The sequence below is a fragment of the Clupea harengus genome, chromosome 17 (genome assembly GCF_900700415.2).
Source record: "Clupea harengus chromosome 17, Ch_v2.0.2, whole genome shotgun sequence".
Classification (NCBI taxonomy): domain Eukaryota; kingdom Metazoa; phylum Chordata; class Actinopteri; order Clupeiformes; family Clupeidae; genus Clupea; species Clupea harengus.
The window spans coordinates 23,863,700-23,919,167 of NC_045168.1; the positions used below are offsets into that span (position 1 = coordinate 23,863,700).

Consider the following 55,468-nt stretch of genomic DNA (forward strand, 5'->3'; position numbering starts at 1 on the left):
ACTTATGCAATCACTTATTGTCATTACATATTTTTATTTAATTGACATAACTGTGTAGAAATCTGTTTTCACTTTGACATTAAAGAGGGCATTTTTGTGATTTTTTTTTTTTGTCCAAAAAGCCAACTTATATTGACCATGACTGATTTATGAAAGGGTAAAACATCCAAGGGGGTGAATACTTATGCAAGGCGCTGTATTATTGCCACCACCGACTTGTTTTTCTGTTCCTGCTCTTCTCCCCCTGTAACCGTAACCCTATGAGCTCACTGTATACCCACTGAGCTGTTTTGTATGTATCATGTATATACCACATGATCTACCACATGCATGCTGTGTACATCTACCACTTGGTGTTTCCCTTCCCCTTCTGCCACACAACCCCCCACCCCCTCTTCCTATCTCCTCCCTTCCGACCTCAAGCAGATGGGTCCCCCCTTATGTGCCGTGGTTCTGCTTAAGGTTCCTTACTCATTAACAGGGAATTTTTCCTTGCCCCTGTCACCATTGTGCTTGCTCCAAGGGGGTACAGGCACTGGGCTCTATAAAGTGCCTTGAGACCAAATTAATACAAAATATGAAACACAAAATAATTCACCCTCTTAAAGGAGCTACATTATACAACACTACCCCCACTTTGGATTTTACAGCAAATATTCTCCCATCCCAATCCAAAAATCTTCGTGATACAATCCTCAGTTTTTGTTATTTTTTTTAAGAACATATAAATATAACACTAGCTTTGACAGCTATAACAGTATAGGCCACTATAAAACATCACCTGACAGCCTTTGTGTCTTCTAAAACATGGTACATTAAAATACCTTCAAAATAGTCTATGACTGGGGTTGGCACCACCACAGGTGCCCAGGCCCTGGCCAGCTCCACTGCCCAGGTGTTGTCTAGTGGCTCACAACTGTGATAAGGCTTCAGCTGATCATGATGGACCACTTTCGCTTTGGTCTTTGGGCCTTTTTGAAATCCGATACACCAGGTCGTCCAGTTTTCCCAGGATGAAGAATGGCCACTCATATGATGGGAGAAATGTCCTGACTTTGTTCTTGACTTTTCGTGTGCCCTTTATTAGATACCACACGGCATCTCCAACTTCGAACTGCGTACAGCAGCAATTCTTGTCGTACTGTCTCTTTGCACGTTCCATAGACCCCCCGTTTCTGGCAATCTGATGTGCCAGCTCCAGCCGTTGACGGAGGTTTTGGACATACTCAGGGGCAGTCGGAGCTGCATCAGGGTCAGGGGGTAGGCCAGCCACCAGGTCCACCGGCTCACTTACTTCCCGGCCAAACATCATATAGATAGGGATGAGATGAGTAGCACTGTGCCTGGTTGCTCTGTAGGCTATGACTGCATAAGGAATCATAAGATCCCAGTCCCAGTGGCAGCGTTCAGCCGCTGTGGCCAGGATCTGTTTCAAGGTGGAATTGAATCGTTTCACCTGGCCGTCAGACTGTGGTCGGAGCGGTGTGGTGTGAGTCTTTTCAATGCCGAATAATGAGCACATTTTCTGGAACACTTTAGACTCCAAATTGCAGCCTTGGTCGCTGTGCAGTACCTGCGGGGCCCCGTAGGGACACACCCACTCCGAGGCAAGCACTTCAGCCACGGTTTCAGCATTTTCATTGACCAAGGGAAAGGCTTCCACCCATTTGGTGAAGTAGTCCTGTCAGTGTAGGCCACAGACACCTTTTCATATATGTCATCCCTTAACACATGGAGATTCACCTGGTTTGCGGACACGCTGTCTAAACTCGATAGCCACTGCAGCGGCATGCTCTGAGGAAGGGCCATAGGCAGTTTCAACCTCCCCCAACAAGCGGCTGTAATCCTGTGGACAATGGCCCCTGCTGCACCCACCAAAAAAGAAAAGAAGATAAACAAACAAACAAACAAAAACCACTGAAAAACATGAAACCACAATTGAGCAAATACTGCTATACCACAGAGACTAACATGATCTGTCTTTTTTTGGTTGTTATATTTTGTTTTTCTGAACTCATAAAAGCGTTCAGGCAGAACGTTAACTGAATGCCCTTGGTCTCTTCAGTCCAGCGGTTCGCCTTCGTACAGCTCTCAAACCGGTGCAGGCACTCTCTCCACGGGGTGGGACCATCATACTGGCCAGGACTCAGGGTGGGAACTCTTTCTCTGGAGTCATATTCATCCTCACTCTCAGAAGAAGCCTGGTGGCGTACGGAACAGGGATGGCATACACATGACTTATGTGGCTCATAGAGAGGGGGCTGTAATGGCGTTGCTGCATTATCATATTGGTGTAATGGATGAGCAGATTTAACATTCTTGAGTGAATTGCCATAAAGGGTGCGACTGTGGGCCATTAGGGCGTGGGGGGTGACAGGTGACAGGAGTGCTATGAATGAAACTCCCTGAGTGAGTTGAGGCAAAGGGGTTTGTGCTGAGAGTTGCAACAGTTGCAATTAATGGCACTGTCAGTGCGTAACCACCATGGTGATGCATGTGTGAACAAGGTTCTTTACACCGCACATCAGCCCCATAGTCTCTTTCCACATCGGCTTTAAACGGGCTAGTGTCTGAACTTGAATGGTCTGATCGGTATAAAACATGTTTCACTTGCATTTCTTGTAAATGCATCAGTCTGTCCATCGAATGAGAAAAGGTTAACGAGCCAGTCTTATTCATTTTTCAAGTGCAAAAGTCAGTTCTTATTTCAACATCCTCCATTGCTGTGAATGACATTGGATTAGACATTGGTAGAGTGGCTGGTCACTTTTCCATGTAAACTTTGTTTACGTTCAGTCACGAAGCGCTGACAGGGGGCCGCCATCTTGGCTAACGCTCTAACGTTGTATGAGAAAATGGCACCGTCATGCTAACTGCTCCGGTTTATCTCACCGGTTATTTCCACAGTGTGCTCACCACAGCAGATATCGTTGTATTTTTCTGTCCCTTTGTGGGCGCCAGTGTTCACCTTTCAGCTCTGTCTGTTTCTGACTGTAGTTGGTGATTACAGGGGAGACTTTCACTGCTCCAGGGCCAAAGTGTTATATATGGTCTTAACTCCGGGGTTAACTCATTTTCCTTTCCCTCTGCAGTTGATGAGTAAATAAATGGCAACGGATTCTTTCTGAGGATTTATTCTCCACACTGGTTCAATGTTACAGCAACATAGCTTTTCTCCGGTCGCTACATCCAAACTATTCATAATATACATCCCCGTTCTCTCTCACACTCTCTCCCTCGCTTTACCACACCCGTACCCGTACCCGTACGTGCTGCTCTTAAAGGAGCCGCACCGTTATACAACAGCTGCCATTCACATCGGGTTCGAGGGGCGGCGCTGCACGGACGACGAAAGTATTGAGTGACGTCATGCAGAACCCATCAGCCACACGAAGCGGAAGCGCAATCCCCTTTCTTGTGACTGCGAGCTTGAAAACAGCCCAGCGAGCCTGGTAGAGGACTGTCACTGTTGTTCTGTTTACACTTGGCACTTCACAGAATAACAAGATAAAGACAACTCACATAACCGACGCCATGGAATCGAATGGCAAAGATGAACTCAAAGGGCCCGTGCTACATATCGTGGTGGTTGGATTTCATCACAAGAAGGGTTGTCAGGTAATATGGGTTACGTTAAACTCGTGCAGCATGACACTATCGTTAGCTCATTAAATGTTAGCTTGTCCAGGTATCTGACATTTAAACTTTTGGTCAGATTATAAAGGTGGAATGTAACTGTGTAGTTCCATGCAGTTGTGGCACAAGAGTGTTTGGCTCATTGCGTTGCAACATCGTTAAGTGAGAAAATAAACAAATAACAGTGGACAAAAGTAGCGACAGCTAGGTTAGCCGAGTAGTGTGACTAATGAATAAAATTGCTTGAATTATGATAACCTTGCTCCCTTTGCACAATGTCATGCATCCTTCAAAATATCTTAATTTCCTGGTGTTTTGTTCCGCAGAGTACCATTCCGTGCTAGGGTTGAGGTCGGCGCAGTTTGCGTTCTGAATTGATCGTAGTAGTAGTAGTAGTAGTAGTAGTAGAAATTGCAACTGGTTATAGCGGTGATATAGATTTTGGTAGGCTATAGAAAAGTGACACATCAGATCGCGTCTGTTTTGTCACAGCGTCCCAGAATTAAAGATCCTTATGTAAAGCGCAGTTTTGACAACAGAAAACGTTGTTTTGTCGCAAAGTGACAGTGAAAGCAGTGGGGTGGTTTACACGTTAGACTTTCGTCACTCTCTCCTTTTGGCAAGATTTGCGCTCGTCCGGATTATGTAATGGAAGGAATATCTCTCATGTAGCTACCCATATTGTAAATATAAGCCATCACATCGTGAGCACAATGAGCCAATGGCAGTGAAGTTGGTTGTCGTCAAGTAGACGGGCCCAGCGTGAGCATGTTTCCTTTGGCTATATCAACCTGTATATAGTTTGTCAACTATATTGTAGACCCAGTAAGTAGGCAAAATGCCTCTGCTCTGAGTGAACTCTGGATATTTTACTTTTGGGTCATTAAATTCACTAATAGCCCACTTTAGAGTCGCCCAGTGGACATGGACATGGTCATAGGCCTTTGTTGTTTCATTATTGGAAAGTTACAAATGCATGGATGTGTGAGTGTTCTCAGCTGTTGTTGTTTGCCATCTGTTTCTTTCTTGTGTAAATGTGGCTTAGGTTAAAGTTTTGCACCGGGTGTGTTTTACATTGGGTCATTGGGGGGGGGCACGGCTGTAGACCACTTACCTTAATAACGGTAGTAAGTCTTGCCATGGAGGTGGTCTGACCCCCTGCCGATCATCTACACCCTCTGTTGTATCTGATTAGACCTGCTGAGTAGCAGGAGTGCATTGTTTCATCTGGCCTTGTTTCAGAGAAGGAGAGAGAGAGAGCGATAGAGGGAGAGGGGGAGAGAGAGACATAGAGAGAGAGGGAGAGAGATAGAGGGAGAGGAAGGTATTAGCCGCCTGCCACCTGATAGGGGTTACTGGCCTCCCTCAGAGTATCAAGAGATTAGGTTTGTCTCCCGGTTAGACTCTGTTTCTTTCTCCCTCTCGATCCCTTTCAATCTAACAGTCCCTTCCTTTACTTATGCCCATTTTGCTTGCTCTATCATGTCTACTCTCGCTCTCTCTCTCTCTCTCTCTCTCTCTCTCTCTCTCTCTCTCTCTCTCTCTCTCTCTACTGTTTTGGCTGAAGAGAAGGGGGTCAGCAGGGCCTATCTAGTTGGATAGCTAGTTGCCCATGCGGGCCTCGAGACTTTTTTTTTGGTATTTGGTGTAAATATATGTCTCCTATCAGAAGCAGTGTTTCCCCACCTAATCTAGACGTGTGTGTGTGCGAGAGCGACAGACAATCCATGGTTATTATTATTGTTATTGACACCTGTCCAGATGTCTCATTTAGAATCTAAGTGCAATGTAAGAGGGCGGCTCTGAACTCCTCCCATTGTTAACACCTGCCTGTAGACTACTGTTTGTAAAGTGGGAGTCGCTGCCTGAGTCAACAGATTGGGCTTGAGGCCTTTTTATATAGTGAGTGACGTTCAGGGTCTATTGTCCATATGGTGGTCAAGACATTGGAAACTCGGCACCTCATTTATAATGTGCTATTGTGCAGAGTCACTTTATTGTGTTGGTCACAACCTTATTTTGGCATCATTTGTGAAGTGGGATTTGTTGTCTGAGTTCTCCCCCCAACCCACAGCAGGCACAATAGGCATCTTTTGTCAATATAGAATTTGTCAATATTCAAAGTTCAACATACATTGTTCAAAGTAAAGAATAAATTAACATGGCCAACTAAAGAAATGTACTTACATGTAATTATCCTAAATCCTAAATTTCCCTCGGGATTAATAAAGTATCCATCTATCTATCTATCTATCTAATTATGACTCTGAACTGCACAAAGGCACAAATTGCTGATTTGTGGTGTTTTAACCACACACAGTAACAGGGGAAGCTATTGAAAATTCGCTATAATCTTTCTTATTGTGATTTTTTTTTTTAAACATTTTGACAGGTGGAGTATTCCTATCCTCCCATCATGCCTGATGAGGGTCATGACAGCAGTGCCCTCCCTGAGGAGTGGAAGTACCTCCCCTTCCTGGCCTTGCCTGACGGGGCACACAACTTCCAAGAAGGTGAGCTCAGTCCACAATCACAGATCTAGAATTGGGAGTGGCACAGAACAAATAAATATTCCATCTCCGTGGTGATTTGGTTATGTCTGTCTTTAGAGTCTACAGTGGTTTTAATATAACCAGATGTTCTACTGTCTTGACTGCTGGGTGCAGTGCATGTAGATGTTGAGTATTTGTCAAGAGATATTCTCTGCTTTATCCATCTGTAGTGTCTCATGGGAGATGATGATTATAAACGTATATATGGCAAGAACCATTTCTCTGCCTCAGTCTCACCGCTACGTGTGCATTCATCAGAGGAGGGAGTACTGCTCAGTCATCAGTCTATAGATTAGCACTTCTGCAGTTTGTGGCTTTTTATAGAAATAGTGGTTTGCAAGTAACTATTGACGGTAGATTACTCACAAGCGCCACACTGCTACTCCTTCATAGTGCCATCACTGTTTCTCTCGATGGACACGCCATGGAATATTTACCCCAAGGCCTCACATCTCTGTATGCTTCACTCTTCCTGGGCACAGTTTGATCCAAACTGATCAGGACCTAGATAGGTTTGACTCCATGGGTCTGTGTTAAGGCCTACCAAAAGCTTTCAATGCACATGTACAGGGGTATTGGGAACTTGTGAGTATCAGGGTCTGTGCTTTAGCTTTGAGAGCCAGGTCTGGAAGTAGCTTAGAGTCTATGTATGATCAGTGCTTGTTTCTATTATTGATTTTTGAAAGCACCATTATGCAGCAGTTTGCCAGTATTTTAGGTATGTTTTTATACGGAATTGTAGTTGTGGTGTATGGTCATGTGAAGGACAGATAAACACACCTGTCATTCTCGCTAGCCACCCAGGCTATGTACTATGTAGATCTGTGGTCTGGGAAGGACAGATAAACACACCTGTCATTCTCGCTAGCCACCCAGGCTATGTACTATGTAGGTCTGTGGTCTGGGAAGGGTCACCTCACAAAAACTGTAAAAACACATTTCACAGCATGATGGCACAAACTATATCGGCTATGTTAACATGCTTCTGTCAGTGCCAACTGTGTTGTTGTGGTTGATGTTTGCAAGGCTTGTGGTTCCCTTTATGTAGGTCAGTAGTTTTAGACTAAAACTGCAAACTGCTGCTGCAAAACCTGAAAGTGAGTCATACTAGTGAACATGTCCAGAAGATGATCTGAAGAGGTTTCCTCAAAGACGAAAAATGCGGTGAGCCCCATGACATGCACTGGAGAACTTTGCAGAGAAGCCTTCTTCTGTGGGTGGTTCTTCACTGGGCTGTGGGCAGGCTGGCGGAACTAGTATCTGACAGAACATTTGTTCACATTAGGCTAAATAAGGATAGAGGCATTTGTGGTTTTGCTTTGAGGACAGAGGCCCATTTACATGTGAATGATCTAGAATGTTCTCTACCATTCCATTCACACTCGCTGTAGAAGATGTTGGCTGAGACATATGCAGGCCTAATTGATGTATAGATGCATGTTTTACACATAGCCACAGTGGTTCCTGAGTGATGCTGCATCTTGTGCTAGGTCTTTCTCACCTATGTTCTGACCCCAGCTGTCGCTGTGTCATGTGTTTATTCTCCCTGCTGAAATTAAGACTCTATTCAGTGATTTGGAAAAAGATGAAAATGAACACATGAGTGAATGAGCACACATGAAACACTCTGAATAAATGTGCCCATTTCCTATTTTGTGCAGCTGAATCTCTCCTTTGTTTATCTTATCATTCTATTATTTCTGTTGTCTGTATAGTCTGCTTTCAAATATGTGTGTTTACAACATTTAAAAATGTCCAGCTGCTAGCCTGTGCTTGGTCAGCTGCTCTGCACAGTCAGTAAGTGTACAGTCTGCCGGTCGGTCTGTGGTCAGTAAGTGTACAGTCTGCCGTTCGGTCTGTGTTTCAGTAAGTGTACAGTCTGCCGTTCGGTCTGTGTTTCAGTAAGTGTACAGTCTGCCGGTCGGTCTGTGGTCAGTAAGTGTACAGTCTGCCGTTCGGTCTGTGTTTCAGTAAGTGTACAGTCTGCCGTTCGGTCTGTGGTCAGTAAGTGTACAGTCTGCCGGTCGGTCTGTGTTTGTGAAGAATGTGAAGGCCATTCTCCTTCCTTGTTGACACTCAGATGTGGGCCTGAAAAGTGTTCACTACACAATCTTGTCTGATTGGTTAACAACATACCTTGGCCTCATGAAAATGGATCCTATGTTTGAGACCATTGTGTTTGAATGACTGCTAAACTCTGCTCTTTTCCCTTTAAGCTGTGTTCAGTCAGCCTTTTGTACTGTTTAGGAGTGGAGTTGATGCCATAAAGGCCAAACAAGAAACTCCAGTTTAATGACTGGACTAAAGTTCTCTTTTGAACGTTGATTTCTCATTGTTGTTGTGCTGTAATGTACATTCCAATGTGTTTTTGCTCTTTCAGACACGGTTTACTTCCATTTACCACCCCTAGAAGGAGAGATGAAGTGTGTCTATGGGGTTTCCTGTTACAGACAGATAGAGGCAAAGGTAAAAGTACTATGCAGCCAAACACATTCACAGTATTTTATGGCTTTTTTAAGAATACTAGCGTTTGAATTCTAATAGATGTGTTCATTGGATGGTGATTCAGGCTATTGATTCAGTCTGATCAGCAAAGACAGCACTACTTATAAAGCTCCTTCTTGTTCCAGGCTCTCAAAGTGCGGCTGGCTGATGTTACCAGGGAAACGGTGCAGAAGAGTGTGTGTGTCCTCAGTCGAGTGGTGAGTCAGCTGACAGACAGCCACATGACAACTGGTGTGTGTGTGTGTGTGTGTGTGTGTGTGTGTGTGTGTGTGTGTGTGTGTGTGTGTGTGTGTGTGTGTGTGCGTGCGCAGGCACAAACCACAATGATAGAATTCATCTGTGGTACATGTAGCTGAACCATGTAACAGTTTTTTTTTTTTTATCCATAAAAGGCATTTTTAACTGTGAGTCTTCATTAGTCACCATGCCCTGGCTGTATTTGGCTGTTGCTCTCAAGGCCATATCAGTCATGGAGGATCCCATGGTTGTTTGTGGTGATGGCGCAAAAGGAACTGTCATGGCGAAAACTAATGGACTAATCTCCTTGCATCATTTTCTGAAAATCTAAAGTTCCCTGTTTGTGACCAACTCACACACTAAGTTCAGAGGGGAAAACAACATCAACATAGATTTGGGGTATTTAAAAAAAAAAAAAAAAAAAACTCTAATAAAGGGGTGCAATATGTACAGCTTTTATGATATATAGAGAGAATATATATATATTCAGCTTATTCCAAATGCAGTTTGAGGTTGCTCATCATGTTTGGATGAGTTTTTCTGTACATGAATGTGAGAAACGTCTCACCCAGGATTGCTCCCAACATGTGTGGCACTATAGAAAGAATGCCCATAATTCATAGTGACGGAACAGCTGATGTGATGGTTGAGAGGTCTGTGAAAGTGATTCTGTTGCTTAAAAACTGCTGAGTTTTCAGCTCAAGTGTCTGGTTTTGTAATCCTTTTCTCACAGAAGTAAAGTTCTGGTTTAATCCTTTTCTCACAGTAAAGTAAATCAGCCTCCCCACATGTTTTGTTCACTCTGTATATCAATAGCCACAGGATGGAGGTACTTGTATGTATGTATGTATGTGTATGTATTTATGTATTTATGTATGTATTTATGTATGTATGTGTGTACTTACCTGGATTTTTGCACTCATTAATCAATAAATAGGGTGTGTTAGGAGGTAAACTTTTTGGTATGGTCATACCTGGTTACTCCCTATGGTGGAGCTGGGTTGAGAGGGTCGTGATCAGGGCTGGGTTGAGAAAGGGTCGTGGTCAGGGCTGGGTTGAGAAAGGGTCGTGATCAGGGCTGGGTTGAGAAAGGGTCTTGATCAGGGCTGGGTTGAGAAAGGGTCGTGGTCAGGGCTGGGTTGCTGCATTTGTGTCTGTAGCTTCTGATCTTACAGAGAACAAGACATATTTTACTCTAGACATTTTGTTTGTGTGTGTTGTGTATTGCGTGAATTAAATTGACTGCTGGTTATTATATGTTTGGCACCACCGGTCATTGTTCAATTGTTGTTCCCCCATCTCTCTGCTAGCCTCTGTATGGCCTCCTCCAGGCCAAGTTACAGCTCATTACACACGCTTATTTTGAGGAAAAAGACTTCTCCCAGATATCCATTTTAAAGGTAAATATATATTTTACTTTGTTATTATATATTATTGTTGTCTTTATTTGTATGTCTTTTACATATATGTTCTGCTCTCTGTCTCTCTCTCTGTGCAGGAACTGTATGAACACATGAATGGCTCATTACGGGGCACGGCTCTGGATGGATCACAGGTGTACTTGGGTAAGTCTACTCCACAGTCCTCATTTGACCCCAGCACCACGCAGCCACCCACCCAGGGGATGAGAGCCTGTTAGAAGCTGATAGACCCCTCATGTCCAAGATAGGGCTGAACGATTAATTGCATTTGCGATTTAATCGCGATATGACAGAACGCGATTTTCTAACCGCAACGTTTGCGATTAAAAAACGTGGTCTAAAAAAAAATAATTATTATTTTTTTAATTATTTAATAATTTTTTTTTTTTTTTTAAAGATGGTAAATTTTGCACACAGTGTTTAAAAAGTGCATGCCTAGTGTTTATACTTAAAATAATATTTTTTTTTTGAATTACTTAAATGCACAGTGGCCACCGATTTGTTGTTCTTGTTTCTATAAGAGCAGTTAAATAAAAAATGTAAAATGTGGGAAAGAATATTTTACACTAAATGTATCTAATATTGTGTTGGTCATATTTAAATCATTCATTACGTTTTGTTGGGAAAAAAAGAGGATGCAAAAAAAAAATCGCATATTAAATCGCACTCGCAATATTTTGGTAAAACATCGCAATTAGATTATTTTCCAAAATGGTTCAGCCCTAGTCCAAGAGCATTTGACCCCAGCACCACGCAGCCATCCACCCAGGGGATGAGAGCCTGTTAAATGCTGATAGACCCCTCATGTCCAAGAGCTGTTTTAAAGGCATTTCTCAGGCCAGATAAGCAGCAAAGTATCTGTGGCTCTGAATGACTGACAAGATCTTCACCTTTAACAGTTTCCCTGTCAGGTTACTGTGTTATGCAAGCTTTGTTCTGTTGTCCTGCTACAGGCGGGGTTTGGGGTGTGTGTGTGTGTGTGTGTGTGTGTGTGTGTGTGTGTGTGGGGGGGGGGGGGTGTGTGTGTGTGTGTCCCAGATGGGGCCTCTAGCTCACAGTTCAGCCTGGGGGCAAGAGGGCGAGGCCTTTGTTGTAAAACATTCAGGGGCAGGAACGAGGTGAGCAGGTGCTGCAGAGTGGCCCTGCCCTCATATTTTATATGTGCAAGGGTCACACAATTAGAACTACATTGATTTTTTTTTTTATTATTATTGTTTTTTGTTGCAACATGATTTCTTTTGTCATCATCTGTTTTTACAACCTGTAGACTAATCAGCTGCCTTTCAAGCATTATTGGGATTGTACAGAGTTGGGAGAATAACCTTGGAAGATTGCATTTCTATGTCCTCATTTTCTTCTTGTGCCGGTCAATAAAAGTGACTATCCAGTACTTAAATAGATTGAATGGATCAAACTTGGTAAATCATTTTGCTTTTAATGTGGTGTTAAAGTACAATTATTTTTAGGCAAAATTCCGCTTAGAAACTTTCAACATGATGCCCAACAACATGAAACCTCAGGATTGCATAGACTGGCCAAGCTTACATAGTCCTGCCAGGAGACACATCTCATGTGTCTGTTGATCATTTCCTGTCTTTTCTGTCTCGCTCTACAGGACTGTCTCCCAGAGATTTAATATTGCACTTTCGACATAAGGTAATCCTCACGCCTCACGCCTCAGGCCTCACGCCTCACGCTGCTGCTTCAGCCCCGACACAAATGAGTTTGTCTGCCTTCTCATGTCACAAAGAGAAAACTGAGTGAACCTGTTTTGTTAATCCCACCAGTCTATAACAACCGCCATCTCTCTCTCTCTCTCTCTCTCTCTCTCTCTCTCTCTCTCTCGCTCTCTCTCTCTTTCTGTCTCTCAGGTCCTCATTCTCTTTAAACTGATTCTGCTAGAGAAGAAGGTAAGACATAATAGTTATATTTATACACTTAAGGTTTATATCAGTAGTATAACTATATAAGTATAACGACATAGGAAATGTTTTTCATTATGCCATTTCTAAAGGCCTTACATACTCGTCATGTGTTGTGTGGAACTAGATTCCTCCAAGATGTCTTTGTTTTGAAATCTTTCCTTTTCTACAGAAAGCAATTACCAGGCTGTGAAATAGCACAGATATCTCCTAGAGCCCAAACAGGCTGGTAATGAATGACTTATCTCATCCTGCAGGTCCTGTTCTATGTGTCTCCAGTGAACAGACTGGTCGGGGCCCTAATGACTCTGCTGTCGCTTTTCCCTGGTAAGCTGGTAGACCAAATAGCCACTGTGTCATTAGATTAGATTCAACTTTATTGCCATTGCACAGAGTACAAGTACTGAGACAAAAAAAAATGCAGTTTAGCATCGGTGATGCGTTGGGCAGTTTTCACCACCCTCTGTAGTGCTTTCCGGTCCGCAACAGAGCAGCTGTCATACCACACTGTGATGCAGTTGGTAAGGATGCTCTCGATGGTGCAGCGGTAGAAGTTCACCAGAATCTGAGAAGACAGATGGACCTTCTTCAATTTCCTCAGGAAGAAGAGACGCTGGTGAGCCTTCTTGACTATGGTTGAGGTGTTGAGGGTCAAAGAGAGGTCCTCAGAGATGTGGACACCCAGGAACTTAAAGCTGGTGACACGCTCAACCTCTGTCTCGTTGATACGGATGGGGGTGTGTGTGCCACCTTTGGTCTTCCTGAAGTCCACAATGAGCTCCCTGGTCTTCTTGGTGTTGAGAGCCAGGTTGTTGTCGGTGCACCACGCCGCCAGGTGCCAGGTGCTCCTCCCTATAGGCCGACTCATCGTTGTGGCTGATGATGCCAACCCCCGTTGTGTTGTCTGCAACTTGATGATGGTATTAGAACCATGTACAGGTGTGCAGTCGTAGGTGAAGAGGGAGTAGAGGAGAGGACTCGGCACACAGCCCTGTGGTATGCCGGTGTTCAGGATGAGGGGTTGAGGAGGTGTGGTTCTCTAACCTAACAAACTGGGGTCTGTTGGTTAGGAAGTCCAGTATCCAGTTGCAGAGGGAGGTGTTGATGCCCAGGTCACTGAGTTTGGTGATCAGTTCAGCGTTCAACACCATCATTCCCTCCAAACGGAAGAAGTCGATGAACAACATTCTCACGTAGGTGTCGTTGTTGTCCAGGTAGGAAAGGGCAGAGTGTAGTGCCGTGGAGATGGCATCCTCCGTACTCCTATTCTGGCGGTAGGTGAATTGGAGGGGGTCCAGTGTGGGTGGTTGACAGGTTTTGAGGTGAGCCAGGACCAGCCTCTCGAAGCACTTCGTGATGGTGGGGGCGAGTGCAACTGGGCGGAAGTCATTAAGGCTCGCTGCAGTGGAGTGTTTTGGCACCGGCACGATGGAGGTGGTTTTAAAGCACGTGGGGACAACTGTTTGGGCCAGTGACAGGTTGAAGATGTCAGTCAAGACCTCAGTCAGCTGCCCAGCACAGGCTCCGAGCACATGTCGGGGGCGTGCCATCAGGGCCAGCAGCCTTACGTGCATTAATCCTGCTCAGTGCAGCACACACGTCGGTGGAGGAGAGTGTGAGGGGCTGGTGGTCTGCAGGGAGCACAGCCTTGATGGCTGCCTCCTAGTTGTCCCTGTCAAAGCGGGCATAAAAGCGGTTCAACTCATCAGGGAAGGAGGTGTCGCTGGTTGGGGTGGTGGTGTTGGTGGGTTTGTAATCCGTTATGGCCTGGATGCCTTGCCACATGCGTCGGGGGTCGGAGTTGTTCTTGGAAGTGCTCCTCAAACCTCAGCTTGTGGCTGTGCTTGGCCTTCTTGATGCCCCTCTTCAGTTCAGCCCTGGATGAACTGTAGGCCTGAGCATCACCTGATCTGAAAGCGGTGTTGCGTGCCTTCAGCAGTAGGCTGACCTCTCTGTTCATCCATGGCTTCTGATTAGGGAATGTAGTGATCCGTTTGAGGGTGGTGACACTGATGATGTTGGTAAAGTCTAGAACGGGGGAGGCATAAGAATCGATGTTCCATAAGATAATAAGATCCGTGTGGGAGTCCAGTGTGGCCTGAATGGCAAACACACACCAGTCTGTGTGTCCAAACCGACAAAAGTTCCTGTCGGCTGTATGAAGTATACGCAAGACTGTTCTGAGTGAAGGCAGATAACTACTAATTCGCAGAATCTGGGCAGACGCTGAGCCTCGAGTTGTGCACGTGCCGCCATCTTGGTAGTTAGTTGGATCCTGATACAGCTAACAAAAATGTGTCATGTGTCATTGTGGCTTGATCAGAGCAGTATCTCTTAGCTTGTAGAAGATAAGATAAGATAATAAGATTGCTCTTATTTGAAAGTGCAGGAAAGGAGACAGCCATGTGTTTGTCCTCACTCCCAGTCTGGCCTCCTTTGTGTTTTGCCTCAGGCATGATGGAGCACGGCCTTGCTGACTCATCCCACTACAAGCCCAGGAGCAGCGTGTCTGAAGAGCTGACCCCGGTCATTGAGAGCGTGCCAGGCGCCGAGGAGTTTGTGTCTGTGTCTGTCACAGACATTGCCAACGCCACCCGTGAGCTGGAGGGGGCCACCGACGCCCCAAGAGTCCTGTCCCCTCCCTGCAGCCCCCTCAGGGAGGACGCCCACCTCCTGAAGCCCCCCCAGCGCGCCTCGCCGGACTCATCTGAGAGCGACTGGGAGACCCTGGACCCCAGCGTGCTGGAGGAGGCGCAGCAGCAGCAGAAGGATGAGGAGGAGGAGGAGGAGGAGGCCGCTGGAGGGTCGGGGTCAGGGCCATGCCAAGGGGAGCAGGATAATGAGGCCTTTGAGCCCGCCTCCGGCCTGCCCATCACGGTGCAGCCTCAGTCCTCTGCAGGCGGTCAGGGCGTCCTCACCCAGGGGCTGGTGTCTGGCTTGGAGGAGGACCAATATGGCCTGCCCCTCGCCATCTTTACTAAGGTAGGGGGGTACATACACATACTCGCATGCTCGATCAAACTCTTAGCCATCCACACGTTCTGGTAGACGGTATACACCATTCAGACTGCCAAGGCTATCACTTTTGTGAACAGGTATTTGGAATATTGGGAAATTAAATTCAACCAGTGCATCTGAAGTGTTTTTACATTTGATACACTATTAAACACTCGGGAACACAGTGTACAGATTACCATCCACTAACAAATACAACGACGACTTTGCTTTTTGTGGTTTTAGAACTTGATTCACAAAGGTTACACAACTTGTCACTGTAGTATCTGCTTTTTCAGATATTGCAATTGTTTACTCTAAATTGTTTACTCTGAAATGTGTTGCCAGGGTTACCTGTGTATGCCGTACATGGCCCTGCAGCAGCACCACCTGCTGTCAGATGTGACCGTGCGTGGCTTTGTTGCCGGAGCAACCAACATCCTCTTCCGTCAGCAGAGGCACCTGAGTGATGCCATAGTAGACGTGAGTCATTCTCTTCTCTCTTCTCCTTTCTCCAGAGTCATTCTCTTCTCTTTCCTTCTCATCCCTTCACATTCCCACTGCCCAACACCGCTCTTCTCCTTTCGCCAGAGTCATTCTCTTCTCTTTCCAACATCGCTCTTCACATTCACACTGACCCACTGCCCAACACCGCTTTCCATCACATCCCTTCACATTCCCACCGCCCAACACCGCTTTCCATCACATCCCTTCACATTCCCACCGCCCAACACCGCTTTCCTTCTCATCCCTTCACATTCCCACCGCCCAACACCGCTTTCCATCACATCCCTTCACATTCCCACTGCCCAACACCGCTTTTCTCCTTGCTTTGGTTACCCTGTTTTTAGCTCTCTCCCTTCAGCTTTCCCTCATTTCTCTATTACATTTACATTTACATTTAGTCATTTAGCAGACGCTTTTATCCAAAGCGACTTACAAGGATGTATACACATTTTACTCTATCTCTCCATCTCCCTGGCTTGTCGACTATTTGAAGTGTTATAGTCTATATACACCAGTTATATTGTTGTGCAGAAGATGCCTGTTTTCTGGGGCATTTTGACACTGTGATTTGAGGCCATGGTGTGTGTGTTCAGGTGGAGGAGGCACGGATCCAGATCCAGGACCCGGAGCTGCGGCGGCTGCTGAGCCTGACCACAGCTGACCTGCGCTTCGCAGACTACCTGGTCAAGCACGTGACGGAGAACCGTGAGGACGTCTTCCTGGACGGCACCGGCTGGGAGGGGGGCGATGAGTGGATCAGAGCACAGTTCAACCTTTATGTGCTCTCACTGCTGTCTTCCACGCTACAGCAGGGTAATAAAACACACACACAGACACACAGACACACAGACACACAGACACACAATTCAATTGTATTTGTATAGTGCCATAACAATACAATTGTCTCAAGGCGCTTTACAGAGCCCAGAGCCTGGACCCCCTTAGTGCAAGCACAATGGCAACAGGGGCAAGAAAAAACTCCCTGTTAGTCAGGAAGGAACCTTAAGCAGAACCACGGCACACACCCATCTGCCTGAGGTCGGCCGGAAGGAGATAGTTAGGGGAGATGGGGGAGAGTTGTGTGCCAGAAGGGGAAGGGAAACAACAAGTGTTGTACACAGCTTGCATTTGGTAGATGTACATAATACATATACATACATCATATGTATATACATGATACATACAAAAACAGCTTAGTGGGTATACACTGTGCTCATAGGGTTACAGTTACAGGGGTAAGGAGAGTAGGAACAGAAAAAACATGTCGGTGGTGGCAATAATATATATTGCATATAAATGCTAGCATAGGGTACGGGGTAGAGTAAGTGTAAGGCAGTACGGTGGTGATGGGTGCATGTGGGCCGAGGGATTCTACAGGTAGATCGGGTGGAGAGACTACAGCAGCGTCCCATAGTGAAGATCTAGATTAGGAGAGAAAAAAGAAGACAGAGTGAGTGGGTAGAGTTGGCTGGCCATATGCGTAGAAGAGGAGGAGTAGTGGTGGTGAGGAGCAATGTTTCCACATCCATCAGCAATTGGATCATGCTATAAGGGAGAGAGAACATTTTTGTTGGTAGACATCAATTTGGAAAACAGATAAGGAGATACTTTTAGGTAGTCAATTAACAGTAGGCAATATGGCCATTTTAACAGTATTAATATAGGCATTAGCAATGTGATATAAAAGGAGAGGGAGAGAGAGAGGCTGCCTGGGTAGGTGTATGGGAATATTATTTAGCATTTGGTTTTGTTATGTTTAGTTATGGTTGGCTGGCATGGTGCATGCGGATATTAGTTAGGATGGCAGGATACACAACAGTGCCTGACTAGCTGGAGACAGCCACAACATGCGCCGTATGCTGTGTCCGAGACACAGACACACACAGACACACACACAGACACACACACAGACACACACAGACACATTATAAGTACATTTAAAGCAAATTTATTTTGCTAATTTAAATGCATTTGGCTGTTTTGGTTGTAGTGCTGTCTACATTAGGTTTAGAATGGCTTCAAATGTTGGCTATTAACTTTCAGAGAGCATTGATATTTGTACCAGCCACACTTCAGGATGATGGTACCTTACACACACACACACACACACACACACACACACACACACACACACACACACACACACACACACACACACACACACACACACACAGCTGTACAGTCATAGCTGTTAGCTGTTCTGGCAAATGCAAGAATGAAATACATGTTTCACTGATATTAGCTGATTAATTGGTCATCTTAATTAATGTGTGTGTGTGTGTGTAATGAAGCTTGGCCCTCTGCTCTGTCTAGATAATGAAAAGATGTTGGCTGATTATGGAGCTCCATTCGTCTCTGCCTGGAGGATCACGCATAACTTCAGAGTGTGGTACAGCAACAAGCACCCGGCCATGGCTGAGATTACCCCTGGGTAAGCCTGAGGCTAGGTGGAGGGGGAAAAAAATCTAAAAAAAGTAACATTGGTTGTACACCTGCTAGAGTTCAGAGTGGTGTTTAGTACTGTTTACAAACAGAATCATTTGCTTTTTGTGTCTGTAAAGCCTTACACTGTCTTCAACACTATCTGTATCTCTTGCTCCCATAGCCATCCTTGCCTTGGCCAGTACAGTGTGACTGACATGAAGCTGCGCCTCTCTCAGTGAGTACTCCTGCTATTGGATCACTTGTAGTCACTAGTAGCTTTAGTCTCTCAGTGAGTACTCCTGCTATTGGATCACCTGTAGTCACTAGTAGCTTTAGCGGTTTGACCCAGTTCCAGCCTGGCCCATGTCTGTCCCTTTTTTGGCTTTTCCTTGGAGAATTAAGACCTTGATCGTAAAGATCGTAAAAAATCCTTCAAACGAGTATCGTGATCTGTTAATGTGATTCTGTAAATATGAAGAAACGCAGGCAGATACACCACATTAACTAGAAGGACAATCAGAACAGTGCAGACCTCGACCAAGGCCAAATGCCCAATCTCGCAATGTTAACAAAAGCAAAAAATGATTTGTGGTTCCCCCGATGATTCGGATCCACTCCAAAATATCTTGTGTTCTTCCATGGCTCATGCTACACCCTTATAATAATAATAATAATAATAATAATAATAATAATAAAACTTTATATTAATTTACTTTATTTTATATTAATTTATATTATTAACTTTATACATAATTTATATAGCACCTTTCATGCAAAAGAATGCAGCTCAAAGTGCTTTAGAGCAAATACATAACGTGCACAAAGAAATTACATGCAGATAAAAATAGACATCAAAGAAACATAAAAACTCAGATATAGTGCAAAAGAATAAAATTAAAAAAAATTGATAATAATAATTATTAAAATTATAAAATTGAATACATAAAATGCATAGCATAAGATACCTTATACCAGGATTCATGAAAATTGGGCCAGTAGTTTTGTGTAATCTTGCTGACAGACACAGACACAGACAGACAAACAAACCGCACCCAAAACATAACCTCCATGGTGGAGGAAATAAGAGTGAAAGCTGACCACTTGCTGCCACCATGTGGCAGCCAAAGGAAGTAGAAAATATCTGACTTGCCATAAGTAACAGGACGAAAATTGATAGTGTTTATGTAGATTCTGAAAAAATCTCTTGATTTATGTTATGAAATGTTCTGTTCTGAAACATCAATCGTCATCGTCTCTCCCAACCCTATCCCTCTTTCTAAAACGCTCTCGATGGATTCGAAGAATATAATCCGCTCGGTGCCTCTTTCTGTGTCAACACGGTCCATCTAGAATGTCTGCTGGCTATTCACTCACACTTTCAGCACCTCACAGGCTTCCAGACTTCATTTCCATCTGTACATAGTGCTGTGTGCTGCTGGGCATGATGGAGAAGGAATCAGCCTGGGCTTCCTCATACTCATGGATTAGATCTTAAAAAAGGAAAAGAGTTCAGTAATAAAAAAAAAGAAAAAGGTTTAGCATAGCTGTCCATCTGTCTGTGCACATATGTGTGTGTGTGTTTGTGTACTTGGTTTCAGTCCAGGAAGTTAAGAGTGGGAAGGTGATCTGGGCTGGTATAGGATTTCTGCCTGTGCCCCATCCTTAAAATGAAAGCCTCTAGGATTACACAGGGCATATTTGCGCCCCTTGTGTGTGAGCAGCTGCGTGTGTGTGTGTGTGTGTGTGTGTGTGTGTGTGTGTGTGTGTGTGTGTGTGTGTGTGTGTGTGTGTGTGTGTGTGTGTGTGTGTGTGTGTGTGTGTGTGTGTGTGTGTGTGTGTGTGTGTGTGTGATGATGGGGGTTCATGCGAGGGTGTCTTCATCCGGGCTCATCTATTGATAGCTTTATGGTGAGAACACCAGCAGGGCTGCTTGCTGCTGATATATTGGCCTCTCACTTCCTGTGGCGGGTAGGGTGTCAGGCACCCTGTGAACTTTGTCGTAATGCCTTGGTAAACAAATAAACAGACTTGGTCATTTATCTAGCTCTCTATTATATACACAATGAAGTGCTTACTCCTTCAGTCACTTAGGAAGTGACTGTAGCTTTCGACCAGGAGAAAATCGATCAAATATATTATTCTGTATTTGGACTAGCAATCATGCTTAATATGAAGCACACTTTGTGTCACCCTGTCCCTTTAATCTCTTTCTCTATACAGCATCAGTAAATGCCCATAGTCTTGGCAGGACGATGACTGACACAGAGAAAGAAAGAGGGTGGTGTGTTTTTGCACTCTTTGTGTTGGTCTGCATTGACCCCCCCCAGTCACTTCCTGTATGCCTTCACAAGGCAAGTAAACACTCCCCCTGGCAACGCCAAGGAGCAGAAAAGGCAGGAAAAGGGCAATCTGGCTTTCTTTGAATTTGAATGGCTACAGTCAACAGCACTGGGTTGCCCTCCGTGGAAAGTGTGTAGCATTGGATATGAGAGCAACAATGCTGGGATTGAGTGTCAAAACAGAGGAGGGTAGTTCTGTTACAAAGAGCCCTCTGATCAGGTTTCATAGGCAGGCATGGCTCCTTGGCCACTGCTGTCAAGCAGAGACCAGACCTCTTCTCTCCACTTGGTATTCTAGAGGCTAGAGTGGACCTGTACCTGGAGTCATCAGTGGCAGGTCTTTGGGTGCAGTGTTTGGTTGGCTCCCAGGAAACAGACACAACATTTTAGGATGAAGAACTCTGTATAAAATGTGATCGTGTTTGTGGGGAAGACTATGTGTAAGGCAATGAGCTTTGTATTTCTCACAATTTTCATTTGCTTAAACACTGTGGCTTTTTTAAATCAATCAGGTCAGTTTTGTCACATGCTACTTTCCACAAACTTTCATGGTCTGACAAATGAGTCATTCGATTTCAGTGTGGCAATCATGGTAGTTTGACTGATGTTAAGCTCATTCACATTGTTTTAATTTTTAAGTGCATTGTGCCAGTATTAGCAGACTTGTTTGCAACACAGTTTTATAGCCTCATATGCCCCAAGTAGTCAAATACAAAAATGTATTGATTTTTGAACCATAAAGGTTGTTTGGAAAATCCCATTCAAGCAAAAAAGACTAATCGAAGCTAATTGCTTGCTCACAAAATGGTGGATACAGCCATCGTTATGTTGACAGATTTGTATGACTTTTTGAATATATCTCGCTTAACATCCATTCCAACGTAAAGGACACATCGTTTGGAATGGACATATTTATTTTCACATGTGAAGAGAGCATAAATGAGTCTTCCACTTTCAACATAACAGTGTAACATTTCATGTCAAGTGAACTAGGGGTGTCTTCCACTTTCAAGATTACAGTGTAACATTTCATGTCAAGTGAACTAGGGGTTCCCACCTCATCATCTCTTCCTGCTTAAAGACTTACATACATGATGGAGAACTCCCAAATATTACACCCATTGGGATCATATTTATCAAATTACAGACATTGGGATCATATTTATCAAACTACAGACACTTTTACAGAAGGGGTGGTCCAAATTTAAATTTTAATATTGCCTGTATCTGACACCCTTAGAAATATGCCAAACTGACCAGGGCCTTGTTGACCGAGTATATATCCCTAGAAGCATTTCTAAGTAGCCTTTTTTAACCTAAAGTCAAAAGCGTAAAAGTGGCTGTAACTTGGTGAATAATGCCCCCATGACTCTAATGTTGGATTTCTCCATCATATTTATTCATTTTCCTCCAGAAATAAATGAACAAAATTAATACAAATTGAGGTGGACGTCACTGAGGGGCTGAGTCTTAAAATAAATGTGTATTACTTTGCTATCTGAGAGATGGCTTCTCAGCATTTAATTTAATATTTAATTTAATATTTGTAATGCTGCAGCTCAAACTGTAATTAATGACAGGGAGACTTAATGCCAGGAAGGGATTGAAATGTGTCACTGTGTGTGTGAGAGAGTGGGTGTATTTTTGGAGACTTGGTAGTGGTCGCTTACTCTCTTGTCCTTGTGGTATTCCAGCTCTGTGCAAAATAGTGAGCGTGGGAAAAAGATTGGCAACGCTGTTATGACCACCAGCCGGAGTGTGGTTCAGACGGGGAAGGCTGTAGGTGAGTGGAAGAGACATGGCTAACCCAAAGACAACTTCCCACCTCTCTGGAGATTGGTTTTATATTGCATGTTACTACAAATTGTGTACTTTTATGTGAATGTATGTATTGATACTTAAATTCTTAAATGATCAACATTGTTCTGTTCTATTTTTAAAAATCCTTCTCTCAGGATCCAGCTAATCATTTTGTCCCTGCCCTCAGGTCAGTCTGTGGGGGACGCCCTGACCAGTGCCAAGTCAGCCATGTCATCGTGGTTCTCCACCTTGGCCCAGCCTGCTGCTGAGGCTTCCCCAGCCTGTCCCCAGACTCCAGCTACCAATGAGTGACACCCACACCTCCTCATGAACTGTGATAAACCTCCAGCTTGTAACGAGCCCAGACCCAGACCCAGACCCAGACCCAGACCCAGACCCAGACCCAGACCCAGACCCAGACCCAGACCCAGACCCAGACCCAGAGACAATCCAGGGGCACTAGTCACCCTTCCTGACACACGTCCTTGGTTGACTCATGGTTCATGGAGCACTGATGTACAACCACAGATTCAGATGGTATTCCAGCCATTGGCTGCATCGGCATGCTATCCATTGCTCACTTGAACTCGGGCTTTAGGATGAACTTGATATATCAGGTACTGTCCGCCCCGGACTTCACCATCAAGACAAGAAAAAATCTCCACACTAAAGTCCTTTTTTTAATCTCCAATCTGCATCTCTCCATTCTTTACCACTTACCAGAACTGTTGAAGCATTGTACACCAATGGCTATCCTCCCCATGACTTCTTCCCTGAGATTTCTGTTATTTTCCAAACCTCAATGGATCATGAACGATCAAAGTCTAAGTGTTCTGGAAGTATGTTGTATCTTTGTTAATGTATCTCTGTGTGTGTGTGTGTGTGTGTGTGTGTGTGTGTGTGTGTGTGTGTGTGTGTGTGTGTGTGTGTGTGTGTGTGTGTGTGTGTGTGTGTGTGTGTGTGTGTGTGTGTGTGTGTGTGTGTGTGTGTGAGCGCGTGCATGTCAAAGCTGTTGCTGCAGGGAGTGAACACTGCTGTAGGTCTGAAACCAGCTGGCTTTATTTTCCCATCTTTTGAATTGAATGGGGTCTTTTCTGCTGTTGAAAATTCTGTTCAGTTTTAACAGACATTCCCTGGCCCTTTTGTAGATCCTGATACAGATGCTGACTGAGGTCTCATCTCACTATAGGAGAGGCCCTTGGGGCTTTGGACAGTACTAGCATGCTGACTGAGGTCTCATCTCACTATAGGAGAGGCCCTTGGGGTTTTGGACAGTACTAGCATTCTGACTGAGGTCTCACCTCACTATAGGAGAGGCCCTTGGGGCTTTGGACAGTACTAGCACGTAGTAGCTTCTCCAAGGAGGGCCCTTCCAGTGAGGCCATTGGAAGAGATGTCATTCTTCGTTTAAGACAGCACTGCACAATCAAGGATGGCATGGGGCTACATGGAGCTCCCTCCCGGTATTAGCTGTTGCAGTTAGATATCTGTGGGTAGCCCAGTACCCCTCAAAAAGAGGATCTTCTCAGGACACCTCATTGTCAGTGTTGAACCTTGATCTCACCCAGTAATAAGATCTCAATCCTAGGTTATAATTAGTTATTTATCTAACCATCTTCCATGAAAATGCCAATCTTTGAATTAGCTGTCTCTTCAACTTGATGTGATCTCAGTCTGTTCTGGGTGTTCACTGCAGTCAGTCTGTCCTGATAGCTTAGCCTGGAGTTTTTTTTTTTTTGGTTTGTTTGATGCTGTTCAGTTTTGACCTTTGGTGTCTGACGTAGATTGGGTTCCATTCAAGTGTATGCATTAGCACGTGCCTGAGAGGGTTAACCCTTATATGTTTCCCCCATCTTTTGCCTACTGTACAGAATCTTGTGCTTTTAATGAAGGATTAAGTGTAAAACAGTGAACCTCTTAGACTAAGTGTTCAGACATGTCATGCATTGGCCTCTTATATTTGCATTTTTTAATTGCATGGGTTTGCAACACACCCACTGAAGCTGGAACACTAAACTGTTTTGGTGAGAATGCTGAATAGACCTAAATTGACATAATCGAGGATGTCTTAAGGTTATGTTTTTTCTTTTAATTTAATTGATGACACCCAATGTTCTCCTTACTTTTTATAGTGTTCTCCCTGGACTAGTGGCAATATCCGTATTGATATTGATATTGATATCTGAGCTGCTTTAGTTGTTTTATCTCATAGAAATATTTACATGTGTATATAAATATGAATGTATTCCTATTCCAGCAAGAGTTGTATAATTCTCAACTTATTTTCCTGAAAAATGCTTTTGAAGTCAGAGATGAAAAAAGAATTACGGTAACAATACTGCTGTATTAAACAAGAATAACTATTAATCTTGTGATGCATCTTCATTTCTAAAGTATAGGGGGACAAACTGACATTTTAAAAATAGATCTTCATATTGAAGATGAAAATAAAAGACGGTCTGAGGGTTGTTTTTGTTTTTGTCATCGCTCCTCCTTGATTCCGGAAGAGTGCTAGGCTCGTTTCTCTCCGTTAAAATGTAGGTCATCCCAACCGGAGCACGGCAAAGAGGGGGTGGGGGGACACTGAGCCGACATGACCAGACAAAAACATCTAGCCCACGTGCCAGTCAACAACAATGCCGCGCTACCATAGTCAGACGAGATGAGTGGAGTGGCCGGACCCATGACTTTGAGATGAATTAGCCGGAGGGGAATTGCTAGCTGGCTTTTGTGAGCGGCTGCTTGTTTTGTTGCCACCACTGAATAGCACAAACACTGCCTGTCGACCAGGGACATACCTTTGCCTTCTGTGTGTACCATTCATTAAACATGCTTCAGTGCAGATCATCAGCATGGCTGACTGACGGTGATGAGATTTATAATTTATTAAATCACTTTCAATGTCAAATGATCAGACCATGAGACATCAATATCATTCTAACAAAAGAAGACACTGGGCTGGACCACATTTATGAACGTTTTTTTTAATAAATTAATGTTCATTCAAAATACAGTGCCAAAGGAACATGATGCAGCTGAACATGCTAGTAAGGTTTGACATGAAGCACCCGTGCTCCTGTTTTATAAAGGTAAGAGGAAGCTCCTCTCCTCCCTGACCTCTCCCGCTACTGCTAGTGGTTGCTGGGACGATCTCCGTAGCAACAGCTTTTGGGCATTCCCTCTTCATGACCCAATCAGCAGCAAGATTCCTCAATATTTTCACTCCAAAAAAAAAAAAAAAAAAAACAGAAAAAGGGAAATGGATGTCTATACACAAATCACACTACTTTTTTATAATAAAAAAAGACTAATACAAAATAGACCTGGTTATTTTCCCAACACTAAAACAGTTTTTCTTCATTGTAACATATGGAAAAATTATATATAATAATATATATATTATATATATATATATATATATATTATATATATAATATTTCAGCAGCTTTTAAATGAAAATGCATGAGCCCAAATGTATTTTTGGCTGTCAAACAGAGAAGAGCAGAGAGGTGCATGTTTGTGTGGAAGAGACCCACACTCTCCCCAGGAGGAACAAGGTGAAAAAAAAAAAAAAAAAACCTATAGAATTCCAGCAAATGTGTGATGGGGAACCAATTAGGAGAGAAGACAGTGACAAAGCAGAGGGCAGAGACTACGGTGGGACAGCTAGGTGTGAAGAGGATGGGCCCGGAATGGGAAAGACAGTAGGGGGACTGGACCAGCAGCCACCTTTAAACACCCCAGACAGACTACATCTCCTCACCACACAGAGACACACACACACACAGACATACACACCCTGTTCTTACACATGGTTAGCATAGGAGAAATTCATCTGCAGCTCAGTGGAACAGGAGGGCGAGAAGAGAGGGAGGAGAGGTTTTGGTACAGTTGCCATAAGGAGAGAGAGAGTCATTCAGAGGAGGTTTGCCACTAAGTGCATCATTGTCATTATCATAATAGTCATCATTATCTTTAGATTATCACATCATGAAGAGAGAGAGAGTATCAGACATGTAATAATACTTGACAAAGAAAAAAAAAACAAATGTTTCATTTTCTATCTTTGAGACGACTAGTACTTTAAGAGATTACAAGTTGTTTCGTTTTTCTTTCCGTTGACTCAAGGCAGAGTTTTGATGAAACAGGTTAAAGTGGTGTGATACTGGAGAAGGGTTACCAGAGCTTTGAGGAGGTCGGTTGGGCTGGGCTGGGTTGGGCTGGTGGGTCGGGTCGGGGGGGGGGGGTTGGGCTGGCGGGTCGGGGGTGGGGGGTCGGGGGTCTGCATACTTGGGGCTGATTCAGGGGGCAGGAGCGCCCCATTTTGGTATGCGTGTCACCAAAGAAATGTTTCCTTCTAGAGCTCGGCTAAAACGGAAAATACACCCTGGTCATCGGATGAAACAGAGCCTCCCCTTTGCACTCATTTTGTTCCAAAGTGCCCCCCCCACCCCCCCCCCCAAAAAATGAATTTATGTATTGGCCTGTCCATGTACTTACTCACTCCTCAACCTGAGGCACAGTCCAACTCATTTATCAGGGTTGAGGAGAGGTTGGGTTTGGTGTCTGTTGGGAAGCACGTTTATCAGGGGAGGTGTAAGCTGGAGCTATACGTGTGGCAGCGAGACGATCTCCCCATCGATCTCTATCTCTTCCGCCCCGTCGGGCGAGAACAGGTACGTAGGAGGTTTCCATGGCGACTCCTCCAGACAGGACGGGTAGAGCTTGCCCACGGCGCAGCGGAAGTCCTTGCCCAGGTCCCAGAGCACGCGCTCAGACACGGGCTGCCGCAGGCACCAGCAGTCTCGCTCGCCATCGTACTGGTAGAGCGCATATTTGGCGCGGTCGTTGAGGTGCGTCTCCCGCATGAAGATGCACAGCTGGTTGAAGAGTACCACGGCCCGCACGCACGGATCCGAGTAGCGCCGCGCCGGGATGCTAGCCGCAGCCCGCCACTCGTTCTTGCCGACGTCGTACACCTCCACGGTCACGGCGGAGCCGTCCAGCGTGCTGGCCTGCGGCCGTGTGCCCGAGTTGCTCACCACGTGCAGGCCGCCCACGTAGAAGATCTGGTCGCCCAGGGCGGCGGCGGAGGCGAAGCAGCGGCTGGTGCGGCGCGAGGCCATCTCGGCCCAGGCGTCGGCGCGGGGGAAGTAACAGTAGGTGAGGTCGTGGCTCATGACGTAGATCCGCTCGCGGGCCGCCACCGCCGCGCTCCAGCTCCAGGCACAGGGCAGTGGGCTCACCATGGTCCACTCGTCTCGCTCGCGGTCGTAGCGCTCCACCGTGCGCCGGTTCAGCTCGCCGCCTACGCTGTCCCCGCCGATGGCATAGATATGGCCCTCGCAGTAGACCAGGGCGGGTCTGGTTCGAGCGCACAGCATGGGCGTTTTGACCACCCAGGCATTCTGCTGAGCGTCGAACCAGAAGAAGCTGTCGGTGGCGCGGTAGGCTGCCTGCAGTTTGCCCGCCTTGCCATGGTGGCTGTGGCTGCTCCCCGCCGCCGCCAGTGGGCTCTTCAGGGGCACCTGACCCCCGGCGATGTACACGTCGTTGTCCGAGGTGACCAGCGTGCCCACCTTCTGCAGGTCTCCCGGTGGACTGCGCAGCTTGTACACCTTCTCAGCCTGCGAGCTGTAGCACACCACGGCGTACTGGGAACCCACCATCACCTCGCTGCTGCTGGGCTGCTCCGCCTCCATGAAGATCAGCATCTCCTCCTTGGTCATGCCCAGGCGCGGCTTGAAGAACTTGGGCATGGACTTGTAGAGTCCCTGGACCACCACGGACTTGTCGTTGGGCGGCAGGCCCTGGAACCAGGCGCGCTGGGTGACCTCGGAGAGCGCGTCGATGCGGATCTGGCTGAGCACCGACGACAGGTGCTGTGAGCGCGCCTCCATGTTGTATTCCAGCCACAGCATGGCCGCCTCCCGCACCGTCTCCTCCTTCTCCACGTTGAGGTTGTCGCTGCTCAGCACGTCCAGCAGCAGCTCGTGCGACAGCTGCAGGAAGGCGTCCTGCCGGTAGACCACCGGGAACTTGTGCTCCACCATGCGCTTGGCGCTCTGCTTGAGCTCGCTGCAGCTGAACATGTCGCCGATGCTGAGCATGCGCACGCAGTTATCAGCATTGATCTTCTTCACCAGGTAGTCACGGCACTGCAGCAGCACGTCCTCCACCTGAGAGAGGGGAGATGAAAAAACCATCAGGTTTGCGGAGCACTGTTAGATAGATTGATGCATCACTGTTAAGACAGATTGATGCATCACACTGGTTCACCCGGGAGCCCCTGGCACTCGTGTCAATGTGTCAAGACATCTCAAGGTCAGCGGAGCACCATGGGAGTTACAGACTGCTGAGTGCGAGTGGCTACAGCTTCGCTTTGGGGGAAATCTCCAGCTATGCTTTCCTGGGTAAAAACTGACACTACAGACACCCCCCACACAATAACTATTTGGATATGACTACAGATGAAATCAGAAAACAATTTTGCTGTTATGAAAGGTCATACTCTGACAATAAATATTCTCATTTAAAAACCAGGACCAAACCAGGTTCTAAAGCTGAGCCTCCCCATACCCTATGGGGATTAGATCCAGTAGAACTCACTCTTTCATCAAAAGGCTTGGTTTTGCCTTGGTTTTGCCTGTGCTGATCTAGGGGGGGGGATAATACTCCAGACTCCTGTTGGAGATGGGTGTCAGAGTGTTCCAGTGGAGTTGCTGACTAACCTGCAGGAAACAGGCGGTCTCATAGAGGGGGAGTGTTCAGGCGGTCTCATAGAAGGGGAGTGTTCAGGCGGAGGTGCTGACTAACCTGCAGGAAACAGGCGGTCTCATAGAGGGGGAGTGTTCAGGCGGTCTCATAGAGGGGGAGTGTTCAGGCGGTCTCATAGAGGGGGAGTGTTCAGGCGGTCTCATAGAGGGGGAGTGTTCAGGCGGTCTCATAGAGGGGGAGTGTTCAGGCGGTCTCATAGAGGGGGAGTGTTCAGGCGGTCTCATAGAGGGGGAGTGTTCAGGCGGTCTCATAGAGGGGGAGTGTTCAGGCGGTCTCATAGAGGGGGAGTGTTCAGGCGGCCTCATAGAGGGGGAGTGTTCAGGCGGTCTCATAGAGGGGGAGTGTTCAGGCGGTCTCATAGAGGGGGCGTGTTCAGGCGGTCTCATAGAGGGGGAGTGTTCAGGCGGAGGTGCTGACTAACCTGGAGGAAACAGGCGGTCTCGTAGAGGGGGAGTGTTCAGGCGGCCACATAGAGGGGGAGTGTTCAGGCGGCCACATAGAGGGGGAGTGTTCAGGCGGAGATGCTGACTAACCTGGAGGAAACAGGCGGTCTCGTAGAGGGGCTCCACGGTGCTGTCGTTGATGACCAGGTTGCCCGTGTACGCGTAGGTGATGATGGTCTGCAGTGTGCCGGGGTCCACGTTGCGCAGGTGCACGTGAGTCTGCTTGCTCTCGCTCAGGCCACTCATGAACATGGCTCTGGAAACGTGCAAAACAAAACCACATTAAAATAAATTAAAACACCAAAAGAACATGTGAAGGACGAACACATAAACATAAATATTTCTTTCAAATGCCAAAACTGCGCTACAACATAAGATAAGACTACATAAAATACATTTATTCTACTCAGAGAACAGTCACATTTGTATATGCCTCAATATATATGTATAATACTTTTATTTTTAGTGCCAAAAACCAGGGTGGTTGACTCATTTTAAATAAATGGTATTAATTGTAAATGTAATAATTTAAATTAAAAAAAAAGGTTTGGCAATCGAAAGTAATCAACTAACAGACACCACCAAACAACCCCCAACACAAATCCCCCCCCCCCCCCCCCCCACACACACACCTCTGCAATGTTACTGCCCAGTCTCTGCAGGTGTAGTTCTCCCCTCCAAAACACTTCTATTTTTACTCGCAGAATTGGACTGAACACACTGCAGGACAGACATGAGGACTTTGCAAACATTTCTCTCCTCAGCACCACTTGCCTGCATCAGGTCTCCTGAACACATAACACTGTGGCGCTTAAATATTTCCCCCCAAAACTAAATATATATGTCCCCTAAATCACCCCCAAATTAGTGGGCTCTCATTATGGATGGGGAACTCGTTACATCTAACAAAATAATTTTAAAAAAATTAAAAAAAAAAAATGTAGGCATGCATGCCAGTATAATGAATTTAAAGAACTAATTGCACTGCGGCGCTTAGTTGTAATAATGAATGAAAAATGTATGTACAGAATGTTTGTGTTTATACTACTACTGTGTGGTATAGATAACCATATTAGATCTTATAAGCAACAGCTGTTTATATCTTATATTTGTATTACATAGGATACTAACTATTTTATCCTGTAGGCCGATTATAAGTACAGAATTTCTTTTAATGTGCAAACTATTACATTTTTATGGAATTTGTAATCACAATGCTGTACAAAATCTATAGTGTTTAGACATCGGCCTACTGCTGGGTAATCTTTCAACAAGTAATCTTTCTGCTAATTTATAACAGCCGTTTACTAAAAGGTTTAAAGGGAAAACATTGTTCAAATCTGAGTGCTTGTATTTATAAATAAAAAAAAAGATGATTGAGAATCGCTTCATAATCAAACCGTTCCCCCCTAGGTCAGTGGAGATTCACACCTCTAGCTCATGCTGTGGCTTCACATTCAACAGGAGATTTAACGGAGGTGGCCATGTTTTTATAAATAGTCTGCAGTTGAAATGCACACACACACACACACACACACACACACACACACACACACACACACACACACACACACACACACACACACACACACACACACACACACACACACACACACAGCAGAGAGCCCTGCTGAAGTTTGCAAATGCCCACGCATCCCTGTGGTCCATGGGCAGCGCCCACATCCCCAGCCTCAGACCCCTCCTGCTCATCTTTTAAGCACGTATAGTGAGAGGTGTTCATTTGAGAATGGGAACAGGAAGAACCAATGCGTTGAAAAGGGAACGCAATAAGATGACAGATGGAGAGGAGAGGAGAGGAGACTGAGGGGATGAACTAAGAGTGACAAGAGGAGAGGAGAGGAGCAATGGGAATGGGATATGAGTCAGGAAAATGTTTCATCGTGCCGCACTAAAGTTTTCTTGTAAATTCTATTTCACAAAGCTGCTGAGACCAAATTTCACTAAGGAGAAGCTTGAACTCCTAAGCTAAGAGAAAGACTGTTGCTATGGAGAAGTAAAAACTGCTAAGCTAAGAGAAAGACTCTGTTGCTATGGCTGACGTAAAGTCTCATGCACGAGCTTGCTTGCAATGACCTCGGTGACTGGTTGATGAGTGACAGGTCTGTGCCAGTAAGAAGGCGGTCGCTGCATAGCCTACCGCAAAGAACCATAAATATTTAACAAGCTGCAAATGAAATAATTATGAAATACATCGCAGACAGACCGAAAGAGACAGAGTTGTCCAAATATGATGACACCTGTGCGTAGACAGGAGCTAGTTTATTTGTTCAATAACACGTTCCATTCAATTCCATTCAGCATTGAGTGGGTTGTTTCGGCTGGGTGGTGACGTAGGCCTATTGCATCACGAACAAGCTCTAGAATTATTCCCTTGCGATGGAGAGATCAATTCTGCATCTGCATTCAAAAACATTGCAACGTGGAAGGATAGAAACTGACGTTTTCTGTTTGTTTGGGAGTTGGAGTAAGGAGTCCTCTGGCCAATTCTCAGCTCTCCCAGACTTAGGGGCTACTTTTAACACTAAGGGACTTTATGAATTACTCTTCGTCAAAGTAGGAGTCCCAAACCCATTATATTTTGTGAGTTTGCTTCTGAACCGGCATGTGAGGAGCAATTTCAAAATGCTTTGTGAATACGGACTCTGAGCTGGGAATGTGTGGGGTGACTAGGGCCAGGCCTGCACCTATCATCCAATCATCAAAGCCTGCTGTATTAAAGTCTGTCTGTGTGTGTGTGTGTGTGTGTGTGTGTGTGTGTGTGTGCGCGTGCGTGCGCGTGTGCGTCTCTGAGAAAGCGTGCGTGGTTAGAGTGTAATGCAGATGGAGTTCCTTGTACAGCAACTACAAGAGGAATGCCAAACCTTGTTGGATCATACGTAGGCAAGATGGTAGGTACGGTGAATGGCACTATGGCCTCTAAAGGCAAAGCCCCAATCCAGGAGGACGAACACAAGATGTATGATCAGAGATTATTTTGAATGACGCTTCAGGCACACAGACAAGGAGCACTTCATTCACTGCCCTTACATGCACAAAAACACACTCGCACAGTTCCACAGCAGTCTCACCTGAAATAGGAACTACAGGTGGCCAGCACCATTTTGTGGCAGGGGAACTCATTGTCCTCCACCAGCAGTGTGATGTCAGTGAGGAGCTTGTGTTCGTAGAAGAACTTGAGCTGCTCCAGCACGGAGACAGCGTAGTCTGTGTTTACCGGCCGGCGCTCTCCCAGATCCGACATGCTCGCGTCCCATGAGTCGCGCCCCAGCTTCAGGTGTCTAGCGCGTGCCGGACCTAACCGGACTCCAAGCCCCACAGGAAAAAAAGATTCAAAAAATGGGGGATCTGATCTTGGGGAGGGGGGAAAACACTGCAAATCTGACGAGCCCCAGCACTGCCGCAGTTGGTCAAGTAGGTGAAAAATGATGCAGGATTTCAAATGTCCGCTGGAAATTCTACAGAAAGACAGGAAAGTGAGGACATCCAGTGGACTGTACTTAATCCCCCAGTTTTGTTTCAGTCATCATTTTCATCAGGTGCATAGAGTTCTGTCCCCCTCCCAAAAAACAGGAATAATAATAATTTAAAAATAGAAGGAGTGCCAGTCCTCCTCAGTTGCCGTGTCAGCTATGATGCAGTTTGGCCAGAGAGCAGAGTGAGCGGTCAGGGCAGTGCTAATCGATGCAGTAATTCCCTCGGTCAGAACAAACCGTCTGGACTGGCTGTCTGCCTTGAAGGTGAGAGGGCAGAGGAACTGGAGGTAGAGAGTAGGAGAAGGGATGCTGCTACATCAGTGCGTCTACTCGTTCAGGATCCTGTGCGAAAAAGGACATGCAAAGATGACAATCAGAAAACCGAAAACTATTAATATGCATAGACCTCACACACATTAGCAAGACGGTCTCCAGTAAAATATCAAATTTTCTGCTTCTTTCTCAATAGATCAAAGCAATGTATGGAGGATGTCTGAAAAGTGACATGTTTCATTTAAATTCTGCTAGTCACATTTAATATCACACAGAATGAAACTCCTAAAACCCTTCTTTTTCTAACACATGGCAATGCACTTCATAAAACTCTGAAGAGATCTTTAGGTTTGGACCACTGCGACACTCCTCTCCCTACCCTTGCCCCTCGATTTGCCTCCGTTCCCATCTCGTTCTCACTGTTAACTCAGTACGTATCCGGGTTCCCTTCCGCATAAGAAAAGTGCACAGTCAACAGTCCTCGGCTGTTGGCAGGTCATCTGCTAGGCTCCCACCCCCTACATCACTGGATCTTGCTGTTTGAGCCTTCAGCCAGACCATCCTGCCAGCTAGCCAGCATAAGTGTGAGGGTATGGCAGTACATGGCACACTAATGCACACCAACATTAGTAAAGCCTACTAATTTACCCGTCAGGTTGTTAATGGCCCTAGAGTCTGTTGTGAAAGAGGGCATTAAAACAAGAATGATGCATCCTCCTATGGCCATTATGCCTCCCACCATGATTCAGTTTGATCATATAGCCATCCACCGAGCCACTGCCGATCTGTCCCAACGGTGTACTGGCAGTGCACCTGCATCTCAACCTAACCCTCTTCACTTGAGAGGATACTGCATGACGCTGGTGCAGCCAACTGACTGATGACTGACCAAGTACCTATTTTCTTTCATCACCAAATGAGACACGGTAACATTTAATCTGCCAGATGTTAATCTTTTTATATTCAGGTTGTCTCAAGCCTTTAATACCTCTACACTTACTTAGCATATAAGAAATACAACAAGAACACTGATACAAGGGGGGGGGGGGGGGGGGAGGAGTGGGTTCGCTAACCAATGGGTTTTGCTTAACTTTTGAGGCTGACCTTAACTAAAGTTTCACGTTTAAGGGACTGCCCTGCAAGTCAGTAGGCTGCATATCATTTGCAGGCTTCCGGTTGTAACTACCGCCACGAATCTAGGCGACTGCCCACATCTCTACAGCATGCGTCAAATGCTAAGAGCTGTGAACGGTGAATTGTTAACATCCAATGTTTCACCAATAACCGTTGCATCGTCCATTAAAAAGGCAGACCATAAATGAAGCCTAAGGAAGCTGTTGTATACGGTGTTGTGTTTCCCGCTAGGTGATTAAGGTCTCTCATCTTTGCGTCTATCGGCAGTATCAAGCCAAGCAAGCTGGTACCAGTGTGACCGTTAGCTAGCTACGATGGCAAATATACTTAAAAGCACGACTCATGAAATACCAAAGCATTTCTCACAATGAAAGTGAGAGGTAGCTAATATTATGGTGAACAACGGTTGCATAATTAATCACGACACATCTGAATATGTCCCTAGTGATTATGTTTACGATCAGGTACATTTGAGAAGCAGGCGAGTGTGTTGCATAGAGACGTGACGACTCCATTTCGCTCTTAAATGATGAGTTATCGGTCTCGGCAACGTTAGATTATCCAACATTATGGTTCAAACTGGCGTGGAATATTTAGGTGGTCTTAAAATTTAACAGTACCCCAGCTAATGTTTTTAGCCGGCTAGGTCGCATAAGGCGAGTAGCTAAAATAACTGACCAGCATAACATAGCTATCTAGCTGAATCAAAGTATTAAGCTAACGTTAGCATTACCTAGCTAGCAAATATTGTCAAGGATGCCACCTTGTCCAGGCATCCAATGTTAGATCATGTCATATCTTTGATAGAAATTTAGTGATTTATTTTGCATATTGCCTTCAAAAGAACACAATGTACCAAGATGAACATCATCAGGAAAAAATGGCTAGCTATACGGTCAGGTGTCCTGAAAACGCTCTAGTCCACATACCGCTAGTTAGCCTTCTAGCTAGCCATCTACTAGTGGGTGCTTCTTCGGCTAAGTAGCTAGCTAGCTAACATGTTCTACTTAGCTGGTCACTGCCCCGTTTTCACCCACCACCAAAAACATCCAGTACCCCCACCCCTTCCCCCAAACATGGATAATCGGAAAGGCCTCAGCCAGCTGGCTAGCAATGTATTGGTGAATCTTTTTAAGTGTAACGTTACCTTTCGCTAATGATCTTTAGCTATTCCAATTTCTTTGATGTTTTTTTGCCGGGTGTCGGCCGCTGTATTTTCCACCACAACAAATGTCCAGCTATATTTCAATAGGACCTAACGTTACAGAGACAGATCAGCAGATGCGGCGGCTGCTGCTCTTCCCTTCCGGGTCTCCCCTATTCGGACAGACAGGACTTAACATACACCCACGCATACACCTAGCCAGCAGACGTTACATCAATAAACTACAACTTATGATCAAAGCCTGTTAAGGCAACTTACTAATAGTACATTTTCAACAGTTTGTTATGTAGCAAGGTAAATAATAAGGTAACCGTCTGTTAGCAGTCATGCTAACTCAACAACTAACGTTAACTTGCATGAACGTTGAGTGAATTAAGACTATGCATTAGCATTAGCTAGCATAGCTGGCTGTTACTAGCCAGCTGTCTGCACTTACGATGCTACCGCTGGAGATCGATAGCTACCCTGATAGATAGCTAAATAGATACCCCAGCTAGGCGGAAACCGTTACATTGATGGTTTGCAAGTGATTCAAGCCACCGAGGGCATAGATCAACCGTACACTTATGTATCTGATTATCTGCAAAGGCATTTTCCTTACTGTAAGAGATGTTTCCATAAATGTAGGTGATCGGGTTCCTTCCAGCCGTTAGACAAAGTATGAGCTCCGGAAGCCGAATTTACACAATTACGGCGAGAGGCGACTAGAAAGAAGCCTCGATTAACCGCGCAAGCGCCTTACAAGACAACAGGGGCTAAACGAGGATACTGGGCATGCGCTCAAGATTTGTTTGCACATCATCGAGGATTGCCTGCCCTCTACTGGAAAATACATCTGTAATTTAATTTTGCATAGGCCTATTGATATGTTTTTGTGCGTGTTCGGATTCCATAGGATATTTCCGTGGATATCTTAACACTAAAATGCCCATATATATAAGTCAGTTTTTAAAATCAAAATCTTCGTGCGAGAAACAAATCGCTTGAAGACTGACGTATTAATCAACAATCAGGAAACAGGTGTGCATTATAAAAGTCACTGATTGCCCTGTGTGTTTTGAAACTCTAAGCTAATATATCGGCGCGCCGTGTTTTATTATTAAGCTTACACGGCTTCTTGTACTAACCACGATAAGGTGGTAACAGACTGATATTTATGTGTATTTTAATTAATTATATAAACATCGCCATTCCGCTCCGCTTTCTCTCAACTTTGCAGACTCGAGTGTAGGCCTATTGTATCTGCGACTAAACTAAAACATGGACGGTAATGCTTTACAGCCGGTTATGATTTAAGTTCAATTTGAAATGTCCACTATCAAGGTTTCACGTGCCTGCTAGCCAAGTCCAAGTGTACTTCATGTTCTAGTCTCAAGTCACACATTTCGAATGTTTTTTTGTGTGACATTTGGGCATGTTAATCGCAATGGGCTACTGTTTAAATTGTTACTCCAACAAATTTTCTTTTTACAGAAGCGAATCAATCCCAACGACCTGTCAGTCACCCAAGACCATTTTTCTATGTCCAACCGCCCTCTCAACCCTATTACATGTACCAGTGGCATGGCAACAACCCATACAACCACTACAACTTACCAGGATCAGGTTTGGTTACCACTTCCAAAGTTTAATATTAATACTGCAGGAAAGACTAATGGCATGTTTTGACTAGGGCGTTTGAATATTGGCACTGAAACATTGTTGTTATTAGTTTCACCAGGTTTGGCCTTTGGACGTACACCCTTCTCTCCCTACACTCATATGCAGTATCCAGGATATGGTATGCCTCATGCTCCAATGCATCTCCTTGACTACAGAAAAATGTGTGACCCTCACTTCAATCCTGCTGCATATGACACTGTCCGTCGCCACCATCACCATGGTAATGTGTCAAAGGAGACTACCTGCTCGGGGGCTCAGACAGACCCCAGTGATGCTTTGAACAAACTGATTGAGTGCCTGGATAAACTCCGTGCAAGTGAGGCCTCCTCGGAACGGGAACTAGACTCTGGTGTCATTTCTCAGGCGTCTGGAGTCTGTTCACCAAGAAAAGAGCCACAACAAGAGGAGCCAAAGGAGGGTAATAAACAAGAGCCAACACACATTCGGGTCCACCAAGCTTCTTCTGGGGCTTTGTTCAGTGACGTGAGCACAGCTGTGTGTGAACCAGATGCAGTCAAAGACAGAGGGAGGGCTGGTCAGTGGATTCCGATGGCGAGCCACCTCTGGACACGTCATCTGTTCATGAGAAGAGTGTGCGTCTTGATGAGGAGGAAGAAAATGACGATGATGCACATTTTCATCATTACCATACTGAGCAAGACTTGACTCTGACCATGCACAAGATCATCCAGTTTGCTGTGGAGAAACAAAAACTCTTTATTTCGAGGGTTTCATTCCCACCTTGACTCCAGCCAAGGGCCTGAAGATGGCACGAGACAAGGCCCAGAAGACACCAGCAGGGCAGCCCCTCTGAGTGAACTGAAGACCGTAAGCGTCCGGCTGCCTTTTGGCAAGGTGCTTTCTGCTGGAGTCATTCAGAAGGACGGTCCTGTTAAATCTCCCCCTGTCTCTCCACTGTCAGCTGGAAATCCCTTCTATTACAGCTACCGTGCCCCCAGCTGGCCCATGAGAGGTTCAGTGTTCTTAGCCCCTCTCTAGATGAGCTTTCCTCCAGGGATGAGATGTTTTCCACTGACCTTGAGGACATGGATCTGTTTCCAGGTCATGTGTACACTGGGGGAAGGCAGCCACAAATGTCTGTGATGGAAGCGCAAAAACCAACACTGACTGAGAGTGTCACTACGTGCCACAGGAAGCATACATGCGACACATGTGGACTTAGGGTGCCTAAGAGGGTGATTACAGCAGAGGCATGCATCTCTGGAGCGTATTGCTGTGATGACCAGGCTGACTCCGATGAGGTGGCCATAGCTGAAGGCTGCAAGTCCTGTTTGAGGAATTGTACAAAGAAGCTCCCTACCTGTCGAACAACCATAAAGTCCACAAGTGTTCAACACCAAGCAAAACCCAAATCTAGGAGGCTGTATTGCAGAGGGAAAATGGATCAGCAAGAACCGTCAGAGAGTCAAGCATGGGACTTCCCTAGGCACAAGTGCTGTGAAGAATTGGCTGCTATGACCGAGAGGAGCCACAGGCATGAACCCAAGGAGGATCACCACAGACCATGCAGGGGTAACCGTTTCATTCATCAATTGTCATTACTGTCCTCTTGACTTTTCTTCTCTCTCCAGCCCTCCCGCCTTGTGTGTATTTAAAGTGGTCTATACATATATACACACATTCCATAATTATTCACTAAATGTCACCTTATTTTTCATGGTCCTCAAGAGTAATGTTTAATCATCAATTCCTATGAATTGGTAATGGGAACTCTTCCACCTTTACACGATTAGTGTGTATTCTTGCATTTTTAGAAGATTTGGCATATGTAGACTGAAAGATCTGTACCCTTTGTGGTTTCTGGCCTCTCCCTTCAGAGAAACAGTGGAGAGAAGGTGAGAGCCTGCATCAGGACTGTCGAGAGATTGGCGGTGGAAAGGGTTTGGTTAAAGCCCCAAAAGTTCAACCTTTGCCACAGAGACAAGGTACTGTTTCTTTCTGAATTAGGCACTAAAACCTTGACTGGTTACATTTGTTTGATTTCCGATTTTCATTAAATATGGTCTAAAAATGTTAGAGTTATTCAAAGAGCCTTATCTGTATCTGTAGGATTGAAGTGAATGTGGGCTACTTTAGGCATACTCTGTGCTGCCCTAATACAGTCACACACATACTTTAGGCATACTCTGTGCTGCACTAATACAGTCACACACATACTCGCACACATACTTTAGGCATACTCTATGCTGCACTAATACAGTCACACACATACTTTAGGCATACTCTGTGCTGCACTAAGTCACACACACACACACACATCTCTCCATCCTCATTCCCAGAAGCTTAATTACCTCAGGGCCAATGTGTGACTGCTGCTTTATTTTGTACCCTCTCATTTAGCCTTGATTCTGTCCTACAAAACCGTGTGCAATTTACTTTTCAATTACAAATTTCAGTGAAAAGGGTCCAAAGGAGATGTCTGGCTAAGCCACAACTGAGCCAGAACTCAAAAATCCCAAACCCTGAAGACAATGATGATGAAGAGGAGGAGGATGAGGGAGAGGAAATGAAGAGGCTTTAGTTTCACATGGGGAATGGTAAAATACACTGCAGAGAGAATATGACCTTAATATGTGAGAAATGAGAAAAAATGCAAATAACTCCATTCTCCTCTTTTAGGGACCACAAACCGGAGGAACAGGATGTTAAGTCCACATTAATGCACAAAGATTGGGTGGTAATGGGTGAATTTACACAGAGGTTCACAGTAGTCACTGAAAAATGCACAGAATAATAAATCATAATCTTTGAGTTTGATGTGCCATCACAGAATTTATGTATAATAATTTGCACTGTACTAGATATTTCATTTTGGTGTAAGGTCATTATGACTGGTTCCACATTGTTGTTGTTTGATTTATTTGATTGTTGTCTTCTTGCTCTTTGCACTCCCTGAATTTATCTGGCTGTAATGCTCTGCAGTGAAAGATGGCATTAAAATATTTGCAATTCTCACAGATTGGAGTCCTATACATTTTGTGTTGAACATCGCTCCACCTTTGTGTTTCTCTAATGAAACTCTGCATCGGTATGTGTTCTACTATTATTTAGCTCCGTGGTCTAAAGAAGAGAAGACTTACACAATCACCTGCAACCCCTGAGTGGTGAGGCCAGTTGTGTAGCTGCAGCAGACATGTGTTTGGGCATGTGGAACTCCCATTACATTTGTCACTTGTGCAAATGTTTTTTCTCCCTTGTTCTTCAATTACACCATGCAGGCATTTAACATATGTAATGCTGGTTAGCAAAAGAATAGAATGTTTCTATAAACATTGTGGTGCTTCCGTGGCGTGTAGAGTCTCTTATCCTGTCGGGGGTAAAATCCTGACAAATGCTTAAAAGAAAATTACCCAATGAAATGATACACCAAATGTCAGGATAACTGTGGAAGGTTAAAGTTAAATTATCTTTAAATGTCTCACACACTTTCAGTGTGCAGTGAGATTCAATCTCTGCAATTGACCTATCCGGTACTTAGGAGCAGTTAGCACACATGTTCTAGGAGCTGTGGCACACATGTAACCCTATGAGCACAGTGTATACCCACTAAACTGGTCTTGTCTGTATTCTGTATTTACCACCGGATGTCTGTGTGTATATATATATATTATGTACACCTACCAAATGCAGGCTATGTACAACACCTGTTGTTTCCCTTCCCCTTCTGCCACCCAACCCTCCCCCCATCCCCCCTTCCTATCTCCACCCGGCCGACCTCAAGCAGATGGGTTCCCCCTTATGTGCCGTGGTTCTTGTGCTTGCACTAAGAGGGTTCAGGCTCTGGGCTCTGTAAAGCGCCTAGAGGCAATTGTATTGTTATGGCGCTATAAAAATAAAATTGAATTGAATTGAATGTTCTAGTAGCAGGAGCAGTGGGCACACATGTTCTAGGAGAAGGAGCCGTTGGCACACATGTTCTAGGAAAAGGAGCCGTGGGCACACATGTTCTAGGAGAAGGAGCAGTGGGCACACATGTTCTAGGAGAAGGAGCCGTGGGCACACATGTCCTAGGAGAAGGAGCAGTGGGCACACATGTTCTAGGAGCAGGAGCAGAGGGCAGCAGCAGTGCTGTGCCCCAGGGAGCAGTGGGGGTTCGGTGCCTTGCTCAAGGCCACTTCAGCCGTGGATGTTGAGGGAGGGTCAACTAGTGTGGTTCTCAACCCTGCTCCTGCCACTCCTCCTCTGCACACCTGATTGAACAAGTCAGTGGCACCTTCGATCAGCTGAACACACCATATTTAGATCATCAAGATTATTTTAATCACACTGATTTCCATCAGGTGTGCTCAGAGCACGGTGGTTCCAGGAGCAGGAGAGTACAATGAAATTAATTTGATTTCATTAGTTTCTCCTCGACATTGTCTGACATGCTCTTATGCCATGCAGTATAATTCTCCACAAATGTCTTTCCGCATGAAGCGCAGGCAGAAAAGAATAAACCTCTCATATATATGTAGTGGAATGTTATTGGAATGGAATTGTATTAATTGATGATTCAATATTTCTGCCAAGTGTATTATTAAATCATTATGAATTTGTATTTGATCATCATTTGTTTGAGCTCATTAGAGACTCTACCTGAATTCAAATACTAATTACTGAACCAAACATTTTAGATAAATCGACAAAGTTGTTTGCCAGAGATGTGGAATTACAAAATTGGCAAATGACCACAGTATCCGTTTGTGTTAACTAATTGGCAACCGCTGGCAGCTGATCTGAGTCTTGCCCACCTGCAGATTGGTGTGATTTGCCAGGGTCCTAATTTACATATATTTGAGAACCAATCAGTTTCTTTATACACCTTTACCAAATGTTTAAAACCAGAGTAAACCACCAGAATTAGTTTGTCTCCGTAACTGCTGACATCTGCTTTGCAAGTAAGTGCTGTTGTTCAGAAGGGTGGTGTCTCTTCAGCCTTTGCAAATGATTGACTTTAAAAAGAAATCATGGCCTCTAGCATTTCAGCATTTTCCATGATGTTTAAGCATTTGTGGAACCTACTGTGTCTAGTTAAACCTTTTTTCATGGTCCTTTTGTTTTTTTTTGTTCTTGGTGTTCTGAATTTTGAGTGGTCATAATTAAATTGGACCTGTTCTCTTTCTTCAAAGCTATGGCTGCTACAGCTCCACCTGCTCAAGCACCTCGACATCCTGCCCCTGGGCCGTATGGGGGACCTCATGCAGAGGATCCGCACCAACGCACTCGGCCTTTCTTCTACGTTCAACCTGCACAGCCTTACGTTCAACCTCCACAGCCTTACGGGCAACCTCCACAGCCTTACGGGCAACCTCCACAGCCTTACCTGCCTTATCAATGGCAGATGCCCTACAACCCCTACTGTGGGTTTCCTGGGATGGGTAGGTACCTTGAACTATCTTCACATCTTTTGATGTGTTCTGTTTTTAGTTGTTGCCCAAATGTTCTGTGCCAGTTTTTGGAATATATTTGTATGTGTTTGTACCTACACAGGTTATGGCATGGTGGTTCCCCCGTTTCCTCCCTCTCCATATGTCGATGCCCCGGGCTACATCATGCCTCACACCCAGTTACACCTGGTGGACTACAGACGCATGATGAACCCACATATGGCTCCAACCGTGGCATACCAGGCTCGCCGCTTCCGCTATCAACATGCCAACACACGGGTGATGATTAGCTCAGAAGTTCAAACCGAACCAACTCTTGGCCAAGGCCAGATGCCCATCCACAGCACCGCTAATGGTGTGTCAAATGGCCCAACTAGTTCGGAGTCTGGCATTGGCAGACACTACACCTCGGCCTCAACCTCAACCTCAACCACAACATCCACATCTTTGTCATCCACTGAGATGAAGACCCCTGAGCGCTTGGAGCCAGTGGTAAAGGCCATGTCACGGCAACAGCCAGCAGCACCTTTGTTGACTCTGCAACTCCACGAACCACTGTCATCCAAGACCACATTCTGTTCCAGACTGAGGAGGTACAGGTCAAGCACAGTGGGACGGTAGTGGACTTGAAGATTGCCCATTGTGAAGAGACTGCAAACTGGTGTCCGACTTTAATAGTGGTTGCTAGACTGTAGTACTGTACCCCCATACTTGGTGGATGGAGCACTCCAGAAGCGCTTACCTTCACCTCAGCCAGAAGAGCTCACGGAAGGAGATGAAGAGAGGAGCGCTCCGGCTGAATTGGGGCTGCCTACCCTGAGGAGCCATGCCTGCCCTCTTGCCCAGACATTCTCCTGACGGGAGCTTCATCTACTGGCACCAATGAGTCATTACCTCCAACAGAGGAGACATCTTCAGAAGATGCTCTAAATGCAGATGCTATAGATACAGCCATGACTGATCAAGCTAAAAATGTTATCGCGGATTTGAGCTCCTCAGTGGTGGCTTGTGGAGACTCCCAAATGGTGTCTAAAGATGACCTGAACGAGGATGATCATGACCTTCTCCCCAACAGCAGTAACCCACAGTTCAAGATTCTACACCTTGGGGAACGTGATCTGCAGTTTGGGGAAGTGCAGCACCTGGAGACATCTGTGTGGTCGGTCGAGTCACTGATGCCGTATGTGCCCAACACTGAGTGGCTGATCCAGAACGGCCTAATGACCCCCAAGAAGTCCCAAGAAGTCCCCCTGAGTCCCGTGATCGAGGACCCCATGAGTCCAACCCAAACGGCTGATTTCTACTCCCTGCAGGAGAGACAGGCTATCATAGGAGTTGAACCTGACTCTCATGACTCCATGACTTCCTTGGAGTCCTTGCCAACATATCTCCCTTCAGCTAGTTGGCTGGCAGACTTTGGGAACGTCTACCTCTACCACAAGTTTCAACCCAATGTTCGGCAACAGCTCAGCATTTACGGGAACCTCCCTCTAGATGAGCCTAGTCAAGATGTCAAAGGTGGGCAGCCTGTATCCCAGAGCTCAGGAGCTCCTCCTTCAAGACGCAGAGAGGAGAGTAGCGGGCACAAAAGGAGGACTGGAGCACCCAGTGATGTGTCTGACCATGAGAGTCAAGCCATGTCTTCCCAGGGGGGAGGCCATCTGTCCCCTCACCAGGGGCACTGCGTCTGTAACCACTCTTTAACCAAACGTAGTGCAGCTCCCTCAAGTCCCACTCCTAGTATGAAGCGCCACAAGCTTCCTCACCCCCAGCGAGACGCTGCCAAATCCTCATCCTTTCCAAGTTGCAAGTGTGTTCCTGGTCGGGCAAAATCCCCAATCAAAGGATCTGGCTCAGATGTACCTGGGCGCCTGAATGAGGAGGATGACACAACTGAGGGAGAGACCTCTGAAAATAGTATTTTTTCCCTCACAGGGTCAAAGAGGGCTAATGGTGGGCAAAAGAGGGCCTCCGAATCCAGGAAGACCCATCACCTCAGCCGGCACTCTGAGAAGTGCCCTGGGGCCCAGAGGCCCAAGCTCCGGGAGCAGAACTGCTCATGTGATGAGCCCAAAAGCACTCACTCTTTCTCTGGGCCAAGGGATGGCAATGGACATAATCAACATAATGCCTTTGGCTGGCGAAGGGGTGAGGTGGACTCGGTGATGGCCGGCACAGAGCGACACAGGGTGGCACAGAAGGGATGTGTGCAGAAATACCAGGCTGGTAAGATAACTGCCATTTCTACTTTTAATAAATGTCTGATCCCTGGATAAATGTATCCATTAAAGGTTTTTTTTCCACCTATTCTGTAGAGAGGACATGGAGAGGACCACTGACCCATGATTCAGCACCCACCAAGGGTGCGACCAATCAGAAGAAACCATATTCACCGTCACAAGGTAAGGTCTATTTGTCTATAGTTTCTTTTGAAAATTCATTTCAACATGGAAAGACTGAAACTGAAATAACATATGTAATCTGTTTGTCTGTTGTTCTCTGTAGGAAATCACAGAACCACACGTTGCTGATTAACACTTAACCCACATGAAATGGCGTGAAAGCACTTTTTAATCACAGTGTTCATTATTTAATTTAATCTCTTTTTGAAAAGAATCTTATTGTTCACAATTTCACTCACATTTTACAATAAATTAAACACTTTTTACAAACAAAGCATTGTCTGTCTTTTGTGGCTGCTATTTTTTATTTCATTTTTAAATCATTTCAACTCCTCCTCCTATTGAACACGAGTGTAATTTCTGTTGCACTGGTAAGGTAGTATGGTCCTTTATTGGCTTCACCTCTTGGGTGCTTTGGGCCATATTACTTTCTAGTGTATCCATTACCAGTTTTCAGCAGTAGGTGGAACTATGGCTACATCTGTCAGTGTTGATCATTTTACACTGCTCTGAAAGTCTGCTTGATGCACTCATTTGTGTTCACCCTCCTTTAAAGCAAGACTATATAAATTAAAATGTTTAAACCAAGACTACACAAACTAAATTAAACATGTTCATTTAGTTTGTGTAGTCTTGCTTTAAACATTTTGTCTGCTACACGTGTTGCCTTTCATCAGTCCAGATAATGTTTTCCTACACATGGACTGAACCCTAGAAGCCAGCACATGGAGGAAGGCAAGGACGTTGACTGAGGTAATCAATTTGAGGACCAAGGAGGAGTCCTGAAAAATACCATGAAAACGGAAATGTTTCAAACTAGGATTTTGAATATTAGTTTATCCCAAGGCCCTCTGCTTTATACGTGGGTTGGTTACTTTGCAGGATTTTTAAGTTCTTTCAAAAACATTGTAGGAATTGATGATAATGCAACAAGTCTACAAGCTCCAACCTGCTCCAGAGGAGGCTTCTGTAATGAGATGAGAGGAATGAGATCATGCCGTCACAGTTTATTCTGTACAGGAAACCTCAATGAGCTATGGCCATTTTGTTTCTCCATGAAATTGAAAAAACCGGATGGCCTTCTCAATATAAGAAAGACAGATGCTGCTTCTTGCCTTGTGTTGAGCAGCCCCATCTCCCATTTGAAGGGCCCTGAAGCAGACCAGTGGTCATAGCGTGTCTTCTAATAGGGCGCTGTAAAGTACTTGAGACCGTGCTCATTGTTAAAATAGAGCTACAGGACAAATAAATGAAGTTTAATCTGATTAAGGGCAGATGGCAGGAAATGGCTCAATTATCTGATGCCATGTATTCTTAACAGCATATGAAGGGTGGGATCCTGATTACCCTGACACATTGACCAAGTTATGCTTTACATATTATTTAGTAAATAACTTCAGGCCAATCATCTGAAGAGTGCTCTGCAGAATGAACTAGGATATGCTTTAGGGGGGAAAAAACATGTGTTTGAGTTTGCTTTTGATTAAATCATGCCCAGACAATGTCTTGGAATTTCCCCCTCTGCACTAAATAACACAGGATGTGGCCTGTGAGGGAAGCTCTGTGGAGCGTGTCATGCACACAATACATACACACTGTACGGGCACATACACACCAATACATACACACTGTACAGGCACGTACACACCAATACAATACATACACACTATACAGGCAGACCCAAGGAAGGATTTAATCACTCACAGATATTTATCATAAAATGAAGCCAATTTGTGTCCATGGGAAGGAAATGTAAATGAATCTCATAAAAAGCTTCTTACAACATCTCTGACCACTGAAGTCTCAACAGGACTAGCAAGCTTTTCAGCATGGTGTAACGATGAGGGCAGTTTCAATTCATGTTTTTAACATCCCTACATTTAATGGACCATTTTTCAGGCAAGAGAGAGAAGGGGAAAAGAAAGAGACGTCACATAAAGAGAACTCTCTTTAAAAACATCACTATTCTTATAAATATAGCAAAATGATCCTGTATTTTGACAACTTAGATCAGCAGGGCAAGCTTGCCACCATTTTGGGAGTGGATGCCAGCCCCTCCCAGTTGACAGCATATGTTCTGACTTCAGTCCACAGCCTGAGGGGCAACATTCCCCAATCGCTCCAATCCCCTGCTGTCACCAGCCAACACCACTGCCCTTAGCCAGGCTGGTCTGCTGATGTCATCTCTACACTATTGTTTAAACCGTCATGCCTTTAATGTGTATGGAGCTGAACTGAGAGAAGGAGTTTGGCCAAGATCATTGTGATGGCAAAATAAACTAATGTGTGTGTTGAGTGTTGCTGTATGTTCTATGTACCAAAGAATTGGATATGTTGTATTAAAAAGCTAAGTTGGTTTGTGCTCCGGTCAAATCTGATGACTGTAAATGGTGCTGTTATACTGCATAGGGTTCAGGTTTAAGGTACAGGCATGTGGAATGTAACCCCTTCTAAAACAAAAGAGAAATAAAGGATACCTAAATGAACCGTTTAAACAAAATAAAGGATAAAACAGGTAGAGGTCTAAAAGCGGGGAAGAGAAACATGAACATTCCCCTGAAAAGGATGAGTGTAGGTCATGAGTTTTGTCTTGCTGCTTTCGCTGAATTCCAATATTACGTAAGAGGTGATCATACACACATACCCTCCCAAACACACATTTTTCAGCTCTATGGCTAAATGAGTGGAACAGTGTTGTGGTCTGGTACTGGATCTTTGCCAGCACTCACACACACACACACACACACACACACACACACACACGTAAACCCAGTAAACAAACCTTGCACTGAACAGGCCCGGAAACCATGATTGCTACCACATGGCCATGGCCCCTCCTCTCCTCTCCTCTCCTCTCCTCCCTCTCCTCTCCTCCCCTCCCCTCCTCTCCTCTCCTCTCCTCTCCTCTCCTCTCCTCCCCTCCCCTCCTCTCCTCTCCTCTCCTCCCTCCTCTCCTCCCTCTCCCCCCTCCTCTCCTCTCCTCTCCTCTCCTCTCCTCCCCTCCCCTCTCCTCTCCTCTCCTCTCCTCTCCTCTCTTGCTCTGACAAGGGTGGTATTGAGTCTGTGTGTTTGGATCAGGAGACTTTTACATCGTTACAAAAGAGATGTTTTTACATACAATATTTTTTTTTTACATACATAAGGTACACATGTCACAGAAAGCACAATAAATCAATGCCAAAGTGCCTTTATATATTTATATATAATATATTTATATATATATAATTTATAATCACCTTTTCATAACTGGCGCCTTTGCTATCTAGCTCATTTGGATTTGCATTAGTGTGGCAAACTGACTAAGACATTTTTATATGATAAAATATATGTAATCTCTGCCCATGTGTGAGTTCTTTTTACAGTAAAACAGCCCGTTCCTATTGGAAGCCTTCAGAGAGTGCATGTTTATCCGTTACCCAAACTGAAAACAAACTAACTACCTGACTACACCGTACGTAGGTCCCATTCTTTTCGCACTCAACATCTGGTGGATTGTTGTTGAGTGAGTGGAGTAGGAAAATACAAGAAATTCCGGAAGGGTGGAGGTGTGGAAAAGGATGCCTTTATTGTAAAAACGGTCCAAAGAGCTTTAGAGGCTTCAGTGTCGTAACCCCATAAGACTGGGCAGTAATGTCTTCTGCATTTTTGTTTCCTTACATAATATTTTTAATTATTATTTTCTTTAATTAAATAAAGATGGTTCATATCCAAGAAAAAAACAAAACATAATAGGAGCGCCAGTCTTTCTCTGTTACCACGCCGATATTTCCTGACTTCTTCTCAAGCTGTCCTCTGGCTGCATCTCAGCCTTAGTGATTTCCACAGACCTTGCGGTCTTATCTGGGATTAGCGGATCTCAGAAACGACTTTGAATTGGTGTGCAGTTTGAGAGAGAGAGCGAGAGAGAGACAGAGACAGAAGAGAAAGAGATTGCAGAGATGCTGGTGTCTCAAAGCTGGTGTGAAAACACACATATAGCTAATATGCTTTAGCCGCTTCCGCTGCTGATATACTGGTGAAATCCCAGGAGCAGAGCAATCATGCATCAAACCCCCTCACTGCCTCAGGGACCTTATACCCCCAATACTTCGACTCCTCATACATCCCTGGATGCTGCAGCTCTATAGCCGCTGGAGAGATGAGGACACGCTTATTTGCCCTTTGAGTGCAAGACATACATATTCCTTCATAGTCTGTTATTAGACTGAGACCAAGACACATACATATTCCTTCATAGTCTGTTATTAGACTGAGACCAAGACACATACATATTCCTTCATAGTCTGTTATTAGACTGAGACCAAGGCACATACATATTCCTTCATAGTCTGTTATTAGACTGAGACCATGGTCTAGAGATGGACACTTGAGGAAGACCCTGCAGATTTCTATGATTCAGTACTCTACTTTGATTCAGTACTCTACTATGAGACCACAATCGTCTTCTTGGACCCATTTCAAACAGTCAAGCATGTGTAGAGACAGTCATTGTGCTGTTTTAAACATGTCGTTTGCGGATACAGGTGTCTGCAATATAGACCGACTGTTCATGTTGACGTGTACCGTTTAGCAACTGTTTGGGTTGACATGCTCCTGTCTTACATGCACACACAGAAGGCAGTGTGTTAAATCAGCGTGACTATTGATCCCCTCCAGAGCAGGCACCATGAGTTTATTAGGGACACAGACCGAAGGGCAGAAAGAGAGAGAGAGAAAGAGAGAGAAAGAGAGAGAAAGAGAGAGAAAGAGAAAGAGAGAGAGAGAGAGAGATCTATCTGTGTGTCTGGTAAAAGAGATATAGTCAAATGTTGCTCTGTTGTGTGTGTTGTGTGTGTGTGTGTGAGTGTGTGAGTGTGTGTGTGTGTGTGTGTGAGTGTGTGAGTGTGTGTGTGTGTGTGTGTGTGTGAGTGTGGGTGTGTGTGTGTGTGTGTGGGTGTGGGTGTGGGTGTGTGTGGGTGTGTGTGTGTGTGTGTGTGTGTGTGTGTCTGTCTGTGTCTGTGTGTGTCTGTGTGTGTGTGTGTTAGCTTGAGGCTGGTGAGTTTACAGCTTTTTAAGAGACCCCTCAAGAGAGGTTTAATGAATGTAACCACACACATTTTTCCTCTCGCCATGCCCTTCCTGAATCCAATGACATCTGAAGGTATGTGTTGAACAAGCTCATCTGCAACAGCACAGTAGAAAACCAACTCAATGCCACAGCCCACCATTTCAACCACTTCCCTTGTTTGCTGATATTTAAATCTGTTTCTGCAATATTTATCCATTTGATTAATTATTAACCATAACATGTATAATGTACATTTATTCAACATTTAAGCAAAACAATGCATAAATGTATCAGCTATTACACTTTATTTTAATGAGGAATTAAATTGATGTTGATGGTATAATACATACTGCATCTCTAGAATTTGGACATATCCGAGATTATTCAATTTGATGGTGTTGATTATTTCACTGATTCCTAAGCTGCTGGCATTTCTCTCACCCCCTCCAGGTTTGAATTCAGTGGCATGCTGTCCATTCCTTGACAACATGCTAACATGCCCTTTTGATACAGTCATGTCTTATGAAAAACCCAAATATGCCATGTCTCATTAAAAGCTATTATTTCCCCTTGCTAAATGGCATGTTAAATGTTATGGAAAGGCCATGAGAAAGAGAGCCTGTGTGAAAGGCAGGAAACAGAAAAAGGGGACCTTCAAGTCTCTCACCTCGCTGTGTCTGCAGTGGAGTATACGTCACGTGTGGGAGGTCCAGTCTGATCGCTGTGGTCTAGGCGAGGTTCTGTGTCTGTGTGGGAGGTCCAGTCTGATCGCTGTGGTCTAGGTGAGGTTCTGTGTCTGCAGTGGAGTATACGTCACGTGTGGGAGGTCCAGTCTGATCGCTGTGGTCTAGGTGAGGTTCTGTGTCTGCAGAGTATACGTCACGTGTGGGAGGTCCAGTCTGATCGCTGTGGTCCAGGTGAGGTTCTGTGTCTGCAGTATACGTGTGGGAGGTCCAGTCTGATCGCTGTGGTCTAGGTGAGGTTCTGTCTGCAGTGGAGTATACGTCACGTGTGGGAGGTCCAGTCTGATCGCTGTGGTCTAGGTGAGGTGCTTCGCTCCTCTATGCTGTCCTCTTGTTCACAAACAATCTAAAGTCAGTCAGTCAGTCAGTCAGTCAGTCCCACATGCAGGTTCATCTCTGGCCACATCACCTTCACCTTATATCATCCACCCATTTCCCTTCTACAATACATCCAATTATTCAGCCCCAGCAGTCAGCCCCTCCACCGCCCACACCAGGGTCACCTTCCCTCCCTATCACCGTGATCTCACTGAGATTGGCCATCTGAGAGGAGATGGTTTTTTCTACTTCTCTTTTTTCTCTTACTGTTTTCTCTCTCTCTCTCTCTCTCTCTCTCTCTCTCTCCCCTTTTCTCTACCTGTCTTCAATGAGGAAGGAAAGGAAGTCATCCCAGGCAAGATGGAAGATGATGGTGTGGCACAGGGTTTGATGAGTTGGCACATCTCTTATCATGGTTTCAGCATAAAGGAAACGTTGTGTGTGTGTGTGTGTGTGTGTGTGTGTGTGTGTGTGTGTGTGTGTGTGTGTGTGTGTGTGTGTGTGTGTGTGTGTGTGTGTGTGTGTGTGTGTGTGTGTGTGTGTGGGTGTGTGCGAGCGAGGGTGGGGGGTATGTGTGCCTTTTTACTTTATGAAGACTGGAAGATGATCAGTCTTTTACCACTTGCTTTTAAAACCGCTATCTAGCACTGCAGAAAAGAGAATAGTATGAGAGCTTTGATGCGTCTGGTTTGTTGTGTTGCTATCAGTACACATGCGTGACTGTTTGAAATCGGTCCAAGGAGACGATTGTGGTTCTTATGAAGTTTGGTACTGAATTATAGAATTATGCAGGGTCTTCTTTGTGTTCTTGGTGAGCTAAAATATGGTCCTAGGCTGTCTGCCGGTATTCTAAGATTGGCTGGGTTTTCCCATGAGGAGCTCTGGAATGGACTGAGCCCAGATGGGAATGTGACGGAACTATGGGTGCGTGAGTGGGGAGCGGCTCCTCCTGTTTGGGCTAATTTAATGGGTGGCCTCCCCTCATATCTCATTCTGTTCATCTACTTTGAGGCGGGTGAAGCAACTAGATGATGACGTCTGACTCCATCCTCTTAGGCTAGTGTTATACTCTGAGTCTCCGTGAGCACACGAGGGTCCGGGTGACATGCATCTCGTCAGAGATTGTACGTGGGGCTCTGTGCGGACATCCATGTGCCCTCAAATTTGTTGTGCCACTACGCTCGAGGGCAGCAACTGCACAAGCTGAAACAGCGGGGACTAGAAAGTAGAATGGCTACGAGTCCCGTGGTGTCTGCTGCTGTTCGCTGCTGTCCGTGCGTGCGTCTGCAAGTGAGTAGAATCAAGGCGTTCGCCTCCGCCTCTTTCTGACTCGCTCTCATTGTATTGTCACAGCTGTGTTTGAGAGTGAGGGCCATCCGAGGGCATCCTAGTTTATATGTGCTTATAGAGGCCCAGAGGTAGCTGTTGTTTGCTTTCCATTTTTGCATCTATTTGGAACATGCTAAACCCAGCTTAAAGACAACCATAATAACATGTGTCCAAAACCAGGATTATGTATGAACTGCGACACAGGGAGCTTATGTCCTCATCTAGTGGTCTTTGGTGGGCTCTTATCTAGTGATCCAGCACTACCAGTGAGAATATCAACATATACCACTATAGTGACAATTCAGTCAGTAGTACACTTTTTTTCATTCAAAATCAGCTACGGTCAAATTCCTTTAAGTACCATCTCCCCAAAAACATACTTGGGACATCTCTCTCTGTGAGCAGCAGTGGCCATTTTGTTTACTCAATCACTCAGCACACTTTTCCAAGGCTCAGCCCCTGTCCAACACAAGGCTAGTGGCACGCTAATGCTGTCTGCTTATCATACATCTGCCAGGGACATCAATCGTGCCTCTGGGTGATACATGGCAAGGTCTGACCGAGCGAGCGAGCATGGCCGAGGGCTCAGCACCGCCTCCTCTCATGCTGAGAGATGCCTCAGTTTACCCACACACACACACACACACACACACACACACACACACACACACACACTCACACACACACACACACACACACACACACACACACACACACACACACACACACACACACACACACACACACACACACACACACACACACACACACCAGCATACATTCACTGTGCAGACCATCTCAGTCATAACCATTCATCTGCCCCTGCACACAAACACTGACAGCCATTAAACGTAGTGTGTCAGAACTGAGCTTAGCTTCGGCAAGAGGTCTTGTTACCTCAACCATGCTGTCAGAGACACTAAGCCTCTGTAGGAGCATGGAAAAATACTCTCCAATTAGACTGACACTGTGGAAAATACAAATGGATTTAAAAGAGAGACAGAGACATGGAGAGTGGGAGGGAAAGAAAGAGAGAGATAGTCAGAGTGTAACAAAGACAGAGAAGAAGAGAGAGAGAGGGGGGGAGAAAGAGAGAGCTAGTAGGAGAAAACAGAAAGATATACTTGGTCTGCTCTGAAATGGTTTCCCAGAGGAAGCTCAGAAGCAGACAGTTTCTTTTGGAGGACATGAGTTGTCTCTTCTCATCACCCTAGCACACTGCACTGGGTAATGTGAGTGCCGCCAGTGGCAGAGGAGGCCATTTGCATTTCATGGCATGCATAGCAACTTCCATATATGGTTTTCATTTTCTGTCAACTTGTTTCAGCGCTGCTCAACATACAAGTAGCAGCCAGCCTGGTCAGGATGTTATGTCTACTGTCATTTCCACAAATGTGAAACTTTACAAGACATTTGGTGAAAAGAAAGCCTGTTGTACATTTAGTATAAAATAAAAAGACTTTGTAAATTGATGCCATAGAGCACTTTTCATTTTTGCCTTTGTGTATAAACTTCACACATGGTGGATTGACTTCTCCACGTTTTGAGGGCCACTCTGCCTTACCTGGCCTCAAGCGGTGTCCAGTGCCATTACACAGAGGTGGATAAGACTCTGTATGTCATCTACGAATGTGGTTGCTAATTGTCACATTGTATTGATAAGTGATACAGCTGATGTGTGTGTATACATGTTGTGTGGGTGTGGCTCTCATCACACATAACCAATCACAGTGTTGTCTTTGAATCTGATATGCTCACTGTGATGAATGGCAGGAATCATTCAGCGTCTCCTGCTCAGTGACAGAGCTCCCATAAAAAGTGCCTCCAAGGTATGAATGTACGAGTTGTAATGTAAGTGTCCAGAGAGATGATGTGTTTTTACAGCTCCTCTAGGCAGGAGAACACTGGACACATGGGATGCGGGGGAGCATAAACCATTGGAACGTGCTTGCCCAGAGATCATCAATGACTTTGCATGAGAATATGAAGGTGTAAACTGGGAGAAGAGTTACTGCAGAACCACGGCACTTTTATGACAAAGCTCAGGGAACACCTGACGTGACCCGGGCAAAACTGTGCCCGCCGAAGAAGGGGCAAGACTGACAGGGATGCTTCACGGCACTGCCTACTCTGCTCAGGTAAAGTAGGGCACGAGTAGAATACTTAAGGCAAAGCAATGTTGTAGCATATACTCACACAAGCCAAATAACCTCAAAAAAACCTAGCATTATTTCGCAGTTAGACTGACTAACCCGTGTCTGTCTCTTTTTCTCTGAGAGCACTAAGGATAAGAGGTTTCGCCTCACACCCACACATTCAAAGCCAGCCCTGCTATCCTCCGCCAGTGCTGATTAGGCTGGGGAATACCATTGGCGTTGAAAAGTAGGACAAGCGTGTAAATACATACTCACATAATAACACACATACATGCATACACATGCCCATGCCAGGACCGCCCCCACGTTCAGGCAGGCACACTGAGCGTGTCACACGGGTACATGTGGAGGTGGTTCCAAGTGATTCTGGCAAGGCTGTCATTGTCTACCCTGCAGACAGAACATCAGTGCTGGGGAGGAACGCTGAAGCCTGACACATTCTTTATCCAGTCCTACATGTATCTTGCAGCACACAAACAAACACACAGAACCGCACATGCTCTCATACACATACACGGATGTCTTGTGCCCCCATCATGCGAGGGCTTCCCCCACACTGACACCACACCACCCCTGACCCCCAGGCTGCTTTTAATTCGATCTCATCAAATCTCCTGGGATCACAGACTCATCCTCTATAAGCTCTCTCACACCCAAGCCACCCATTTCAGGGTTTCTTTACAGTCTGTAATGCATTAACATTGCCCAGCCTTGCTGCCACATTCAACTCATTAGTATCTCTCATAATATATCTGAGATCACAATATATACAATCTGGGCCATTTCAGTCTGTGTATA

General features: G+C 45.2%; 5 protein-coding genes across 8 annotated transcripts; 4 read left to right on the forward strand and 1 right to left on the reverse strand.

Moving 5' to 3' along the window:
* Positions 1 to 3,364: 3,364 nt before the first annotated feature.
* On the forward strand, positions 3,365 to 23,270 carry avl9 (AVL9 homolog (S. cerevisiase)). Its single transcript, XM_031583608.2, has 16 exons — positions 3,365 to 3,618; positions 6,029 to 6,149; positions 8,569 to 8,654; positions 8,819 to 8,890; positions 10,241 to 10,330; positions 10,429 to 10,495; positions 11,967 to 12,007; positions 12,223 to 12,261; positions 12,531 to 12,600; positions 14,726 to 15,255; positions 15,616 to 15,750; positions 16,368 to 16,587; positions 18,088 to 18,205; positions 18,380 to 18,433; positions 22,232 to 22,320; positions 22,525 to 23,270. The coding sequence occupies exons 1-16, from the start codon at positions 3,535 to 3,537 to the stop codon at positions 22,647 to 22,649; spliced, it is 1,941 nt and encodes a 646-aa protein (XP_031439468.1). The 5' UTR covers positions 3,365 to 3,534; the 3' UTR covers positions 22,650 to 23,270.
* Positions 23,271 to 26,602: 3,332 nt separating this feature from the next.
* On the reverse strand, positions 26,603 to 36,408 carry kbtbd2 (kelch repeat and BTB (POZ) domain containing 2). 2 transcript variants are annotated; one of them, XM_031584084.2, is made up of 4 exons: positions 36,225 to 36,408; positions 32,647 to 33,393; positions 29,648 to 29,813; positions 26,603 to 28,516 (listed from the first exon to the last, which is right to left on the reverse strand). In XM_031584084.2, exons 2-4 carry the CDS (start codon positions 32,817 to 32,819, stop codon positions 26,945 to 26,947), a joined length of 1,911 nt encoding a protein of 636 aa, XP_031439944.1. In that variant the 5' UTR covers positions 32,820 to 33,393; positions 36,225 to 36,408; the 3' UTR covers positions 26,603 to 26,944. The 2 variants fall into 2 exon arrangements, with proteins under 2 accessions (XP_031439944.1, XP_031439945.1); XM_031584085.2 differs by lacking the exon at positions 36,225 to 36,408 and adding an exon at positions 35,606 to 36,166.
* A 220-nt stretch (positions 36,409 to 36,628) lies between these two features.
* LOC105905182 (bucky ball-like) lies at positions 36,629 to 40,263 on the forward strand. 3 transcript variants are annotated; one of them, XR_006152924.1, is made up of 6 exons: positions 36,629 to 36,643; positions 37,097 to 37,228; positions 37,335 to 38,818; positions 39,124 to 39,231; positions 39,703 to 39,843; positions 39,926 to 40,263. XR_006152924.1 is itself a non-coding variant. In XM_031583964.2 (4 exons), exons 1-3 carry the CDS (start codon positions 38,308 to 38,310, stop codon positions 39,825 to 39,827), a joined length of 744 nt encoding a protein of 247 aa, XP_031439824.1. In that variant the 5' UTR covers positions 38,188 to 38,307; the 3' UTR covers positions 39,828 to 39,843; positions 39,926 to 40,263. The 3 variants fall into 3 exon arrangements, 1 of the variants encoding a protein (XP_031439824.1); XR_006152923.1 differs by lacking the exon at positions 36,629 to 36,643 and adding an exon at positions 36,732 to 36,890; XM_031583964.2 differs by lacking the exons at positions 36,629 to 36,643; positions 37,097 to 37,228 and having other exon boundaries at positions 38,188 to 38,818.
* A 1,835-nt stretch (positions 40,264 to 42,098) lies between these two features.
* On the forward strand, positions 42,099 to 43,328 carry LOC116224408 (cleavage and polyadenylation specificity factor subunit 6-like). Its single transcript, XM_031583990.1, has 3 exons — positions 42,099 to 42,186; positions 42,418 to 42,666; positions 42,779 to 43,328. The coding sequence occupies exons 2-3, from the start codon at positions 42,420 to 42,422 to the stop codon at positions 43,294 to 43,296; spliced, it is 765 nt and encodes a 254-aa protein (XP_031439850.1). The 5' UTR covers positions 42,099 to 42,186; positions 42,418 to 42,419; the 3' UTR covers positions 43,297 to 43,328.
* Positions 43,329 to 43,480: 152 nt separating this feature from the next.
* Positions 43,481 to 45,319, forward strand: LOC105905183. The gene is made up of 3 exons (XM_031583989.1): positions 43,481 to 44,901; positions 44,991 to 45,077; positions 45,181 to 45,319. Exons 1-3 carry the CDS (start codon positions 43,629 to 43,631, stop codon positions 45,204 to 45,206), a joined length of 1,386 nt encoding a protein of 461 aa, XP_031439849.1. The 5' UTR covers positions 43,481 to 43,628; the 3' UTR covers positions 45,207 to 45,319.
* Positions 45,320 to 55,468: the final 10,149 nt, after the last annotated feature.

Bases quoted from the DNA above. Each gene is read 5' to 3' on its own strand.
- kbtbd2 (XM_031584084.2), bottom strand. From the start codon at position 32,819: ATGTCGGATCTGGGAGAGCGCCGGCCGGTAAACACAGACTACGCTGTC. The intron at 29,814-32,646 runs GTGAGACTGCTG...GCACGTTTCCAG, and splicing joins ACCTGTAGTTCCTATTTCAG to AGCCATGTTCATGAGTGGCC. The intron at 28,517-29,647 runs GTTAGTCAGCAT...CCCCTCTCTCAG, and splicing joins AGACCGCCTGTTTCCTCCAG to GTGGAGGACGTGCTGCTGCA.
- LOC116224408 (XM_031583990.1), top strand. From the start codon at position 42,420: ATGGCTGCTACAGCTCCACCTGCTCAAGCACCTCGACATCCTGCCCCT. The intron at 42,667-42,778 runs GTAGGTACCTTG...GTACCTACACAG, and splicing joins CTGTGGGTTTCCTGGGATGG to GTTATGGCATGGTGGTTCCC.
- avl9 (XM_031583608.2), top strand. From the start codon at position 3,535: ATGGAATCGAATGGCAAAGATGAACTCAAAGGGCCCGTGCTACATATC. The intron at 3,619-6,028 runs GTAATATGGGTT...ACATTTTGACAG, and splicing joins ATCACAAGAAGGGTTGTCAG to GTGGAGTATTCCTATCCTCC. The intron at 18,206-18,379 runs GTAAGCCTGAGG...TTGCTCCCATAG, and splicing joins ATGGCTGAGATTACCCCTGG to CCATCCTTGCCTTGGCCAGT.
- LOC105905182 (XM_031583964.2), top strand. From the start codon at position 38,308: ATGTTTTCCACTGACCTTGAGGACATGGATCTGTTTCCAGGTCATGTG. The intron at 38,819-39,123 runs GTAACCGTTTCA...CTCTCCCTTCAG, and splicing joins TCACCACAGACCATGCAGGG to AGAAACAGTGGAGAGAAGGT. The intron at 39,232-39,702 runs GTACTGTTTCTT...TACAAATTTCAG, and splicing joins ACCTTTGCCACAGAGACAAG to TGAAAAGGGTCCAAAGGAGA.
- LOC105905183 (XM_031583989.1), top strand. From the start codon at position 43,629: ATGACTGATCAAGCTAAAAATGTTATCGCGGATTTGAGCTCCTCAGTG. The intron at 44,902-44,990 runs GTAAGATAACTG...CCTATTCTGTAG, and splicing joins TGTGCAGAAATACCAGGCTG to AGAGGACATGGAGAGGACCA. The intron at 45,078-45,180 runs GTAAGGTCTATT...TGTTCTCTGTAG, and splicing joins ACCATATTCACCGTCACAAG to GAAATCACAGAACCACACGT.